General features: G+C 41.7%; 1 protein-coding gene and 1 long non-coding RNA gene across 5 annotated transcripts; one reads left to right on the top strand and one right to left on the bottom strand.

Moving 5' to 3' along the window:
• Positions 1-28,775: 28,775 nt before the first annotated feature.
• Positions 28,776-43,369, bottom strand: LOC115600749. The gene is made up of 2 exons (XR_003989135.1): positions 40,458-43,369; positions 28,776-40,335 (listed from the first exon to the last, which is right to left on the bottom strand). It is a non-coding gene; the product is annotated as an uncharacterized LOC115600749 (long non-coding RNA).
• On the top strand, positions 43,369-62,755 carry VLDLR (very low density lipoprotein receptor). Of its 4 annotated transcripts, XM_030470062.1 has the most exons (19): positions 43,369-47,892; positions 51,987-52,106; positions 53,056-53,178; positions 54,034-54,156; positions 55,516-55,887; positions 55,990-56,112; positions 56,198-56,320; positions 56,780-56,899; positions 56,977-57,102; positions 57,512-57,683; positions 58,013-58,237; positions 58,395-58,513; positions 58,876-59,015; positions 59,133-59,274; positions 59,566-59,712; positions 60,618-60,707; positions 61,093-61,170; positions 61,282-61,451; positions 62,108-62,755. In XM_030470062.1, exons 1-19 carry the CDS (start codon positions 47,754-47,756, stop codon positions 62,141-62,143), a joined length of 2,688 nt encoding a protein of 895 aa, XP_030325922.1. In that variant the 5' UTR covers positions 43,369-47,753; the 3' UTR covers positions 62,144-62,755. The 4 variants fall into 4 exon arrangements, with proteins under 4 accessions (XP_030325922.1, XP_030325924.1, XP_030325923.1 ...); XM_030470064.1 differs by lacking the exon at positions 54,034-54,156; XM_030470063.1 differs by lacking the exon at positions 60,618-60,707.
• The last annotated feature ends 3,708 nt before the right edge of the window (positions 62,756-66,463 follow it).

Raw genomic sequence — 66,463 nt, 5'->3', positions numbered from 1 at the left:
TTATAACTAGCAAGACAATTGTGGCCGAGTGGTCTGCCCAGCAGGGACACTGACTTACTTGTAACCCAGCGTCTGCCAAAAACTCTTTCAAATTACATGGAGGATGCGGGATGTAGCCATTGAGTCCTCTTCCTGTGCTCTGGATTCCTCTGAGTTTGGAAAACATGTGCCAAGTCTTTGGTCTGCTCTTCTGTACCCATTGTAAGCCAATAATCTGTCTCTCTATTCCACCTCTGCTGATTATTATGATTTGCTCACCATCCTTCAGGTTTGTCTGCCTTTTGCCATGATCTTTAAATGGCTTGAGTCTGTACTCTAGCCTACAAGTAGGGTCTTCCTTCTTTTTGGCTCTCCTTCCCATGCTGTGTGCTCTGAGAAGCTGCACACAGTGGTGCTGGGATCCCAATAACAAGCTAATCCAGGTGCCCTCTACCAACATATGCTGTTAGTAGAGCCTTTCTCCTGCTGCTGCTCCCAGAACCACACTGGACCATTCATTTAATCTTAACATTTCTATCACAATACTCATGCAGATCTGTCTTCGTAGTGCTATCAACCTTAAGGTAATAAGGTCTTCTGGGTGTCTAGGAGGGAAGAAAAAGACTTTTTAGTTGCTTTAGTTTTTTAAGCCAAAATTCTTAATCTTGACTGAAATCTGTGCTCTAAATCCCTGCTGTGTAAATAGTGATCAGTTTGTCTTCTATCTCTATTGGCTGCAAACGCTGTAAGATTGTCTTGGCATTGTGTGATGGGGCACTAGGCACAAGGTGGTAATGAGCTCTTGCAGGTACACCAGGACACCTTTGGGATAGGCATAAACAAACCACACAAACCCAGCAATTGCGTTTCAAGGGACTATTTCTACCATAAATATTTAGATATGTAGTTATCTGCAAACAATCATTACAATATCTGTGCAAACACAGCTTGCTACCCTAGTATTTTTTCTTAAGTACAGAGCAGGAATTACCAGCTTATGTGTTTTCCTTGCTTTCTTGTGCCATTTCTCACTGTATGTGCATGCTAGGATATTTAAAGCAGGGGGTAAGGGCGGATGGGGAGCGTCCCTCATGTTTAAACTGAATAGAGTGTCTAAAGGCAGTGTTTGAAACAAGAGAAGAGACCGGACTTCTTGTATTTGCCTCACTGCACGTTTCATTCCTGACCTAAATGAGCAGCCTTCAAAACATCAGTGTTTGTGTTCTCCACTCCCAAACCTTGAAGTCTACCCATAGGTTACTCTCCATTGTGGTCGTTTTATTCTCAAGCCATTTAGTCACAAGGAATAGGCTAAAAGTACTTGATTATTTCCTTCTGGCTACTGGAAAGCCATCATCAGGAATGATATTTTATCATTGTCAATAGAGGCTGGGAATTAATCACTGGATGTTGAGCTTATGCCAGGTTTAATCTGTTTAATTACTAGGTTCTAGTAAAGACAAGTTAAAGGCACCAGCAAACTGTTCACCAGAGATGGGTGACCATTTGCACCTTGCTGGTTTTCACCCATAATTCAAGTGTAGAGGAGAAGGAGGAAGCAGAGAAAGGAGCAGTGAACAAAAGCAGCAAACTACCGAAAATCTTGGATTTTTTGACAGGATGCCTAAGATATTAAAACTTCCAAATCTTCTTTGTATTTCTTAATTTTTTCTGCATTCAAGCATTTTTCTCCACTTGAAGTATTTCAGGATTATTGCCCATTCCGTCTGCAATGCTCAGTTCTAATTTTAAAGTCTATATATATGAAGTGCCATCATTTTAACAATATATAGAGATGGATAAGGATATGGCAGGTATGAACCATTCCAACATATTCGTGCAAGAGCCTGCAAAAGCCATTCTGAGCATTTGCATTCCTCACATCTGTCTCCAGGATAAGTATCTAATATGCCGAGTCAAAGTGCCCAGAGAAGCTCTCAATACACAAAATCAATATCATAAAATTATATCAATTAATGTTGTCAAAATTTCACCATAGAAAAATTCAGAAGTATCAGAATCATAGTGCTTAAGGTGCAGAGGATAACTAGGTTCTGAACAGGCAACCGAACACTTGCTGACACATCATGCTGTTGAATGTTTCTACCTTGATTTGAATTATATTTATAGCTCCATATTAGGTATTTACTACAATGCACCAACACAAGAACACTACTTTTATGCAGCCAAAAGTAAATGCTGCAAATCTTACTCTTGTTTTGTTCTACTTAGAATTGCTCACAAAAGCTCAGACATTGATTAGTTGATTAGCAAAGCTGACCTCACGTATAACCTCATGTACAGAGATATCCAAAATCCTGTTTATCTTACTGTAATCATAATGTTGATGTGTTGAAAATATTTGCATAAAAGTATGTGCAAACCCCACAGTTTCTGAAGAAAATACACTCATGCTGTCCTATATTTAGAGCAGTTTCCATACCATTATCACCACAGAAATTTGTTTCATTTTGTCTATATTTCATTAAATCCACAATATCTTAGGGAAAATTCAGCTATTCCAGTTAAGATTTTCTCATTTTAACTTGCAAGAACTATTCCTGTTTTGTAGAGCCATCACTGGTCTGTTTATTTAAGATGTATAGAAGCAATATGTAATACTACAATTGTTTTTAAGAAAAACAACTTTGTGTTTTCTCGGATATTCCGGGATTGATGACTTGTGAATACTAACCTGCCTCTACACTGCTTGGAACAATTCAAGAATCATTCAAAGACATTGGAAATTAGGTCCAAATATATTTTACATTTTCCAGCTGTATCAGTGCAGAATTATGGGTTACTAGTTTGGTATATTTGGGTGTTTCTCTGATGAAGTGATCCAGCACTGCAGCTAAAACAGAGCAGGTTCTTCCATGCATTAGCTACACATTGACAAGCCTATTGAAAAGGAAAAAACAATAAGTTGGTTTTGAGTGATATTTTTTGTCATTGTCTACAATGTCTTTGGATATCAGTTACCAGGGAGAACCAGATTCAACTTATTTTTCAGCAATCATCTACAGAATCTAAAAAGCCACTTGCACAGTGGGAGTTGCCAGTGATGCATTTTTCAGTACTTGTTCCATTTCACCAAATTAATCTCTACCTTTCTTTACAGGAATCAATGGGGTATTTACCTTAATTCATCTTTCTCGATAAATAAACACACAAGGCGTACAGTATGCTGTTGCTAACTCCAGTTCAACTTTCTAATTTGCCTCAGAAATGCATCCATCTCCTGTAATCCTGTAATGGTATCCACCATTCTTACAGATGAGAACACAGAGAAATTGAATCATAACCACCGGGATCAATGTTAGACTTCTCTGCAAAGCTGGTCACAGGTAACACGGCTTTAATACCAAAAGATCTCCCAGCATGGTTTCAAATCACAAAAATTACATCCTACGCTGTCCAGTGCTAGGCTATCCAACAACCACTACTTACTTACACATTTGATTTCAGTAGTTTCACTGTGTTTTGATGAGGCACTGTACTTTACACCTGCCCTCGAGTGTAAACAGGAAAGCAACATCACACAGTGTAACCACAATGGAGATGAATTGTTCCTATTCTTTCTTTAGCTCAATGTTTCACCCTGAGCCATTTTCATGGTCTTGCTTTTCTCTCTCTAATACTTTTGCTACTGTTAATGTGGCCTGCTTTTTTTAAAGGAGGATTATAGAAAGGGATAAGTCCTCACTATATTATAGCCAAGAGTTTGCTTATCAGATCCAGTTTTCTGTTTTGTGGGAAAACTCCTCTGGAATGCCTTAGGGCATCTTTGAGCAGAGACAGTAAAGGGCACTAAGATATAAAAATCTAATGCCATCATATTACCCAATATTTTTGAGACTGATTTGTATAATCCACTTTATGGTCATTTTAGAGTAAGTGTGAAAAAGAAACTGAGTCTCCTTATTATACTTCGCCTTTCTGAAGATGATCTAGTAGGCTTACCTTTTCTATTAATTTATAAGAATGTAAGTGACATTCATTGGCTTGGTACTTAACCTGCATTATTGTAAAAGTTGGTAGCTGTATGAATTCTTTGAGAAATGAAGCATTCTTGTTTTGCTACAGAAATGATCTCATTAGTAAGCAAAGGCCTGGCCAAAGGGGTAAACTCTGCACAAGAAATCACTGGCGACTAGCAAATCTAGCTTCCTTGCAACCCCAATCACTTAGATCAGAAGACAGAACACACCCTTCTTCCAAAACCTAGCTTTCATATTCATGCTTTACTCTAGCATAAGCTATGCCTCAAGGCTAAAATATATCTGTGTGCAAAGACTCAGCACAAGGTTCACAAGCCTCTTACATCTTCAAAGTGACTTGAGAAGAGCCCTTGGCTTCTGGAGTCGCTCTCTCTACAGAGAGGAGTATGGTAAGCACCGACCAGAGTAGCAAAAGGACAATCTGAAAGTTACTTTGATGATTTCCCTTCTTTCTTCCACCTTCCCATGAAATTCCCAGCATTTTCCTTTAAAATCTATCTTCCTCCAGCAAAGTGTTTTGGGGATCATTAAAAATTGTGTTGTCACAATAGGATGCATATCCTATTGAACAATTCTGTGTAAAAATCGCATTTCTTTATCACAGTAGTGGGATGCAGTGTGGACTGACAGAACATTTCTTGGCAGAACAGTACTTTCACTTAACTCCCCACTAATAGATTCTGGCTGGTGTTCTTAGACTTGAAGAACTCCTGCCATTTGACAGGGCAAAGACAAATATTACATATACATTCCTCTATCCTCCACCATGCCAAAACTCATTCACTTTTCCCAAAGCACCTCCTCCCAACACTAGAATTATCTTTTCTTTGTATTTTCTAGCTTATCCTAACTCACTCTCTTCCTTCCCATTCAATTTTCTATCCCCCCAAGCTAACCACTATATGCGTTCAACTGCCCACAATGTCCTTTCCTTTTCCCATCTCTCTTACTTATATCTGTTATTCCCCCTGCACTCTAGTCTCGCTGCTGATCTCTCCTCCCATCAGCACATCAACTTGTTTCACACCCTTCATCTTCCTGCTACCCCATCATGCCAGCATGTGGTCATCAAACCAAGGATTCTACCCACCACTTACACTTAACAGCCTCAGGTTTCCTTTGTCCCTCTGTAACATACTCTGACGATGTACATGCGGCACCACAAAAAAAAAAAAAAAAACAAACAAAAAAAACACAAACAAAATTCACACACAATCATAAATGGCCTCATTCCTGGGGGAGATAGATACACTATAAAAGATAGAACAAGGCATGGGGAACATTCAGACTGTTTCAAGAACCTTCCCACTGGGATCCAGCAGGTATCTCCAGTTACAGAGATTCAAGAGCAGATTTTAATCAATGTATATATGGGAAACTGTCGGTGTGCTAGGTGCCCTTAAAATGAGAAAACAAATAATCCCACTAAACCAGAAGTTTCACATTTCTTTTGGTTGGTATTCTATTATTTCAAAAGCCAAGAAATCATGCTGGAGACCACTGACATAGTCAAACACCAGCCCATAAATGCACCAGTGTAACCAATTGAACGTAAAGATTTATTTGAACTTCAAAAGAATTTGCTGACTCTCAGTCACTGGTTACAATTTCTCTTCTGTAGGAAGCACAGTTTACTCTTGCAGGTCTCCCCAGAATACAGATGTAGACATTTCTGAGATGCTGGTATCTGATTCACAAAACCGGCAAATGGCCCACTCACTCCTTTGATGTGTAGTTCAATGCCTTATCAGTTTCTGCAGAGACAGCCTCTAATGTCAGGTGTGAAAGTGTTAGTCTACTGAAATATCTGAAGTCATTAAACCCAACTAACTCTGAAATATTTAAAGCCATTAAACCCAACTAACTACAACCCTGCATGTTGCCTGCCTTCTAGGGTGGACTTCCATTGTCCATAACAGATCTTGTTTAGATTTTGATTGTGTCAGAAGCTATGCAGCCGTCTACACAGACACAGGTTTGAAGTAAGTACTGCCAAATGGATTGCAAAGTAAAAAAAAAAGAAATGCAAACCCAAGATAATTACCTAAGTAAGTACATTTGTCTCATGAGGACCTACAGAGACAGATGTAGCCAGAAGGATGTGAGACCTAGCACCTGGTGTAACATTTGCATTATAGGCTGGAAAAGAAATGAAAGGACATGCACAGCTGATATCAGTATGCATCACATCTATCAATTCAGTGAGAAGAAAGGAAATAGAAAACAACTAAAGAAAAAAACAGAAACTAAAGCAGAAAGAACAATGAGGTCTTGTTCAAATAAATCCACATTAAGAAACACATGTTGAATAGGAAGTAGCTCAAAATCTTTCATAGTAACTCCCTGAGGCTGACCATGGTGGCTTAAGCATGGGTTTGCTGCCAGAGAGAATGAAAAAAAGATGTTGTGCAACTTGGAGATGCATTGCCTCTTACCTTACCATTTCCACCGGGCTAAGAGCACAATTATTCGTGATACCAGTCCACAGCCACATCTTCCAGCTGCCAGGAGAGAGCACTAACAGGTTTGGTCTAGCATAGGTAAGAGAGAAGATACCCTCAACATTTCCCCCTATTGTAACTAACTGTGCCACTCAGTGTGTTATGAAAAAAGTTATGACACTGGGATCCTAGGACAAGGCCAGGTTGGATGGGGCTTTGAGCAACCTGGTCTAGTGGAAAAAGTCTAGATAATCTTTAAGGTCCCTTCCAACCCAAACCATCTATGATTCTACGATTCTGTGACAAATGCATTGGTCTCTCATTCGCTGTGCAGGCTGTTAGGCCATCCAGTAAAGCTGGGTTGAACAGAGATAGACAGGGCTTCAAATAACAATGCCCTATTTGCTGTCTCTGGTGCCTTGCTCCCGGTGCGAGACTGCAGGACCTCAGACCAGTGCTAAGGTCCTTCGGACCACAGCAAAGGAGTTTAGATCTGGTTTCCTCAATGACAAAGATTTTCAAAGGGAAATGAAATTTAGAGAGCAACAAAGCATATTCAAAGTCTAGCTGACCTTCACTATGGAGGTGAGATGAAAAACCTCCAACTTTTGACTCCTTTAAGTATGACCCAGGGGAAAAAAAAACCCCTAACAATAGAAAGACATCAGAAGAAACAATCCTGCATAACGCTGGCTAATTTAACTGAAAGTGGTATCCATTTTTAATCCACTAGGTAGCATGTTATTCTAAACCATTTATATCTAAGCAGGATTCCTCCATGGCAGGAGACATGCTCCTTTGGAACTAACTGAAAAAGTAGGATGTTTTTTATTTTTGGAAAAGTCCATTTACATTCCTGTAAGTCTTCCTCAAATACCTCCAGAGCCCTCAAGATCACTCCAAATGGAGGAACGAAAGGAACAGTCAAGGTTTACAATAATCCTTTTCCTGAAGAGTAGGAGAAAACATCAGATGTGGCTGTGGCTTTCAATGCATTATTAATACAAACCACTTGGCAGCATTTGTTTCTGTGAGATCAATTTGATCTGTGAACACAAAACAAAGAGAAGGAAGACATCTGGTCAGACTGGTCACAGGGCTACCTGCTGAGCCCAAGCAAAAGCTAATATTTTTACACAGGGATCTGTGAAATGTGGACATAAAGCATAAGGAGCAGTAAATACTTGAAGAAAATGTATTCAGTTACCAGTCTCAAAGAACAATTGTAATGCAAACTACAGAGGCAGTTCAGCAACAAGGCAGACTAATTAGAGATATTAAACCATGTAAACAAATCTCTTATTGAATAAAGCAGGCACCGAAGGAGATCCTGAGGCATGTACTGTGCCACTGGGTTTTCTGCAGGGGTTTTCAATCTGTGAATGCCTAAATACTTCCCAGGGAAACTGGACACCTTGCGCAGCAAGACTTATCCTCCTGCCAGGAGGCTCTTTACTTAGCTTACATGGACCATGTGGATGTAATTTCTAGACTTATAGGACTGGGACGCACACACAAAAAAATGGGGTGGGAAGCCTCTGGTTTGGTGGCTCAAGTCACCAAAATAGGAAATAATCACTCGCGCAAAAAGGTTGCAATTGCAGGCCTGAAATCTGCACACTGCCATATAGCTCCATTAATCTGCTAGGGGCTGGCCTAAACAGAATGGGAAACCTAGAATCATAGAATCATAGAATAGTAAGGGCTGGAAAGGACCTTAAGATCATCTAGTTCCAACCCCCCTGCCATGGGCAGGGACACCTCGCACTAAACCATGTCACCCAAGGCTCTGTCCAACCTGGCCTTGAACACCGCCAGGGATGGAGCATTCACAACCTCCCTGGGCAACCCATTCCAGTGCTTCACCACCCTCACTGTAAAGAACTTCTTCCTTATATCTAATCTAAACTTCCCCTGTTTAAGTTTGAACCCATTACCCCTCGTCCTACCACTACAGTCCCTAAGGAAGAGTCCCTCCCCAGCATCCTTATAGACCCCCTTCAGATACTGGAAGGCTGCTATGAGGTCTCCACGCAGCCTTCTCTTCTCCAGGCTGAACAGCCCCAACTTTCTCAGCCTGTCTTCATATGGGAGGTGCTCCAGCCCTCTTATCATCCTTGTGGCCCTCCTCTGGACTCGCTCCAACAGGTGTCCCTGAGGGACACCACTCGTTACAGGTTTCCTTTTTATGTTGAGGACACCAGAACTGTACGCAGTACTCCAAGTGAGGTCTCACAAAAGCAGAGCAGAGGGGTAGGATAACCTCCTTTGACCTGCTGGTCACACTTCTTTTGATGCAGCCCAGGATACGGTTGGCTTTCTGGGCTGCAAGCGCACACTGAAGCCGGCTCATGTTAAGCTTCTCGTCAACCAACACCCCCAAGTCCTTCTCTGCAGGGCTGCTCTGAATCTCTTCTCCGCCCAACCTGTAGCAGTGCCTGGGATTGCCCCGACCCAGGTGTAGGACCTTGCACTTGGCTTGGTTAAACTTCATAAGGTTGGCATCGGCCCACCTCACAAGCGTGTCAAGGTCCCTCTGGATGGCATCCCTTCCCTCCAGCGTATCAATCGAACCACACAGCTTGGTGTCGTCGGCAAACTTGCTGAGGGCGCACTCAATCCCACTGTCCATGTCGCCGACAAAGATGTTGAACAGGACCGGTCTCAACGCCGATCCCTGAGGGACACCACTCGTTACAGGTTTCCAACTGGACATTGAGCTATTTACCACAACTCTTTGCGTGTGGCCATCGAGCCAGTTTTTCATCCACTGAGTGGTCCATCTATCAAATTGACGTCTCTCCAATTTAGAGACAAGGATGTCATGCGGGACAGTGTCGAACGATTTGCACAAGTCCAGGTAGATGACGTCAACTGCTCTGCCCCTGTCCATCAGTTCCGTGGCTCCATCATAGAAGACCACCAAACCGGTCAGGCAGGATTTCCCCTTAGTGAAGCCATGTTGGCTGTCACCAACCACCTCGTTGTTTTTCATGTGCCTCAGCATGTTTTCCAGGAGAAAGTGTTCCAAGATTTTGCCAGGCACAGAGGTGAGGCTGACTGGTCTGTAGTTTCCCGGGTCTTCCACCTTCCCCTTCTTGAAAATGGGGGTTATATTACCCTTCTTCCAGTCATCAGGAACTTCACCTCACTACCAGGATTTTTCAAATATGATGGACAGTGGTTTAGCAACTTCATTCGCCAGCTCCTTCAGGACCCGTGGATGGATTTCATCAGGTCCCATGGACTTGTGCACGTTCAGGTTCTTAAGATGGTCTCGAACCTGATCCTCTCCTAGAGTGGGCCTAAAGTCTTCATTTTCACAGTCCCTGCATTTGCTTTCCAAGACTTGGGTTGTGTGGTCAGAGCATTTGCTGGTGAAGACTGAGGCAAAGAAGTCATTAAGAACCTCAGCCTTCTCCAAATCCATGGTAGCCAGTTCTCCTGATAGCTTCCGGAGAGGGCCTACATTGTCCCTAGTCTGTCTTTTATTTGTTACGTATCTATAGAATCCTTTCCTGTTATCTTTTACATCCCTTGCCAGATTTAATTCTGGCTGGGCCTTAGCTTTCCTAACCTGGTCCCTAGCTTCCCGGGCAATGCTCCTATATTCTTCCTAGGCTGCCTGTCCTCGCTTCCACCTTCTATAAGCTGCTTTTTTTCCCTCTAAGTTTCCTCAGCAGCTCCTTGTCCATCCATGGAGGTCTCCTGGCCCTCCTGCTGCACTTTCTTCTAGTCGGGATGCAACACTCCTGAGGACGTAGCAGGTGATCCTTGAATATCGACCCGCAGTCTTGGGCCCCCCTGCCCTCTAGGACTGTATCCCATGAAACCTTACTAAGGAGGTTCCTGAAGAGGCCAAAGTCTGCCTTCTTGAATTCCAGGGCAGTGAGCTTGCTGCATGCTCTTCTTACCGTCCTGAGGATCTCAAACTCAACCATCTCGTGCTCATTAGAGCCAAGGCTGCCCAGGAGCGTCATGTTTCCAACCAGTCCCTCCCTGATGGTGAGCACGAGGTCAAGCATGGCACCTCTCCTCGTCAGCTCCTCTATTGCTTGAAAGAGGAAGTCGTCTTCCACACAATCGAGGAACCTCCTGGATTGCTTGTGCCGGGCCGTACTGTCCCTCCAACAGATGTCAGGATGGCTGAAGTCCCCCATGAGGACCAGGGCCTGTGAGCGTGAGGCTGCTCCTATCTGTCTGTAGAGCGCTTCATCCACAGAGTCCTCTTGATCAGGCGGCCTGTAACAGATCCCCACCGTAATGTCCCCTGTTTCTGTTTTCCCTTTGATCCTGACCCACAAACACTCTGTTACCTCATCACCCATCCCCAGACAGAGTTCCATACTCTCTAGCCTACCACAGACATAGATAGCAACGCTCCCTCCCCGTCTGCCTGGCCTGTCTTTTCTAAACAGCCTGTAACCTTCCATTCCGACACTCCAGTCATAGGAGCCATCCCACCATGTTTCTGTGATACCAATGACATCATATTCCCGTAGCCTTGCACACATCTCTAATTCCTCTTGCTTGTTCCCCATACTACGGGCGTTTGTATAGAGGCACCTTAGCCGAGCTCCAAATGCAGCCGACTCAATAGCTGGGGCAGCTGGAACATCTCTACATTGCTCCAAGCACTTAGTACAGGTGCTGGCAACTGACCAGGAGTGTTGGGATGGATCAATGCTCCCCTCCCCCAACACATCTAATTTAAAGCTTTCTTGACCAGCCTGGCAAGCCTCCTACCAAAACAGCTCTTCTCCTTCTTTGTCAGACCAGCTCCACCAGCCTCCAGTAGATCTGGCCTCCCAAATGGAGCCCCATGTTCTAAATAGCCAAACCCCTGACTATGGCACCACCATTCTAACCATTTATTAACCTGCCAAACACGCCTAGCTTTTTTAAGGTCCTCCCCTTTGTCCTGGAGAATCGATGAAAAAACTATCTGAGCTCCAGAGCCCCTAACCACCTCTCCCAGGGCTCTGTAGTCCTTCTTAATGTTCTCCAGGCTACTGCTATCTATACCTCTAGCACCCACATGGACCACTAGAAGGGGGTAATAGTCAGCAGGACTTACTAGAGCAGGTAGCCTCTCAGCAACATTCCTGATCCGAGCCCCTGGCAGGCAACACACCTCCCTCGAGACTGGATCAGGCCAGCAGATGGGTGCCTCTGTGCCTTTCAAAGTAGAGACCCCTACTACTATGACCCGCCACTTTTTCCTGGAGGTACCAGTAGTGATCCTCTTTACTCAGCAGGATGCTCATTAGGTGTGGTGGGTGCTTTCTCGTTAGCCCCCTGCAGAACCGCGAAGCGGTTCTGGGTGGGGACATCAGATTTAGGAGGAATCCCCTTGTCGTTAATTGTCCTCTTCCTCCTTTTTTTGTTCGTTTTTCTCGTGACTAATTCCCAGCTTCCTGGGTTGCTGCCCTCCTTCTATTCCTAGACAAGCAGTGCTAGATGTTTGCAGCCCCTGTGCAGTTCGGGCCTGGAGCAAGCAGCCCAGCTTCCTCTCAGCTTCCCTGGCATCCTTTAGCTCTCCAACAGCCTCCTGCAGCTCAGCCACCTGCTGCAGGAGGACCTCCACCAGGGCGCACCGAGTGCAGCCCTGCCCATTGTGCACCCTCGCCTTAAGAGACCAGTCGAGGCACTCTCTACACTCCGAGGTCTGCGCCGCAGCCTCCCCTCTCATCGGCTCTGTCTGGGTGCCTACGCTGGCCACCGCCGGGGCAGAGCTCCCAGAGCGGTCCCTGGTCCCGAGGCGAGTGCTCACCTGCCCGCTCGCTGCCCGCTCGCCGGGCCTGCTCCAATTGCCGCGCCACGCCCTGACTGCCGCGCCACGCCCTGACCACCCGCACTCCCTGGGGCGGGTTTTTACCCGCTGAGGGCTGGTGCCGTCACTCCTGGCGCCGCCCCCTGTGAGTCAGCTGCTCGCGTCAGCTGAGCTGCCGGCTCCTGGGCAAGTCCTGTCGAGGACTTGAGGTTCCCTCGGTCGCTCTTGCCGCTCCGAGCTGAGGCTCCGGGACGCTGTGCTTCCCCCCGCTCCGGTGTTAAAGGCGTCCTCTCTGGAGATACTCACCTCGGCAATTCAAACCTGTGATATAACATGTAACAGCAGCTAGGCAGAACAGTAAAATGGACCAAATGAGAATGTCACACAAAGCTCTTGCATTCAAAACTTGGGTTGGTTTTTTTTCACATCAAAAATGTCCCTGTGCCAGCTCTGGACTGAGTTACTCCCAGACTCCTGCAGAATGATTTGGTGTGGGGACAGGGACTAAGGGTGAAAACAGATGCAAGCAAGTGCCTGACACTGGCACCCAAATTAAGCAGGTGATAGAGAAGTTTTTGTTTATCTTTTAAAAATGCATCACTACCAAAAGTAATAATCAAAAAACTCAAGCAGACTTCTCTGTGGCATTTAGTGTGGGTTTGCCACACAAGGACTGTTGAAATATATCAGTTCAGAGTATAAGTTAAGATCATTAACCCTTCATGCTGTATGAGGACTCCCATTCACTCTTGCACAGTTGATCTTGGATCACAATAAATTATCCTTTCCCTGAGTAGGAGAAAGCTACTTCAATCTAATAATGTTAAACCTGAATGGGAGCTTCCGCAGCAGTAAAACAAGGTTTAATTCAACACTTCACACCATCAGTTTATTTGCCTTAGCTTTCCTAAAAGAAATTACTTTAGGGGGTGAATTGGTCAATGCACTATCCTGCTTTACCAGATAAAATAGGCGATGCCTATACCTGTGGAGGGAAGAAAGACAGTGGCTAGGAAAAGTAGTGGATCGCAGAGCCTGGAAGCAGGTGTTCAACGTTTTTCCAGCCTCATGGAGAAGCCTCATGAGAAGATACGAATGCGCAGGGCTCCGCTATCTCAACCTGTCCATCCCCATGCAGGCTCAGGGAGAAGCACTGCTAGTTTATTGTGATAGGGGGTTCTGTTTAGCTCACTAGGTCAGGGCGAACTTCATGAGGGCAGCTAGACTATCTTCAAAGCCTGAGGAGATCTGGGCACTCTGCTTTTTAAAAAAAAAACTCACAGTGAAGTAGAGAGAGAAGAAATTACCCTAAAAACTTGGTACACTAGGACTCAGTCTGCATTTTTCTCTCCTTTACAGAAGCGGGGAAATCCAGATCAGTCTGATCTATACTGAGCATCTCTTTTGGTAGCTGCAACTAAACTTACATCACTCAGCTTATATCCTTGGTCATTTAACTGTTGTTCAAGAGTAGTAATTTATTTTTATGCAGCTGACATCCTCCTGCGCTGTCCCCTTTCCTCCACGACAGATTTCTGGGAGAAAGCTTCTCCCTGGTATACCATCCTACTCACACAGAACTTCTGTAAACACATTACATAATCACCAAGTGACCTACTCTTCCCTGATACCTGATAGACCCAAGTCTTTCTTTAATCAAGTCTGCAGTTCCTCTGTCATGTCTTCCTTGTTAAGCAGGCCAGACTTCTCTAGAAATGTCGAGAGCCACTGTGACTAATGGTTGGACTTGAGGATCTTAAAGGTCTTTTCCAACCTAGTTGATTCTATGATTCTAATTAAGTATTCTACCTTATCAGTCTTTTAAGAATGACTTTAGAATTCATTGAAACCATTTTGTTACCACTTTGAAACCATATTGTCAACCAAGAAAAAAAAAGATTAGCACACAGAAGAACTGAAATAAGAAAACTTATTCAGCACAGAAAGTTCACCCAGCCCAGGAAATTGCATTCTGTAGCACATCATCGGCCACATACTTTACAGGGTTTTGCTCCCAAAGAATCTTTGTTATTTGTGGTTTGCGATGTCCTACCTTGCCAAGCATGAATACACACTTACATAAACACTCTGAAGAGAGAACAACTCATCAAGAACAACTGGCAGAGTTTTTTTCTCTGTGAAAGGAAGTGTCGTTTTCTACACCTTTCCAAATATTTCCCAGTCCCGTATGGTTTTTTTTTCTACCTCCTGTTTTCCAGTTTAGGAACATGCCATGTGCTTTGATCAATAGTCCAAAACCCCGTTTATAATCTTGGTGTTATTAAGAGCAATCAGACTCTGAATGGGATAAAAATAACCAAAGCATTTGTATACTTCTTTATTTTCAAACTAAACTAGTGTAATTCACTGATACATTGGCTACATGCACAAGCTGCATTCATTCAACCATACTGAAGAAAGACAACCAATTCCTTAAGTTGTGATGGTGAAAATGTCCGTTTATGCCTGTATCTGTTTCAAGGATTGAGCAAATGTGAAGACTGTAATGAATTAGGGTTTTAACTATGCTTACTAATCTGATTAAAGATTTTCAACCACAGAGTATCTTACAAAAGAATCAGTTGAAGAAAACACTCACTTAACTGATTTCCACAGAAGCCCAACCAGATCATGTTTTAAGTTGGCACATGTCCTACTGAACATATTCAGAGCCATTCAAGTTGCCTAAAGTAAATGTCATAGCCTTTAACAGATGTTAGATTATTTGCATTAACTTTTCTATTTCTTAATTATCTATGCAATAGGTTCTTATGTACCAATTGACTGGGAGGAGCATTCCTGTGTTACATATTATGGAGAATTACAAATAACTCAACTTGTTTACAAAATAAAGCAAGTGGAACTAAAGTAAGAATGTCAAAAACCTAACTGTTTGTTTGTCATATGTACCCATGTGTCATTCCAATTGTTTTATGCTGACATTATTTTCCTTTGTATAAGCAGTAATTCTTAGGAGCATGCATTATCTCCTATACAGAGAGATCCCATAGAGTTTTTGTGGACCTTAACTGGAAAGATACTGCCTAAAGTATACATTTGCATCTGACTATAGCATCAAAGGGAAAACACTATGTCTAATTTCCTCCTTTTCTCTTCCCATCATTTTAAGGTGAGAACTGACCCTTGGGGTTTTTTTCATATTTGCAAAAAGCAAAAGCTTATTTTCAGAACCCTAAGAGATTTTCTTGCTGGAAAATCACACTGCACTTTTAGTATGTTTCTACTGCCTGCTATAGGAAGCATCTGTATGCAAAATAAAATGTTCCTTTTCCAAGCACACTAGTACTGCACAAATCAATACACGGTGTTAAAATCATCAGATTTGTTTCATATCTTTAGTTCACTGTTTGCAGCTAGAAGATGAACAAATGTTGCAGTCTCAGCATGAATAGACAGCGCTTCTTCAAAATACACTGGCAGGTTTGTTAAACATTTGAAAAAGAATTTGATGTATTTAATTGAAAAGGCATTCCCCTCACTACACCAATTTGCTGCATGAGGTTATGAGAATTTTTCTATACAAACCTTTAGCAACCCAGTGTTGTTGTAGAAATAGCTTAATTTCTATGATTAAGCCTGCTTGTACTGCCCTCTTCTTTATCCAGCTCTTGAGGCTGGCTAATAAGGCTGTTAATGCTCAGAAATAAGGTAAGCCACCTCTGCCTCTACACTCCCAAACCTGCTATAGGAAAAGGGCAGGTGGTACATGACATTGCTGCTGTTTTCATTCCCAGGGCTTCGATTAAGGACAGAAAATGATGCCTTTCAGAGCAGGGGGAATGGCTGTCCAGTGAATATATGCTGAAAAACAACATACTGTTGGAGACTGATAGCAGTGAACACAATACACATTTCAACAGCAGGGGCATAACAGAAGCATGTACATACACAGGACTCCCCACGGACCTCCACGGGCTGACCAAGGAGACCAGGGAACTGAAAGACAAATGATGTGTGGGAAACACTTCTGGAAGAGGACACTTTGGAGGAGTTGAGAGAAAGTCTGCACACCCTTGATGGCATAGAAAATCACCTTACAGCCTGTAATACTGGATTTACTAGTGTTTTTTCACAAGCTGTGTCAAAGTAGGAATAGAGTTGCCCAGCCACTGGAGCAGCCACAGCAAGAGTGAGTCAGGCATTAATAGCCTTAGTTCTCCTCCTTTCCTCAGGAGAATATCAATTTGCTGCTGGCTGTGACTATTTTCTCAGCTCTGTGCAGATGACCAACAGCTTGCCTGTGAACATAACCCAGATTTTGAGCAGTGTAACTGTCATGTAGGCAGATATTGTTCTCATGCACAAAAATGTTCACCACCAGTGATGTCCCTCAGGGCATCAGTGTGCCTCCAAGGCGGATCTCAAGAGTAGCCTCTATGGCTGAGTTAGTGCTGATTAGGGAGTAGAAACCCTTTGAAGAACTAGCCAAATGACAGGCCTTATCCTCCATACAGCATCTCTCAAAGTGCATCAAGTTAAGCCCTTGGGATATTTGTATAAGCCTGGAAGAAGACCTTTTACAACCTCCAGCTGAGAAGGAGTCATCCCTTCTTCCCAGATAAACAATGGTCACAATGACCCAGGCATGATCACTTCTAAGCTGGATTACTCGAATTCAGTGTCTTGAAGGCTGGGTGCAGCTTGTGCCAGACTTCTCGGTTTCTCAGGCTGGGACAAGTAAATGAAGCCCCTGGTCAGTCTTATCCACAAAACCCCAGTCATTTTCAGAAGGTAGCTTGCAGCTTTGCTCCTTGTGCTCTGCTTCCGACGTGCAGACCAAACAGCTTTTAAACAGCCAATATGACAAAGAAACCAGTTTTCATCCCACTGCCTGCGAGAGGTTTCCCCTAGGCAAAGCAGCTCATGCAGGCACATGGCAGCCCAAATCAAGAGATGCTCAAATGAGAGGACCCAGGTCAAGCACAGGGCACTACAAAAATATAGTTAAATACAGAGTCTCACAGGCTTTAGGAAATTTTTAGAAATTCGGAAAAAAAATTTCTCTGCTCTGGTGGTGCTGGGGATATTCATTTTGTACAAATAAATAGCACCTTATCCTCAGAGATTTCATAGCCTTTTCCAAAGTTTGTATGGGTTTGCCCCACACAGTGGCATACACTTGCCAGAATGGCAGAACTTGCAAAGGGAATTATTTTGTGCTAGTGACACAAGAAAGTTGTTGGGTTTTTTTCAAGAAAGAAAACCTTACTTTTTGGAAATCCAGGGCACATTTTCACAGCTAGAATGTAGCAGTCTGAAGCGGGGCCGCAAGTCTTCTCCCACATAACCCAGTGCCAGCCAAGAGGTGATGTGATCTGCAAGGCAAGGGCACTTAGTGTCTGACACTGCCCATAAGTAGACCTGAGCTGCTAGCCCCACGCAATAGAATTGCTAGTGTCTTTGGAACAAGATCCAGGATCTCCCTTAGCACTGCAGTTTATAATGGAGTCAGAAGTTTATCCATAAAAATAATGTCCTTTGGCTACTGTGCTTGGAGGACATCTTGTTTATCTTGTTTGATACTTGTTTGCAAGTATCACATTCTGCGTTATGAGGGCATGAGGCAGAGTAATGCACGAGCTGAGAACGTTTTCTTTAAAAGGTGTTGTGGATGGCTTCCAAGCAGATAATCAATCTCTTTACAAGTCCAGTAGACCAGTTTGCTTTCAAACCTCATCTTTTGCTTGAGGTGAAATTAGAAGTTGCAAAAGCATCTCTTACTGTGTAAAGCCCTCATTTTTGCAAAAGGTTTCACTCACATTTGAGGAGAGGAATCAGGGATGGTTGTTGTTATGAGATGTTTTAAGTCAGTAGAGGATGTTATGAAAAGGTAATTGTGTTGCTGTGCTGCAACAAGAAAGCAAAGTGTAAAAGGCACTGGGGATACTACTTCTTCCACCACATGCTTTGAAGTTTAGTACCAATAATTAATATAAATAATTTTAGTCCTCCATTTCAATTAAAGAGGAAGTGGACTTTCAGGTACCTCTCCTTCTTTACAATCATGAATACTTGACAAACAATAGCTAATTTTGACAAATTGTCTGCCTAACAAATGAATTTAGCTAAACTAGAAGCAAAGCAGATCCTGCTAAGTGTAGTTGAGATGTAGTCCCTCCACAAGGACATTCAAAGCTCAGATATATTGTTATCCCATTCTGAAAGGAAATTAAGAACATTTACAGCTAACACAGTTAGTAAGCAACTTAATGGTCTATAGCTTGAAGAGCTTATGTTCAAGTTGCTGGCACACAGGAGAGTAGGTGCCACAGTGCGTGCCTTGTTTTGTTTTTTTTTTATCTATGCTATCTTAAACTATCTGGCACAGATAAACCAGCACAATACTATAACAGCACCTTCATTCAGCTGCAGGGAGACACCCTTCAGTAAGTGGTAAGCACCACTTCTCTTGCTTTCCAGAAGTAAAAAGCTTATTAATAGCAAAGGCCATTCCTACTGTTTTGCTTATTTTGACACGCTCTCTGTCTATATTTCTTGCTAGTACTGAAATCAAAAAGGATCTTTGCTGTGGAGAATTAAACTCCTATACACAGGCTACAGTTTTTCTTATAAAGTATTTGTTACTACTGTTGTCACTACTGTTAAGCAAAGATGCCTCACCAGTCAGACACAATGGAAGTTCTTAGGCTGAAGAAGTCTTGAGTGGCTAGTGGTCTCAGGGGTATAAACTAGTGGCATGAGGATCCTGGCTGCTTAAATTGCTGGAAACAACACCTACCTTGTGGCATTAGAGGAAGGAAAATTAAATCTAAAGACTGAAGTACTCACTGAGTAGCATCTCCTACCAATATGGGCCTTGACGCCTGTATAACTCAGATCCAGCAGAACTTCTGCCTCCAAAATTCCGTGGATCCCTAATGTGGGAGCTAGAGAATTGTAAACAAAGTCCCTAAAAATGCAAGGAAGCAGCAAGGTTGATCAATTGTTCTTGACAGCATTCTCAGCTGCTTTTTGGGTATTCACTGAAGATACCTAGCAGGAAAAGCTGTATAGTGTAGGCACTGAGCCATGCTCTGGTTGATTAGAAGTGCCAGTACATGAGGAAAATGCAGACACTATGACTTGATCAGCACTAATTTGAACCATGTATTTTGGGAATACCCATACGTCCATTTGTTCCAGAGAGGTACTTAATTACTGAATTAATTTTTCCTATATCAGTTAGAATTATATTACAAGCTATCTCTGTAATGTAAACCTTACAAAATCAAAATTGAATAACTATGTTTTGCCTCGCACTAGCACTAATCATTGTCTGTGAGTGCTTTAACAAGTTAGCCATCACAAAATAGGTCGTATATCATAGCACAAAAGCCCCAGATAAAGATTTGAAGATACAGAGTGTCTTGTCAAAGAATTTGAATAATTTTTTTGCTTCTGATTCTCCTCTCAAGTACACTAATCATAGAGTCATGGAATTGTTTAGGTTGTAAAAGACCTCTGATCATTAACCTAGTGCTGCCAAGTCCACCACTAAACCAGGTCCCTAAGTGCCACGTCATCACACCTTTACATACCTCCAGGGATGGTGACTCAACCACTTCTCTGGGCAGCCTGTTCCAATCCTAAACAATCATTTTAGTGAAGGCATTTTTCTTAATATCCAATCTAAACCTCCCCTGATGCAACTTGAGGCCATTTCCTCTTTTCCTGTCACTTGTTACTTGAGAAAAAAGACCAACACGCACCTTGCTACAACCTCCTTTCGGGTAGTTGTAAAGAGAGATAAGGTCTCTCCTGAGCCTCCTTTTCTCCAGGCTAAACAACCCCAGTTCCTCAGCCACTGCTTTGTACCTCAGCTGTTGATATACCTAAGGAGAAAAGCTCCAAATGCAGCTGTGATTTCCTTGGCATACCTAGGAGGACAGCAGAGAAGAATTCCCTTTTCTGTTTTACTCCTTCTCCATCCAGACTGCTGGTGGAGTTCTCCTTAGCTCCTGGCAAAGGTGAGAGAAGCCCTAATGCTTTTTCAGTTTCAGCAGCATCATCTACCAGGTCTGTATCATCCAGTTACACTCATGTTCAAGGGTCTCCTGTCCTAAAAATGTTATTTCTTTTGAAATAGCTGGACCACAAAAGAAAGCACAAAAAAGAAACTAGGTCTGAGAAATTGACCCAAAAGTCTCCGTCTGATAAGCAGTGGGATAAAAGACACCTACGAAACAAAGCTCTGCACAGGTCTCATGGCCTCTGGCTTGTGGCCTGTTTAAGCTCTATCTCAACATTGTCCTTTTCCACCACACAGTTTAAACAATTTTTCCAGAAGTTAATAATTTATAGCTTCCTATGCTAAAGGTTTGCAGTGCATCATCTGAGAAGATTAAAATTTTATAGCCAAATGAGGAGGATAAAGGTATTTTTATAATCAGTTCCTCATTAATTCCCTACAGCCATAGCTAATACTAGAACTGAGGGATCTATGGTGGGTTTAATTAATTAATTTAGGATAGCACAATAGAGGGACTCTGTGATATATACTTCAGAAATTCAGTGGAGGTTGTAATAACGCCTAAGGTATTTGTATTACACTGATTTTAGACTCTGTTGTTAGCACTCTGCTGTTCTTTGAAGGCTACTTGAATAGAAGGTCCTCACAGCTCATCAGCATCTATTAAGTATGAAAGCAATGGTTGCTTTTCTCCTCTCACCTTAGGTCAAGGAAGTCCAAAATCTGGCCTGAGTTAAGCTCGCAGTGAACAGTCTGGAATTGCATGATGACACTGTTATTTTATAGCTTACCACACTCCGAAACACACAGGCAGTATCTTATATCACCTAACACATAAATCACATTTTCCTACAGTTCTAAAAGTGATGTGTTTCATTAGCATAAGTGCCTTACAGGCTTACATGTGACTACTGCTTGTCAAAGAATCTCCAGTGCCAGTCCAGCTACCTCTCCTATAAAATGCTACAGAAGTAGCATTTGATTTTTGTTCTGCTACTATTGGCATCCTTAATAAGTGCTCCTCAAATTAAAAAAAAAAAAAAAAGACATACAAATTTGAGAAAAGACTGCAGCACACTGCACTTCACATCTGTCTCAAAATCCTCAAGAAAATAGCCATAAATAACACATGTACATGGTGTTTAGTTTACAAGTGTTTTTGATGATGATGGCAGTAGTAATGACAACAATGGTTGCTGCGAGATAGGGAAGGTTTGAACCAAGAGGAGTCTTTCTGAAAGTTTTGCTCTGGAAAGAAAGGTTGTGAAGTCAACTTATCTCCTTTCTTAGCTGAGACTGGCAATATTAGCCAAGTATTAGCAATTTATTGTAATGACGAATATCTTGCAACTATGGGTTAAATAACATTTTTAAAATCTTGGCTTCTGCTTCCCGTTGTAACATTAGAGGCAAATAAAGTACAGCACAATCACTTCCCAAATTTTATAATGTCATGAAGAGGTTTCTGGAATTGTATGCGACAGTATACTCACAGCAATGGATGGATGAAGAGTGTGTTCACCAGTGTACTTTGTTTTGGACAAGAGCTCTTCCACAAAAAACCTGCAGAAAACTCCTTCAAGAAGTATGCATATAGTTGGCTAATTAGACCAGTTTGGTGATCCCAAAACATGCTGTTCTCTAAAGGTTATCTATAAGGGAAACTAGCTGAGATCAGAATATGATTCTGAAGATCCTAAGGAGAAAGAAGAATGGAGGCAAACTGTAATTTGAAGGCAACATGTAATTTGGACTGCTTCATTGCAAACAAAATCATTTTATAACAGCTAATACTGAATTTGGTAATTTTGGACAAAAGTCACCTTTTTAATTTAAGGCATATTCTCACACAAAAGATTGGGGCTGTAGTTGTAAAGTTTGTCAAAATCCCTTGTAGGGAAGGGAATTCAGACCCTACAATCATTCAAACTACAGCCCCATTAGGTGTGTTCCTAGCCAGCAAAAGATTCCTTCAGGTAGGAAGCACAGCCTTTTTATCGGCAAAGCAGTTAGAAGTCTATTCCCTCATCCCTGCCTCCAGGATCTCCAGATCTCCAGATAACTCACCATAAAAGGAAGATCCTGCGACATTCCTTGATTCAGTCCTTGTGCCCGAGAACCCATTTTTTCCTGCTCTGAAAGCAGGACAAGAGTAGCTTTTCCTGAAGCTACTCCTTAGCTCCTGGGCTGGCTATAGCCTACCTCACTGAGCTGAGATTCTGACTCCAACACAGACTTCAGATGTGCCAGGGGAGAGGAGTGCTTCTGGCCATGGAACATTTGGGAACCAGAATGCACCCTTGCAGAAGGGGGCAATAGATCATCTTGAAACAGTAGCTTGAGCCAAAGAATGCAAAATCACTAACCTAGGATGAAGAGCTCTTGCAGCAGTATGTTTAAAAACTGCCATGTGTATACATTTAGCATTTTGCATGTAGTGAACCATTTGGTGTGCATTAGTGGGAGAGGTATCTGATATTTCAGTCCATACATATTTGACCCAGAACACACCCTGCTTAGCATGCCCTGGACATACATTTCTGCTAAAAAAAAAAAAAAAAAAAAAAAAGGAATTAAAAAAAAAAGAATATTGCAGGCGTTTCACAATTCATTCAAAACGGGACAGAGGGCACGTCTCTGAGCTTATGTAAAAACAGAACAAAACAAGCTTATTTTGAGAGACATCACATTTTCTAGCTCTTAATCTTCTCTATGTAAGAAAGAAGAGCATAATAAAAATAAAATTTACCCCAATATTAAACAAATATACCAAGGTACCTAGAAACAATATCCAGAAGTTTATTGCTACAATTAATTACAGTGAAAAATATAAACTCTCTTCTTTCTTCTCACTACCACCATGCAGCCTAGCCATCCATCTGCAGAGACTAATATGTCAAGGATTTTGAAGTTTGGTATTGCAGAATACCAGAAACTCTACCAGTGATAAAAGGAAATAGCGGAGTTCCTTTATCCCTGAAAGGGATGTTGTGCAATCCTATTTTATGCAGTAGAATCAGCTAGAAATGGAAGCAGATAGAGTAGGAATTTAAGGAGCTTAGTATTAAGAAAAAGAAAGAAGAAATAGCCATTAAACAGAGAATGGACATGGAAAAGAAGAGACACTGGAGAAGTGCTAGGAGGAAACACATATCACTGGCAATTCAGTCCAGTGAGAAGGTGTTGGAAATGGAAAAGGAGTAGAAAGCAACAGCACGCTCTGATAACCTAGGCAATTCATGTATGTTTTTGACTGATTTACTTTTGCCTGGTCTTGTTTTTCTGTGCAGAACAGAGGATAAAGAATGTTGTAAATATAGGCTTACTATACTGATAAAGACTTATTTTTCTCACCCTCCCAACTAATCGTGGGCTTCACAATCAGTATAAGCCAAAGCAATGTGGAGTGCTCACTAATGTTGCAGAGTGAACATTTATCCCACAAAAAAAGAGAAAAGCTTCATTTTCACAATGCAGCCACATAACTGCTAATGCCAGCACAAAAGAGGTGGAAGGAATGTATGGTCTGGGAGTTAAGACTATTGTGAACTTGCATACTGCTTACGGAGAGGGCCATTGTACTGTCACTCCAGGAATACTATGTAAACAGAGAAATGCATGACTGGCTGTTGAGAAGCTGCAATTTATGGTTTGCCAAATGCTGCTTTGTTCTAATGTAACCTTCCTCCTTGCTTCTCCAACAATACATGAAAGTGGTATAAATCATAAGAAAAGGAGATGGGGTTCATTTATGTATAAATCATTACTGGTTACATAAATCTTACTGGTAGGACAGGACTTGGAGGAAATTTGCGTTACAGCATTTGGGCATTTTGTGAGTGAGGTGCTCTGCTCTGTTCTTCTCACCTGAATGAGTAAGAAGGTATAAGCATTTGAACAACACACGTCAGAAGTACAAAATCTACCTATAAAAGTATTTTATTTAGTGAATAATCTACCAAAAAGCTGATTTTGGTGCTCCTGCTGGGTCAATGTTAGAGGTTATTAAATGGATCATATTGTCAGTACAGAGGCATGCAAAATCTAAGTTTATGGCTGTTTGAATGCTGTGGCAAAGATGATGAATTGGTTAGATGCAAAAATGGACTATTTCAGATGCTGTTTAAACTATTTTTACTAGGAGGTTGCAAAAGTATTAGAAAGCTTTGACAAACAAGGCTTAGGATAGAGAAGTTATGAGCCTCACTTCAGCATTTTGGTTAACTGTCAATTATTTACGTGAAATCTTAAGCAAAAGCTGCAGTGGAAGTTGTCTTATAACTTAGTTAAAATACATAGATGTGTATATATTCTTACATATGTATAAATATATATGAAAATACACATGTACCAACTGCTTATACTGTATAATATAAGTGATATATAAGACAGTGCGTTTCCCCAAGTTTTGTCACATCTAGGTAACAAAACGTCCTTGGATCACCATAGCTGAAGCAACACCACAACTAAATAACTTTGGAGATATGTCTCAGCATTCCTAATGGAAGATAAGCTGCTTCTTGGGCAGCCCTGTTGTCTGAAAGTCACGTAGGAAGGTGACTTTGCTATACATATGTACTGCTTAACCTTAGACATAGTCATGAAGAGATCCATTTGTGGATAAGCTCTTAAATTGGAGGTCTTTGCTTAGTGTGCAGGCTTTGGAGGTCTGGCTTGAGGTGCAGGCTATGTGCCACCCTGAAAATATGGAAAACTCATCTTACTGAATCTTAGCATATCAAGGCAGTGTGATGATACTTACACCTGGATTTGGAGATGGTTACAGGCTGTGGCAGAAAGCATCTGTTAGGCCATGCTGTTAGGCAGAGCTTTCTGTCCTTTTGCTTTTACAGCCTTGGGGGAAACAACTGCTAGCAACTGTTCTCAGTACCGTGTGGACTTCCAGAGCAAATAAAAACTGGAGAAACAGAAAACTTTTGAAACTGCATCTTAGAATTCAGTTTTCTATTTTATATATATATTTTAAAAAATCATGTAACTCCAAAATATTTTAACCAGATCTAGAAGCTGATAATTTTTTTTCTCAGTCTTTGTCAGGAAATGTCTCATTGATTAAAAACATGAAACAGTACCTCATGATCAGACTTCATAAACAGTAGCTTTGGTAGTTTTAATTTAGTTACTTCTTTTGGAATTTTTTTTAAGTAATTTAAAGCTGTTTCATAGTTTGCATCCCAGCTACTAAGTCATTGTTAAAGAGAGCTCACAAGAATAAGTCTTACTAGATAGAAACAAATCAGCTGTTTCCTTCTTTTCTTGTCTATTAAGGCTTTTTAAAAATTATTTTTGGCAACAGAAATAATGCTATCACTGAAAGGAAAATTAGTTTTGTAATAAAAACAACTCTTCACTCATTCTACCTATAAAATCTTTTATTCTTACAATGAATTCTTCTAGAGGAGCTAATTAGAAAGCTCTTTAATTGATGAGCATCTGACCATAAGGGCATTTTCATTTTTTCACAGCATCCCAGATGACACAGTTACAGAAAGGCATAACTGAAAAGAGAGAGAGAGTAATTGGAACAATTAATTGAAACAACATCCAGTTAAATTCAATTATAAGAATCCTGACTGCTCCCTCGTCCCTTGTTGTGTGGCCTGCTGCTCTAGGGTGATGTTCCTACAGACTTCTCAGTAAAAGCTGCGTGAGAATCCCATTCGCTGCTGATTATTCCTGTATTTACTATTTATATTATCATAATACACATCAGCTTTAGTCCTGCACACTCCTGTTCCCAGTAAGATGCTCTAAAAGCAGATCAGGAAGATTCGTGACTATAGGCACATGCATGGCTTTGCATGCTTGAATTACCCATTCAGACAGGAAAAAGTTAAGCCTCTCACTTGAATGCTTTGGGTTTTAAATGTCTCTAACACAAATTTCCTCAAGAAATATCAAAGAACACTACTAAGCAAGAAGTCTGTTTCCAGATAAATACCCAGCTCAAATACTCACCAGACTCTGGGAAAAAGCTGCAAAATGTGCTTTTTGCAGGCAAAGTTCTAATGCTTCAATTTGGAAACTAACAAACATTGAGCTACAAAACCTTACCACCTGTTCATCATAAAGCAGAAGGTTGGTTGCTGTCATTTTTGCAAGAAGCAACTGCACATCACTGTTCGTGGCACTCTGCAAATGTTGGTTGTGTGTGTACTCACACCCTGCAGGTGATCTCAAAGTGAGCGCACTCCCTTGCTGCACCAGCTTCTGCTAGCCATAGTGATGAATAAAGTTATGATCCCATCAGATGCATGGCAAGGCATTTCTGAGGCTACAATTTCATGCTGCATCTTTTGGTCAATTCAGTAGCTTGTGTACACAGCGTACTGATGCCATATTCACCTGCAGAAATGATCTAAGTTCTAGCTTGAAATAGCATATGACTTTTGCATCTACATGCAACTACGTGATGGTGCTAGATTAACAGAAATTATATGACTGCCATAAGAACATATTTTAGATCCTACAGTACAACAGAAAAGTCTCTCACTTGATGACAAATGGGATCCTGGGAAGCTTCTATGTGGCTTTTGGTGGGAACCTGAACCAGGAGGGCAAACACTCTTCCCTCCTCTGAAACATATGGGTTATTGGAGATTGTCATCACTTTGCATATAGCAGAGGAGTCATGCCAGCCCTAGACTCTGTGAGAGCAGGCAGAGGATTCTTCACTGCCACAGTGCACAGTGTGACAACAAAAAGTCTGCAGGTAAAGGGACTAGGCTGCATTGCAGCAAACTGCAAAATCCCAGAGATGTGAAATATGAGATACAGCAGATGGAAGCATTTCAGACTTTAATTATGCTAAGCCATCAAATAACAGGCTACACACTGCCAAGCAGGTAGCACATTGCATCTTCAAATGCAAAGGAGAGTTTCCATTGCATTGCTTTCACTATTACTTTTCCACATGTTTTCCTAGCCAACTACATTTCTGTGGTTAGAGAAATCAACTGGAATGTCCAGTACAACTGGCCTATAGATGAACCTTGCTAAAATACCCACAGCTTCTAAGCCATTAAAAATCACTAAGAAATTGACTGCAGCAAACGAAACACAAGAGAACTGCAAACTTAAAAACTAAATGAGAAAATATTTTATATTCTTATGTTTACGAGTGCGTACAAGGGCTGGGGAGAGTGTCGATGTTCTGTTAGCCTCTTGGCTCCTCTGTTGAATGCAGCCTAATCCAGGAGCTGGGTGGAAGATTTCACATATTGATGAAAAGTCTTCTAGTGGCATTAGATATAACTGAAACAGGCCCCCCATATTTGTCAGGAGGTGTTTCTGTTCATATCTAGATATGAACAACAGGACTCAAGATAGGCTTGTTTACAGTTAACTTACTTTTCTCCTACCAATGTGTTTAAGTCAGTTATGTCTCTGTAATTCAGAAGAGAGAAAAGAAAATTGAAAACTTCAAATTGTTCACACAAGCAACAAGATAAGGATAATAAAATCTCATATATTAGTATAAATGGATCAATCACTCATGGAAGGAATTTGCTCTGTGATGTACCTCTGTTGCACAATTGGTTAGATGCAGACAACAAGCTATCTTTCAAAATTAAAATATTGATTATAATTGCTAATGATGACTGGGATCAATAATCTGATCTGGAAAGCCAAGCCATATGGCCTTATACTTCCAAGGCAACATAACCTTTTAACACCACTCACATCTTTTTGTTTAAAATATTATATCCTAGGTACTACTTCAGATGTAATGATTTTTCTGTGAGGCCTTTTGGCAACCTAAATTTACTTTAGTAATACAGAGCCCTCTTGTACCAAGCTGCCACAGCAGTCATATCTGTATGTGATCACCAGAACTGTGTAGATCTAAAAAATTCTATAGAAACTAGGCTATTTTCAAATTTCATAATAGGCTTTCATGCCCAATAATCTTATCCAAAATTCAATATTCATAGTGGAGAATATGTCATTGTTTCAGCTCTTAATCCATTTTATTTTGTTTGTAGTCTGTATGTACAAGAAGCAGAACCTGTGCTTCTGGTTGCAACACAAAATATTTATTGATGAATTATTGATCCAGGTGTAATGACAATAAGTCAGCCAAGTGGGCAGCAGAACTGCACTCTGTGCAGAACTGGTCATTGAGTTTTGCTTTATAAAAGTTGCCTCTGACAGAGTGTAGCACATGGAAAATGTGGAAGGCTGGCTCGCTGTCTAATAGACATCGCCTGGATTTGATGCGTGTCAGCCTAACAGCTGGCTCTTCGTTTATTCTATATCTTAGCTGCCATGGTCAGCCACCAGTCCTGTTCCTCCTCCATTGATGCAGGCATAGGCATGAGTCCCCCATCTCTCCATGGCCCTCCTACACTGCACTGCCAACATAAAGGACCTTAATAATGTAAAAGCTGTAAACATAACTTGACAGGATTTAAATGCATCTTTTGCCACCTTTACTATGCTGCAGTGATATAAGGTAACCTTCTTGTCAGTGAGGGTTGGTTACGATGCAACTTCTATGCTTGTGGGTAAGACATAAATAACAAAGGCTGAAAAAAGTTGCCCACAGAGACAAGCCAATATCCAGAACACAAGGCTAATCATGTCTTTTTATTGAAACATATTACAAATATGAATACTATTAGATCAAGAATCACTGCAGGAACTCAAATCTATGTGGAAAAAGAACAGTACAAAACCTGATGGAGAATCTGGGGCATTGAGCTGGCACTGCCATGCATTAAATTTCATTACTTTTTCAGTTTCTATGCAGACCTATGACCCACTTCTGTTCCCACTGAAATCCATGGCAGATTTAATAGATGCTCTATTTTTTTTCATTTTAATCGGCACTCTATTTATAGAAAAATGTGTAACTTAAAACTATGCGAATTCTAGTCTTGCTTCGCCTTCTGCTCCTCAAGGGATACTTACTGAAGAACTAAATGCTATTCCACAGTAGTGTAATACTACTGTTACTGTTAAAAATAACCATAAATTGTGCCTAAAATGCTTGTCATATTTAGCTGATTATACTACATTGGAGAACAGACTTTTTTTCCTAGCTACTAAGATACCATAATCACAGTTCGTCATTAAGGCTGCGCCTTGTTTTAACAGATCATCCCTCCAAACAAAACCAAATTATTTTATAGTTCCTCATATTAGACTTCTACCAATCAGTATTTGTCCAAGTTCAAGGCTATCGGAATAGACACTGATGAGGCATGAAAACTGGAACATGTGGAGCTGCTTCCCATTAGTCAGTCTTCCATCCTCTTCTGTAATGTCATATCTTGAAAGTTCATTCTTTGATACATTCAACTTTTTAATTTTTTTAAGGTGATCTGAGAAAAAAACTCTCCTGCCAACATATCTGGGTCATTTCCATACAAAAGATTTAACTCTGTGATACCATGTTACTGGAGGTTTGGTTTGTATGATGGACGTAATACAGCTTTCAGTATTTCAGCACAGGAAAAACAACATGGGGGGAAAAAACCCCATCTGTTTCACAAAATTAAATACATATATACATATATGTTACATAGATATGTAAAATAACACATACACACACATACATACATATATATATAAAGTAACACACAGATATTATCAAGATAAATTGTGGTGGTACTTAAGCTTAGATTTCAGTTGCTCCTACTTGTGGCAAATCAATGCCTGGATCCAGTGTGGACCAGATTGGGACTCAGAAGCAGTGCCCACAATACCTGAGCTATGATGTGCCTCAGGAGGGGCTTAATAATTTGATGTTGAGCCATACCGGCATATTCAAAGGGTGGTAAGTGTGTGGATTATTGTAGAGGCAGCACAGTGAAAATCAGTGCTGCACTGAGAGGAGTGGTCTCGCCCCCTTCTCCCTACCTGCATCTACCTGCCCTCTCATGATAGTGTTGTCACTCGTGGCCATACAGCAGGCTGGATCCAGGCAGCTGCTCAACTAGCAATGGTGGTACAACTAGGTTTTAGTCAGGTTGATCCACCAGCCCAGTTCTCTACGTAGCTGTGCGAAACTCATACTTGGAAAGGGAAGCCATGGGGATGAGTGGCCAAGCCCAGTGGCAGGCACGGTGCCATCCCTTTGGAACAGCCTGGACTGCGACTGGTTAAGTACCCACAGAGCTGCAAGTGGGTAAAACTGTCCTGCAGGTCAGGTGTGCTCTCAAGCCCTACGCTAGACAAAGCTGGCATAGCAGTACCTTAACCATGTGTTAACACGCTTTTAAGTAAAAGCCTTCAACGCTCCTTTGCAAGGCCTTTAAAACTATTTCAATAACTCAGTCCAAAAGTAGTTTACAGGCTTGCTCAATTAAAGCTATTTTGTTTAAAAGAACTCCAGAGCATGTTATTGCCTTTTCTTAACCTCAGTGTTACAAGGGATGCTTATCCAGTCCTGGGAGTCTGCTAAGCTCTTATGGGATGCACATAAATGAGCTACACCAAGCAGATATGAACTCCTTTTGCCTGCACACCAATATAATGGGCCTCCAGCCAGCTCCAAACTGAAAACCCTTGTGACCTTGTTAGGGTGACACTGTGCCCAAGCTAATAAGCCGTGCTCAGAGGCAGAGCGATGTGGGCTGGGCTTCACAAACATGCTTTTGACCTGGAGCTAGCTTGTGTCCAGGCAGCTGAACACAGAGGCACAAGGAATTTGTGCATGAGTGCAATCAACCATGTAGTCATATTCACAGTACCATCAGACTGAAGGCTACAACTTCTCTCCAGAAGATCTGAATGTCTGCAAAGCTTCTATTCTAGATTTCAAAGTATATGCACTGTATTTCACTTAATCTTCCATTCTGAGACAATGGAAACCTTTTGCATTATGCAAGCTATCCAGTCATCTTCTGGCATTGTTTATCTCTAATAAATCCTAGGAACGATTTGGCTGTCCCTTGTTGTCAGGAACCACCTATTTCCATTTGGTTTGAGGAATACTCCTCTAATTACTTGGGTTTTGAAAGGCATACAAGACACCAGTATGTGTCTTCCAGTTTTGTTACTGGCCGTCTTACAAAGCTAAATTTGGCCATTTTTCATGTTCAAGACGCCTATGTACTACAGAAATCCTCTTTGGTTAAGCTTGTCTTTTGTCCTGGGTTCAGCTGTAACAGTTATTTTTCTCCTTCCCACGACACTTTTTAAGACGTCAATAAACCTATAAATATTTTGACCACATAGCATAGTTAATGAGTGGTTTAGTTCACATCACTTCATTCATAGTTCAGCACAAATAAGGGCTAATATATTTTTTAACCTGGCCATTATTGGGTTTACCCAGTTTTTACTGTGTACCTCAGCCAGGCTGTTTACCACACCACCAATGACACAAAAGCAAGTATTTTTATTACTTGTTTTGTGTATACAATTGGAAATTAACTCCACTCTTTCACTCTCTCCCTCTCTCCTTCTCTCTCCTCTCTAAGTCTATTGACAAAGCTGGATGCCCTACTGCTCCGTATCTCTGAAAATATGTAAGGTTATGCAAACAGAAAGCAAAAGAAGTGTAGAAAAAAACAAATTGAAAAGCAAGATCATACTCTATACACAAAAATAATAGACTATACAAAGTGCAGAGCAGAAAATGAGATCTGTTATTAGATGTTAGAGAGTACTTGCAGTAGTAAAGAGAAATATAAAAATCAGCACAGGAGGGGAAGGAAGAATTAGGCCCACTATTTTGTGAGTCAGGTAGAAATCAAACCGCAGCATTTCAAGTGAGGTATAGGCACACCAGGTATGCTAGGCGAGTATTCTGACAACTTAGGTGTGTCTGGCAAATACCTGCACCTAGATAAATGTTGAATTTTCCTTTAAGAAGTGAGCATGTACAACTAACACATGTAATATCTCAAAAAGAAATTAAAAGACTTGTCTAAGTAATGAAATAATTCTGTGCCTTACTAACATCTACCTAATGTTAAAAGAAGCCAGCTTTAATACATGGTGCTAGGACCTATTTAGTGTCATACATAGTTACAAGCAGTTGCTTCTTTCTTTTTGAAATTACCTACATTATTTATCATTTCATATCTTGCAGACTTCTCAATATTCATACTAGTTTATTTAAAATTGAATTAGGAAGCATTATTCATAAGCTGGACACTGTGAAAGCAAAACTCTAGTAAAAGGTACCAGTATTGATGTGTCTTTAAAGAGCCAGAAAAAATCTACTGGTACAAAAAAAAAAAAACAAAACAAAAAAACCCAAAAACATTTAAGGATATCAAGTGGTAGAATGAAATTAGAAACTTTCAAATTATTCAGTTAAGCAACTGAAGTTAATGGCTGAATGCAGTTTGCCTGCAGTAAGGGAAACAGCTCAGTTATGCAAAATCCAATAACAAAAAATAATCAATATTTTTCCCCTCTGGGAATGGAAACAAGTACCACCTGTCGCACTGTATGTGTAACTGAGATCAGCCTCAAGGACCAGTATTCAGATTTTCATTAGAATGAGCAAGGTGTGTTTCTTAAATTGCCTATGTCACTCAGGAACTTAAGTGCCTGTAGTGAGAGTTAAACAAGCAACCTAAACTTGATCCTTTAAACTACCCCTGGGTACCTTTACCCTAACTCACTTAAATATGCCTGTGGGAGATGTCTTCAACAGGAACAGAGTGAAATCTGAGAACTCTGAAGAGCCCACTCTATAAACGGAGGGATTCCCACAACCTCCAAAGAGGGCAAGAGCTGGGCCTAAGTGTACACATAAGCCAGCTTTATTGTTTTTGCAAGATTTGCAGTTTTGCTGCATTTGATGGTAGGAAATTCATACGAATGTAACTTTGGTTATACCAATGCGGCATGTTGTATTAGCAAAAAATAGCTTGTGGCCATGTTTTAATATGCATTACAGCTAATCTGGTTCGTATGTGAACATGCTCCAGCTCTTTATTGGGTTCTAGCTGTATCACTCAAAAAGAAAGGGTCTTAATTGCTGATGCCTGAACTCCTTGCTCTGTGGCAGGTTTAATCTCTTATGCCTTGAGATCCCTCCACCTATAAAGCTGAGGTAACAGAATATCCCATCTCCCATCCCTGCTGTGGTGGGAAATACATTACAGACTGTGAGCTGCTTAACTTGTGATATAGCAGTTACACCATTATTCTTAATCTAGGCCATTAGGAGTCAATTAAGGCTCTTTTGTGTCTTCAGTGTTTCAAGAAACAAGAGTGGGGAACTATTTGTTAATTAACAAGCTGTTTTCAACATCATATGATTTTAAAACTTTAAAACATTTAAATAACAACTAAAAAAATCAAAATAAAACAAAGCTTGGCTAAGCAGTACAGGTGAAAAACATTAATTCAACTGAAAAGCTGTACCATTTAGAAATGGCAATCTAAATAACACTGAAACAAAAATTCCTTTAAAAAAATATTGCAGATCACTGTTTCTGCACTATAAAAACACACTCAGCGATCCTACTGTGCTGGATGTTAGTATGTAGGTATTTTTTAAAACTCAGATTACAATGTTAGGTCATAGTGGAGCTACCGTTCTCCTACCATGTACCTATGCGATTCTGCTGCTGATAACAATTCAAATCAGGGAATTTAGGTGGAAGGAGAATGTACACCTTTATATCAAGTCATCTAATGAATACGAGCATAAAGAAATGATACACTTTAAACAGCACGCGCTCAGACAAATACTTTGTTCATACATTAACACTGAAGACAACAATCTCAAGCATCTTTCTGGTGAGGTAAACTCTATAAAAACTTACCTAGTCTGGCCTTTCAAACTGGAAGTGTGAGGCTTACCACTGGAAAAGAGAACAGGGAAGACCTTCATGCAGAAATGAATCTGGCCATGCATGCAGTATTACCACATTGCCCCTGCACACACAGTTCGGGATGCTAGTTTCAGTGACAGAAATCTTGTCTTCCAACATGAACTTGCTGGAGCTACTACCTGGAAAAGGTGGGACTAAGAAGGGAGATGTTCATATACTGTGCCAGCTGTGACCCAGTGTAGTGGGCAATTATACTATAAGACTCTATCTGCTACCACATGGATCAACCACTGTGAAATAATAATCTAGAGTTTGCAGAGGTCCCTAGTACTGGGGTAGCTGTCATTTGACTTTTATTACTCTGTAATCTGCAAGCGCAGAAGTATGATTTCATGGAAAACTCTGCCTTGGAAACAGACACAGGGCACAGGCAGAAACCTAGGAGGAGTTTGGCTCACTCCCCAGCAGCAGGGTCAGACGCTGGAATGGGGCAAGCGTGGAGACAGCCTCACTGCCAGAGCACACAAGGAAAGAGAGCAAGCTGCTGGCTGCCATCCCACTCTCTGCCTTCTGCCCTCTGGCTAGCAGAGGGTAGATTTCATCACCCGCCTGCACCTTGACTTTTAAGTGCAAGGAGTCCAGCCAGCAGTGTGTACACTGATCATTTTATTCACAGGACCCGGATTCTTTGACTTCTAGTGTGATATTTTGCCTAGTGACATTTGGATCAATTCAAAAGCTGAATTTGTGCATAATTGTAGGACTGCTTCTGCCTCACAGAACAGCTGTAACTGAAGTTTTCACCTCTGCTAAGTGCCCTTGAAAATTTCTTCATACATCAGATAAACAAGCTCTAAGCATCTGGCTTGTTTAACCATGAGTAAATCTATGTAAGTTAAATTTGCAGATACACTCACAGCCTCTTGTTCTTGTCCAAATCATAACACAAATGTAGCATCCTTAGCATACTGTTAACTTTCTCCCAGTAAAGCTTAATGCATCTTAAATATCAGGACAAAAACTGTAGATAACAAACTGAAGAGTCAACTATGTCTTGCTGTTGCAGAAAAAGGCCTGGAGTCTTCATTGTTGGATGGCTTGAAAAACACATTACACAAATATCTGTCAAGAGCTACATAGGAACATCTGAGCCTTTCCTAGTGAGTCTGGAGGTGCCTTTCTTGCCCAGTTTTTCCGTAGGTCCCCCTTAAACTACTTAACCTCCAGCTGCACATAGCCACATGCCAGCCTACAAAGGCAGATGCTAATGTCAGTCTCCACTCACGCCCAAGTCTGATACGAGTCTCACTGGAACCTGTAAAAAAAAAAAATAGGTGAAGACTTTATGATTTTATTTACTACTATCATCAGTATTAATGAATAATAATATTTAACAATGATGAAAACAGCTAGAAAACTGTAACAGTAAGAGTTAACTGTCACAATGGAAAGACAATTCTCTGCCCATTGACATCATTATACTTTAGGTTCCTAAGGAGCAGCTACACTGCACCTTTACAAATATTTCTTTTCTGAAGCTCTCTTTTTACTTGGAATGATCCACCTCTAAATTATACAACACACAGAGAATATTATATACTTCCCCTACACAGGCAGATACATACTTACCCACATATGTTAGCAACACAGATAGAATGTTTCAATGAATGGATATTACAAATGCTTTTCGATAAAGTAATGGACTGAAATATTAGTAAACTCAAAAATAAAAGTGAAACTAATTAGCAAAGTGACCACATAAGTACTTCCACAGCTGCTAACACAAAGCTAAATAATATAATATCCTTGGCCAAAATTGAAGCCTAGGAAGAAAGTCTATTGCTTCATTTATATCCATACTAAAAGCAGAACCACAGCAGCTAGCTTTACCCAGGCAGCTGCCAGGCGTGCCTTTGGCAAGATACTGCTCTGAGAATTGTTACTGCTCAGTTACACAGGGGTGGAAAGCAAAAACTAGGCATGTTTACTGAACCAGAGGCCTGAAGTTAGGCACATAAAACTCTTTAACTTTCAGTCTGAGCAGCAAGATGCTTCTGCTTAAGGTCCAAATATAGATTCTGTATCCTGATGTTAAGCATAGATGTATAAAACATTGACTTTACTGAAGAATTTCGATTAAAATTGAACTAATGGGAAAAAGCACATCAGAAACCACATAGAAGATACTCATACCGCTATTTCCTTAGAAATATTAAAACTCAGATCCAGGCAAAGCTCAGGTATGAGCTCAGTTACAAAGTGCCATTGCAGCTGAATATATTCCAGAAGAAATTCACCACTCTTCTCTTGACTGCCCGGGGTCAAGGGTTGGTCCCTGAAACACAAAGATGCTCCAGTTTGAGCATCTGGGAAGTGTCTGAGAAGATTTGGGTGCTTACAGTTTTTCAGCCCCAGGGCTTTCTCCCCTCAAATGCACAGCTTCTGAGGATCACTCATCCAAAACCACCACCTGAGACAATAACTGCCTTCAGAAGTGGAAACAAATAAAGCAGCACTAGGGACTCCTGGCACAGTGAGGCAGCAAGAAGTGGGTAAACAAACAACCAGGACAGCTTAACATGGCAATTGCCTTCCTGCTGAACCAGTCCTGTGGCCATCCCTTAGGCTCCTCTGCATAAATTCTTTCACAGAACTGTCACAAAGCTTGAATTATTGATACCTCCGGAGCACAGCACGTAAGTACGTATCAGAGAACCCTCTCCCTGCAAAATAAATAAGAAACAGAGCAGATCCCACTGCCACTAACAGCCTGCTGACAAAGGACTGAATGCTGCTCTGACCTTAACCCTACAGATGGGCCTTCCAGCTCCAGCTGTAGAGCAGCATGCAGCACTAAAGCCAGTCACGTTCCCATTTTGTAGTTTTTCCCTGGGGCTGCTTATTTGGAGCCTTACCCCACCTCTGAGCTAACTCTCAGGTTAAAAGCGAGAAGTCTCCTTGCTTGTTACTGATTCAGAGCAGTGCAACAACCATGACAAACAAGGGTAATATCAAGTACCAGTCTTTGGTGACACTCATGGACAGCATGTAGACAAGCGCATGCCATGTGAGACTCTGGGAACTCACACGTGTTGAAACATGCATTTTCTGGTTTTGTTCCTGTCACAGAAATGACTGTCTAGCAAAAACACCAAAAATAAAATAGGGGTGGTTGTTCTTCGTTATTTACATTAAGAGAACTTAGAAACCTTGTAACATGAGAGAACAAAGAATACAGGCATTTTCCCATGGGGATTTTTTTGTGTGCATGTTTCTGCCATATCCAAGCCAAATACAAGTAGGCCATGATCCTCTTTTTTTTTTTTTTTTATTCTGAATAACCCAAATAAAACCTACATAAACCACATAGCTGCATACACCTGCTGCAATTAGTCAGAAAAAGATGGTGTCACCAACATAGCAACAAACTGAGTGACACACACAGGAAGAAGAAACAGAATAGGGTCATACTGAACCTTTTTCACATGCTGGCTTCAACCACTGCCTATAGCTGAAGTATCAGAACAAAACACATCTTTTACTTCATCTCTTTCTTAACTGAAGGGGGTTCTTTGGCAACTTGCCACCAGCACCCATTATGTTTACATATAACATAAACAGCGCACTTGAAAACAACAATAGAGATAATAATGAGAACCTAGTCGCGAAGGGCTGAGTAAACAGCAGTCAGAGAGAGATGGGACATGCTCGGAAAACCGGAGCAGAAAACACACTTAATCTCAACAGAAAATGCAATGAGATTGACCCTTATCTCACTGAAGCCACTGGGACTCATAATCCTAGCTGCAAAGATGAATTTCAGTATGATACCCCATTGGAACAATGTGACTGTCAGACATAGAAGGATATGGGATTTTAGGAAGATGATGTAGAGAAACAAACTGATTCTGTAAACTCTTGAAATGAGTAGCAGCTGGAGAAGCTCATCTACGTCACTTAATCTGTCCAGCTTCACTTTGCACGAATGCCCACAGCCTTGATTGCCCATCTGTGGTGATGCTGCTGTGCCCTCTCGTTCACCATCCAATTATTCTCATTGTAAGAAACACCTCCTTAATGACTTGAGATTTTCCTGTTTCAGCTTCAGGCCCCTGCATCATGTCTTTCCTTCTTCTGAGAATGTGGACAATTCCCTTCTTTCATTTATACTATTATCTCTGCAATTATTTATAGTCTGTAACTGTAAATCTCCCGAGTCCTCCATTTAATACAGTTCTTTCAGTGTCTTTTTCTGCAGTATGTCTTACTTTTCTATCATCATTCACTAATGGCTTTGTATTTTCTCTACTTTTAAAATAATTTTTGCATTACGGGGACTTAACAGCATTCATCATCAAAACGTATTGGTACTAGATGATCTTCAGGTCCTTTCCAACCTAAACCATTATATGATTCTCTGATTCTATTTTCACAGAATTTGCCACCATATTACTTGAGTACTTGCCAGTCATTAATAAGTATATGCCCTGGATCTGACAGAGAGAAACAGGCAAAGAGGCACAGAAAAACTAAGATGCACATGAACATTTGAAAACAAACCCAATCCATAAGTTGAACCTAAATCTCCTGAGCTGCTGTTCAATATCTTTACAGCAATAATCTTAAGAAAAAACAGACAAGGTAGCTGCAGTTGAAAAGCCTAAGGAATCACTCATTGTATGCAAATAAGATTAATCTTCCTGTATCAAGAAATGCTATGCTGTATGGGCACTGAAATGACTAATGCTAACTACAGAGATCATGATAAAATGGATCTCCAAGGAATAACACAGACATGATAGACTAGCAATCATGACAAAAACACAGCTTTGAAAGGGTACTTGCCTGTATTTTAAAGCATTCAGGTAAAATGAAATGGTTATGACATTGTAGTAGTTTTGCATATTAATGATGTGATAGACTTAAAGAAAAAAAGATATCAAAATCAGTCTGGAAAAGGAGGGCTCTAATAGTATAGAAATGGAATTGGTCACCCAACCCCAGGTTCTCTATGGGCCACCAAATAAGGTGACAGACAGGCACAGCTCTACACTGTTACAAGGGAGAAAGACATGTCAGGACAGTGTAGTATGAAAGACTTGTACTTCCCATACACAGAGAAATACTGCTTATAGCTGTTGGTCCTGGCTGCTTCCACATGAGTGATGGGCGTATCTTCACCAAGTAGCCAATGAACCCATACTGCTGCAGTTGAGTTTTAAATTTGTGGTCCGTTAAATCAGGTGAGATCTGATCTGAATGATCATGGGCTAACTCACTTTAAATCAAATGAAATGATACACAGATCTAAGTTCTCTACTGCAAAAGATCATTAAAAAAAAAAAAATCAGAGAATTACAGAGCTTAAGAGTTTGGAATTCCTTAAAATGTTCATCAAATATATTAATAAAGAGAAAAGAAAGTGCATTGCATATGTATTGTATATAACACTACGATTAAAGATCCCCTAAGTATAACTCTGTAACTAAATTAACACTTGATTTACTTTTCAACAGAAACAATGACTATACAGTCAAGGGTAGGGTGGATTAAAGGAAAAAAGGATTACAGAACAAGAATTACCAAAATGAAATAGAAGCAAAACCCCAAAGATCTTGCAATGAAGTAGACAGTCTCTATCCTAGGACACATGCTAAAGGAAAACAGATCAACATTGTTTTGTATTTGAGGAAGAAAAGGAGAGAAATTTCTCAAACTGCCCAGCCAGTCAGACCTATAGTCCGACTTCAATAATATACAAAGTTTTAGGACAAATATGGAAGAGAAGACACCATAAACCTCAATGTGCTTGGAAAATGGGAGAAAACACAATGTGGATTTACTAGAATTAGACCCTGCCCAGCTAACTTGAGTCTTTCTTTCCATAAGTCATGTGAATTTTTCAACAAACTATTCAGATTAAGTCCACACAGGACTCAGTGAAGTATCTGACTGAATCCAGCACAGGAAACTATTAGTTAAGCAGCAAATGCTGGTAATTTGTACAAGAGTTGCTGGATAAGTAACAGATACCTTAAAAGGAACACGAGTGTAATGCTGAAAAGAAAGTATTCAGATAAAAGAGGTTGCTAAAAGTTCATCTCTGATCAGCCATGGGACCAATCTTAGATAATCTCATCACCAACAATCTAGTCACAGAAATTAGGAAGGGGTTAACAAAACTAAGGACATGAATTTGGACAGGACACTTAGTAGACAACTGACATTGAACTAAATAATAGAAATTGCCTAAATGTCTGTGAATGGCTATGCAGAAATGTCCATCTCTCCCCTTTGATTATACAGGCAATCTTGCACCTCAAGTTAAACACTTAGGGTAGGTGGTACTTACTTACAACAGAGACTATCGCACCATTTGATGTAGCTAGAAAAAGAGCACACAGCATGTCAGTCAAGGTATTTCTAGCAAGGAAAGTATCAATATCAATTTTATATTAGCATACAAGGCTGGGATGAAACCTCTTTGCATCCTGAAGTACCACTTACCTTTCTGTTCAGTCAAGCCCAGGAAAAGTGGATTCAAACTAGGAGAGGAGCTGATGATCCCAAGCACAATGGTTAGAGGGATGGTCTATCATCACTGAAGTGCCCAAAAGAGTTTGGCTAGCTTAGCTTGGAAAAAAGGGGTCTGAGAGATGAAAGGGAATAATGTCAGGCACAGCTGCTGAAAGTGAAGGTCAGTCTCAGAAGAAACAGAAACAAAATGAACAGGAATACATCCTGTGTGGAATTCAGAAGATAACTAGGTATCCCAGGAATAAGACATCAGGGTACTCTTGATAAGGTTTACAGTATATGTCATTGGAAAAAGAGAACAAAAAAAGTAACCAAGAAACCCTCCACATACAACCCTCTAAAGGGTTGCAACATGATGTATAATCAATTTATGGTTTACTTACGACTTAACTTTCTACAACATGAGACTAGACTAGACTTAGCCTTCCCTTCCAGTCTTCTGTTCATTATTATAAAAAGATACTTTTCCTTTTGAAAGAAAATAATTTACCTTACAAGAGTAAAACATATCTATATCTATCCTACCCACGTATGTCCTAAGACAGCCCAAGCCTAAGAAAGCTGATTTTCAATCAGCAGAATGAAAGTTAGAGTCTGTGTATTGCTACAGACAGACATATTTATGTTATATGCTTGAAACAGATACAGAAACTGTATTTCATGGCATCATTTCATTTCACAGAAGCAATTTCCTTATAAGCAAAATCTAACAATGTTTCAGCATGCAAAACAATATTGTATGGCTTATAAATGCAGACATCAGTACTGATCAATTTCAATGTAATTTAAAATTTAAAGGAAGTGCTGTTATACTGCATTTCCTCAGTCTATAAATGTCTACCACTTCTTGCCAAACACCACCTGCACTAGAAAAGAGTTTGACCATTTGCCTGTCAAATATTCCACCTCCTCCCAAACGACAGTATCAAAAAAAAAGACTGTGAAACTCAAACATATGGGGAAGAGGAAGGGCTAGTTAATCATAGTAGCAAGAGTTTACAACACCCTTATGGATGATAAATGAAATCTGCATTTTAAATATGACTAGGCAATGCAGAGTGTGACAACAGATCATTTCTGCAGCAACTATTGGACACAGAAAATATAACCTGTTGTTACTCCAAATAATTGATGATCCTAGGGCAGCGCTCTCATGATGTCCTTAGTTCATTCTTTTTTTGACCACCAACCACCACAGCCTCTCTGTGGCAAGAACAGGGAGAACTCCCCCAGCATGGTTCCCTGCTGCTTACCCTTCTACAGAGGCACATTTTTCTGCCATGTTTTTTACCTTTTTTGCAAATCAAAAACATGTTCAGAAACATCTGTATTTGGGCTAATACACTGTATTCTGTTTCCCTATTATCCTCCAAATCTGAACATTCCCAAAATGTTCCAGGTCATCATTCCGTTCATCATCTGAATGGAAAATAATATTTCTTTTCACACATCTGCAGTGACACCCTCATCATTTCAGGATCTGATTAAAAGCTTCTCTGCTAGCATGCAAGAACATTATGGCCCACTCTGAGCTTTCCGGTAATTTTTGTTTCCCATCCTATTACCTGTGCCCTCCAGGCACAACACCATAATCACTGCTTAATTAATCATATTCCTTATTTTTAACACACACATGACCATTTTTCATTCTTTGCAAAGAAGAAAAGAAATATCCTCCTCCTCCACCTGATATACAGAGGTTTTGGAACACAAATGTCAGATTTCCCAATATGCATGTGTACTTCCACAAAAGTGAACACACGCACACAGTTAGTCATGAGTACACTCTAAAAAAAAAAGGCAAACAAACTTCAAATTCATATTTTTCCACTGGAAAACTTTACAAACATGTACTTCTGGAGGAATCTGTCTAAATGTTTTTATTAACAGATGCCAGTCTCACAGGAAAAATTCATCAGAATATACTCCAGCCTAGGTATACTGAAAATAAATCTTGCAGTATCAGCAAGATCAATTTGTATTTGGTTTATTACTAAGCATATAGAATTGATGTCACATAAGGGTATGATATTCTAAAGAGTATCTCATTTTTAAAGATAAATATAAAAAAGTGGAAGTAGTCACACAGCTGCAAAATGGGCAAGGCTGTATTTTGAAGTCACATTCTGTCCCGCATCTGCAGGAAGAAATGGAACCTCTTTTTCCACCACAACTCAAGTTTTAGCATGTATTATTGAAAAAAAAAAAAAAAGCATAGTGCAAGTTTGGGTTCCAATGCATAATTTACAACTCTATCATTTGCAAATTTATACAGTACAGGACCACTAATGAAACCTGGATTTGGGTTTTGAAAACAAATTAAATACTTCTAGGTTCTGATCCTAACATGATTTTAACTTTTGTGATGTCTTCAAATACTGCAACACTAACTAAAATGCATTCGTGCTCGTATCACACATGCAAGATCCTCAGAAACATGGTGACTATACAAAGTCACTATACACACTTACTATAGTAAGTGACTATACAAAGAAAAATTACTAATTTGTACCACAGAGGAAATCCTGTCTTCACAGAAACCAGCAGCAAATTCCAATTGGTGCTGGCAGGTCAAGAATTATATTCAATGTTTTTTCCATTGTGAAGAATACATCCAAAGGAGACAAATACTTTCTGCCCTCCTTCAAAGATGAACTATCCATGTTTCTTGTACCACAAACGATAAAAAAAATATAGCAAAAATTGTTATTAAAATCACCAGTGAGGCATCAGTTCTTTCTGCCTCATTCCTACAAGTCAGATGATGATGGTTGGGAGGGTAAGAGGGACATTTTTGTGAGTCTTCATTTACTGTTTGTTGGGTATCCTGAGAACACCACAGGAAAGGTACTTTATTAGAGCGAAGTTGTCTGTGTCTCCTTTTTTTTTTTCCCTAAAGCTGCAGACAAAACACAGAACACATATGTGAGTAGCACTTTCAGCAACAATATATACCTTCACATAGTTTGCAGAGAAGCCTTACAAAAAAGGCGGCAAATTTGTCCCTCAGACATAGCCATGAAAACGTATGGATCAGAAGGATTCATGCACATACTGACTTTATATTATCCCTAAGGATGCATTCTGTCTCTCTCTCATGCTCTGTACAACTCCTCTTAAGTCAGAAATACAAATCCTGTCTCTGCACTTCCAAAATACAGCCATGAATACACCTCGTTTGATTACAGCCAATTCAATGACTTTATGAGCAGTTAATGTCTTTGTTGGGAGCGTATATTGAAGAAAATATTTCTGCAAGTGATCCTAAGTCAGGATGTTATACCATGATATGTAGCTGCTGCTTTTTCTACACATGAGGCTTTCCTTTTCTTTATTAGGTTAAGTTGTATACTGTAGATGTATCCTGACTTCATGTCCTCCACCAGAGAAGCTGGAGGCAAAAGTCCCATTGATTTAAGACCTGAGGGTGAAATTGTAATCCCAGTGCTTCAGAAACTCATTTAGAAGTGGAGGCTAGAGGGTCTTTAAGGTGAAAAGAGAAACAAACACAAACCACACTGACCTCATATTATGTGTACTTCAGAAAGCCCTTTATATTCTTTATTTTCTCTTGTATGTTGACCTTACACTCTATAACCAACAGGGTAAATTAATAATCTCAAAGGATGCAAACCTATAAGTCCAAATGCATTCTCATGCGAATTGATGTTGGAAAGTCTCAGGGGGACAAATATCCACCACAATTCCCCAAAGGAAAGGTAGTAACGATGCCATTTCTTGTTACTTTGGTCATTTTTTAAGGCAAAGGCAATGCTTAACTGGTTCACTTAGCTTCTTGGCAATCTTTTCCATCTTTTCTCAAGGGAACATCAATGGACATTCAAGAATATTCACCAGCTATGAGTCAGAAAATAGGACAGAGACTTGGAGACTTTTCCAAGAACAATTAGCACTAACAAAACTATTATGCGTAATATTTAATACTATATACCACTTGAAATTTTACACTTTTTTGTGCACAGATTGTTCTATAGAATATCCTCAAAAAGATGGCATGTCCTGTTATCACAAATGAGAAATCTGCCACAAACCTTCAAGTCTAGTGAAAGTCCACTGAATCCAAGTGCCCAGTACAACAGAAGAAGCCACTGTTACAAATGCTTTTCTCTGGTGTCTCAGCCAGCCTGGTTAGAAACTACTCCTGCATAATGCCTAAGTGGTTTTGGAAACATTAGCTGTGTACTCTGCACATCATATATACTTACAGTGCATATTTAATAACATTACTACAAATACATATTAATGCAAATAATAATAGAAGATGGACAGAGACTGGTTGAGAGCACTAGAGGAGCGAAACATCCTTTGAGATCGCTCTTCAGCATAGGAACTTGTTTAACTGAGAAGGCAATGCCAGCTTCCCCTTCATATTCCCCCTCTGTGCTCCCTGAGGTTGGTCACTTGTTCATCCACCTTTTGTCTGTGGTTTCCTGACTTCCTGACAGCTGACGAAGTTCAACTCAGAACAGACATGTCAAAAACCCAAGGAGACCCAAGGAGGGTCACACATGGAAACAAATCAAATGTTAATGCATTTCCCAGACTGATGACAAAAGGACTTACGAAGGCCAGCTCACACTCTCTACAAAATTTGGTATCGTTCCTAAACCTTAGACTTTCCCAGGTATTTTGCTCCTACTTTATCGCTAGCATAGCAGGACTGCTATTCTCTTAAGCATGTATGTTGACAACAGAAACCCACAATTTTATTCCAGTTCTCCTGTATAGATCTATTCTGGTTTGTATCCTTGTGTGTATGAACAAAGTGACACTACAACTTACTACACAAAACACAAATCCCTGCAGACACCTTCCCATTCCCACATGAAGCAAGCCTTTGCAAGGCTATGGCTGCTGCACAGACACAAAACATTAGTGCAGACAGTTTCCGGCTCCCATAGATCTCAGATCTCCTTGTAGGGGCTGGCAGGTTACTTGCCCCTTTTCTTAAACAGAGCTCCTTTTCTGTCCGAGTTCCTTCACTGCAGATTCCAGCAGTATGTGGATGATCAGACTCATGCACTTACTTACTCATGCGTTTTAACTTAGCTGAAATGACAAAAAGTATTTTACAGCAAGTTCTGCTTTGGTGTGCAAAGCACAGGGTGTGCAAAGAACTAAGTACATCCAAGATAGAAAGTTGCTTCCCCATTGCAAAGCCAGGTGCAAGTGCTCATGGAGCAGCAATAACATGGGGGACAAAGACTACTTTTCCTCCCTCCAGTAAATCTATATCTTCCATAGACAAACAAGGAAGACCATCAACTACCAGCATACGCTCAGTTATGACCAGCCTTATATTTCTGCTTGACTGGAGTCTTCTTGTATATTGTTGCACTCAGTGTATGTCTTCTAAAATATTTCTGTAATGATAACAGGACATTTGTGAAAATGCTGTTCATTTCACAGCAAACCATGCAACAGTGAGCACCCAAATGAAGGCAGTGTGTCGTGCTGAAGATCTCCAAGGAGAATGATGTTTTCAGTGTACAACTTACATTAAGCCATCTTCCTGAGGACATATGTCAAGCCCTTTGTACACAATAGATTTTTCTCGCTTGAAGCAGCATATGTTTGCAAGAACAATGCTGTAGCATCTAATGCCACATACTAGACAGAGTCTTTCTCCTGCTGCCCCTGAGGCCATGAGGTAGAGGGACCACAGGAAGGCAAACACAAGGAACTGCTCTCTTCATATTAACAGACATATCAGAAATACCATTCTCAGATGTATATCAGTTACCTGAAATAAAATCTTGACTATTTTAACAATTCTGATACATCATTTGCCTATTTGGATGACCCGGACACTCATTCATTACATGAACTGCAAGAGATAATCCACTCCAAAGTTATTCATGCAGTGGTATGACTTGTCTTTAGTGGAGTCATGACACAACTGGATGTGATTCAAAAAGGGCTTCAATCTGCAAATAATGCATAAAGAAACATGTTATGGCATTTAGGAAACACAAAGTCTCAAAGATACTTGCTTCATTGGAGGAATTACTGAATATGACTTAAAATACTTGGCAAGTAATTCAAGACTTCATTTCCAAGTCAAGAAACAGCAATGAGCTTTTGCAACATTTTTGGATGGAGCAGCTTGCTGGGTTTTATGTCTCCTCTATGATACTAACAGCACAACACATACAATTACTGCAAAATAGCAAGCCTATGAAAATAAATGAAAAAAAAAAAAAGGCAGATCACTAAACCTCAATTGTAAATGCTAAGCGTGCTGCGAACAAAACCAAATTTGCATTTGACCAACCCTTCTTTTCTTTCTTTATTTCACCAAGACACAATTGGATGTTCAAAACGCTACAAATGTGGAACAAAACTACCAATTCTGCTCCTTAGAATAAAAGGTTAAGCTTGTAATTACACGGCTTCAGCGTATCATTTTGTACAATTACTAATTAACCACCATCCCTGATCAGAGAATACAGAAGTAGTGAATTTCTTCCATAAGAGCTGCGCCTGCTTCTTTTTAAGTTAAGTTCTGCTACGGAGGGAGGAAAAACACCACAGGCACGCCGGCATCTGCGCGTGGGGCGGCGGGCGGGGGGACACCCAACGGAAAAAACGCTTCTGTGCACAAAACCATCCCGCTACGCGGATGTCGGCACGCCTTGCTGTGCCGCCCAGCACGGGGGTCCGCAACGCCCCCTCTCCGCGGCGGGGCGCGGACGGACGCGTTTTAGGGAAGCAGGCGAAACAAAGCAGCTGCCCCCCCATCCCGCGCCCCTTACGCCGCCGCCAAAGTTCCCTCCCGCCGGGGCTGCCGCACACCGCTGAGCCCGGTGCCAGGGCTGTCAGCGGAGTCACACCGCCCTCCGCCCCGCGGAAGGAAGGCCGGGAGAAAGGGTCACGGCACGGCACGGCACGGCACGGCACGGCACGGCACGGCACCGCTCCGCACCGCCCCGCCGCAGCGCCACTCACCGCGCCGCGCCGCGCCGAGCCGAGCCGAGCCGAGCCGGTGTGCGGGAGCGCCGCGGAGGCCGCAGGTGCCGCGGAGGAGGAAGCGGGGGCGGGCGGCGCTGGCGAGCCAACCGGGGCCCGGCGCGGCGCCGTGAGTCACCAGCAGCCGCGTAGGGCGGCCGGGCGGCTGGTATAAGAGCGCGGCGGGGACACCCTCCCCCTGTGCGTGTCGCCAGCTCCCTCTTCCTCTCCTCGCCTCTCCGTCCGCGGCACTTGCCTGCCCGCCCTCCCCGCCCTTTCTCCGTCCCCGGCGCGGCGATGCGGTTAGACCGGCAGTGCGGAGACCCGAGCGCGGCTGCAGGCAGCCCCGGGCACGGCGCGGGGCGGCGGGCGGTCTCGTGCTGCTGGCCGCTGTACCTGCTGCTTGCCCTCAGCTGCCTGCGCGCCACCGCCGACGGTGAGTGCGGGGCCGGGGAGGGGGGGGCGCTGAGGCTGCTGCCGCCGCCACCCCCAGGACCAATTTCTTTTACTCTTCTCCCACTGCCCTTCCCTTTATTTATGTATTATCCTTTTTATCCCATCTCTTGGGCCGCTCGCCCGCTGCGCGGGAGGGAGGAAGGGGGGAAGCGGGGCTGGGCGGAGGGGCCTCCCGGAGTCTTTGCCGTCGGGGTCTGCCCCACGCCCCTCTTTTCGGGTGCGGCGCCGCCTTCCCCGGCGGCCCTTGGCGCGCACGGGGCCCGTGGGGGTGGGCCCGAGCCTCGGCGAGCACCTCTCCTGGGAGCCACCCGGGTGCCGCGGGAGGGTTTGATTTCCTGCGCGATCCCTGGTGCTGACCGGAGGGTCTGCGTGCCTGCGGCTCACCGCGGGGCGGGGAGGGCTGGGGCTTTGTCGCGGGGGGAGGAAGAGGCGCCCTTGAAAAGCCTGCGGCGTTAAAGGTGCTGTCAAACTACTGTGCAACTTCGGTTTTGTGGCATCCAGCAGCATTGGCATGGCTCTGGTTCAGGGCCAACGGTAACCACCACAAAGGAGCTCCACCTGGTGGCAAGGTTGGGTCTTGCCAGCGCCGGGTCCCTTGCGGGCCGGGCTTTCTCGCTGGGCGCTAGTAGCGCTGTTCGTGGCGATCTCCAGGGTTGCGTCCCAGCGCAGGAGCAGCTACCCCAATGGCACATTAAGCCAACTGGATGGCTAATTAAAAAGCCTTTTCTCTTGAGTGGAGGCAATAGTTGACTGACTCCTTTTCTCCTTCAGGAACTGAGGTCCAGGCTATTCTTGAGGTGAGAGGTGGGCAATTAGTGTGTCCGTTGTTCTATGACTTCTAATCTCCTGACTAATGCCCTAAAGTAGGCCTCAGTGTCAGATCTTGCCTGTGTTGGCAACGTATGCTTAAAGGTGGTTGGACCTTGTAGTCCTAACTGTGCACAGGAGTTCAGACACAGGGCCTGTCAGGTAGAGCCCAGCCGGGGCACTGTTGTATCCAATTCCTCAGACGAGGAGGAGGGGAAATGTCTGCCTAGTCACTCCTCAATTCACAGTCATGTACACTGCTTCTATATCCGCTCTACAACAGACATGATTAAACAGCTGCAGTATGAAGGACCAAGCTGGCAATCACTGAAACTGCTAGTGCACTGTGGCAAGAAATCACAGCAAGAGATAAACAGTGGAGGGCAGTTCTAGGCCACCAAGATAGAATCAGAGATTCTTCCCCCAATTTGAGTTAGCAGCCCCACCAGCTCTCTCCTGTTCATGGGGAGCAGGGTCTGGGGGAGTCTAAGCTAGTTTCTCTCTCAAGGTTTCCCAATCGCTGTTGCAAGCTTTTCTGGGACTTGGTGTCAGATGGCAGCACACAAGTGTCACATGTTTGCGGCTGCCCAGACAAGTGATCTGGCAACTTGCTTAAGGGGCTGAGACAGTGACAGGAGAGGTATGGACAAAGCTAGTTTGACTTGGCTAGTCATTGCAACTGTACTCTTTCACCTTATGCACATTGCTGCTTATGAGCCTACTTCTAGTAAGTGCCTACCTGGGGAACAGTAAAAAATGTGTGTTAGCAATCACAGGCTGTGAAGTTACTGGTTCTCTAAATCTTTTGCCTAAGCCTTATCCCAAGGAGGAGAAAGGTGTGATGGTGCTTCTCATGTATGAGTAGCAAGTGAAGAGAAGCTTTGAATTAGTGTCTAATTGATGCTGATCTAAAAATCATTAAGTGTCTGGTGACTGAAGCCACAGCTGAGGTATGACTGTGTTGCTACAAATAGCGGCGGATTAGGCTTGTAGTGTCATGACTAAGTGGTTACCTGGTCTTGGAGGACTATGCTTGGTCTAAGACATGGCACCACAGTCACTGGCTGCAACTAATCTTTTTCTTAACTGGAGCTCACTCAAAGTGGGTCTTAGAGTTTGACAGGCATCTTCAGAAATAGCAACAGATGCTGACTTCTACCTTTGTGCACCTGTGTGGGTGTTACCTGCTGTCAGTTCTTTTAGTTTGTGGACTAACAAAAGTGATTGCTCTGACATGTTGCTTGGTACCAGCTGCAAAAGCAATGTAACCTTCTTGGAATGGGTTGTTCTAAGGGTTGTAATTGTGAAGGTAAAGCTGTTACTCCAAGCTCAATTACTGTTTCATTTAGCCTTATGTGTAGCTTAGCTTCCCTGTACCATTTGGTCAAAGTGATGTTATGTTTGTAAGTCACGATGTACTAAGCAGTCCTAGCAAGCCTTTTCTGGTTATTCTAGCTTGAAATAGAGTAACTAAGGACTGTGGAGTTATTTTGGGATCTCCTGGGTGGCAGGCTTAGTCTAGTATCTCTAGTATGCTATTTTGGGAAAGGTTGACTGTTCTCGCTCTGAAAGCCTCGATTGAGAATGTCTCAAAACTAGTAGGAGTCAGTTGTTGTATATTTTCGATAGTAGTACAATAATAACTGGAATAATGTGTGACCAGGGCTTGCAAGCGCAAGGCCTCTTCTGTTAGAGGTTACTGGACAACAAAGTGATGTTAGGTTATGTCAGGTTTAGAGCAAGATGATAGCTGTGGCTGCTGCACCCTCTCTAAGCTGTCTGGGGTGTGCCTTCTGGCATAAGGCAACCTTCTTGTTTGACAGCTCTTGACTAAATAATAGTAGCTTTACAAAACATGCTATTAGAAAGTGCATGCTGGTGTAACTCCCATCCTGAAAAGGAGAGGAAGGATGGAAATGCAGAGTACAAGAGCTGATGTTCAGGTTTTTGGCACTCTTTGAACACTGTTCCCATGAAACAAGTTGTTATGGCTTTACTCTGACAAGTGAGTTAGTGTTTACTCAACCAGTAAGACTGCTAAAACATTAGCAGAGGTCAGTAAGCTGCTGTTTCAAATCCTTTATTTCTAGCATGAGTTTACATGAGATACTCAGCAGGTAAAATTGTCCATATTGTCCTGGTTTGTAGTCTGTCCAGGGTTTGCAATTGCCCGGTGCCTGATGGCTGACCAGTGTAATGTGAAATGGCTGAATACTTCCTTCCGCTTGGAAACTGTCTTGCATTTTGCCTGTCATACACGGAAGATATAAAATAACAAGTAATGTTCTGAAAAATTGGTGCCCTTTGTAAGCCCTGGAATGTCAAGACAAAGCACCACCACTAAATGATGCAATAAACCAAAGAGGAGTAGGGAGTCTTGCATCATGCTGTAGACATGTTCAGCCAATACTAATGCATGAGGTTACAGACTTGCCTGCATGCATTACATGGAACAGCTCTGGCTTAGCTGCTGAAGAAGCAGGCTGTTGTTACTAGTGACAGCTGTAATACAGTTTCAAGATGAAGTAGGCTCCTTTGAGGGATGGGGTCATACAGCTTTAGAGCTGAAGGTAGTCTGGAAAATGCACTCTAAGCATTATGCAGAAAGCAGTACGTTATTCAAGTGTGCTACCATAGACTGTTACAAGTTATGAATCAACAGATTTGATTACAGAAGGAAGCTGTAAATTATCTGTCCCCTTTTTGTGTATGCTAAGGAATGTCTCTGGGTGCCCTTGTTTGAGGAGTAACTTGAATCATGAAAACTTGTTCAACTACAGAGCAGATATCTAAGCTATCTTTACAGGCATTTTGGGGATTCTGTTGTAAGATATTAGCAGCAGAGCACTGAAAAGCTAATCTAGCTTGACGTTAGTGAAGTTTAAACACAGTTTGATTAAAACTTGAAGAGTTCTGAGAATGCAGTGCTAAGCACTGGACAGCAGAAGTCATTGTGTGCACACATCCCTCTTCCTTGCAAACTTAACCCTGCCTTGAAAAGGAAAACTCAATAAGAAGAATGCTGCGACTGCTTTACTGTTGTTTGGCAGGTGGACACTGCTTAAGCTCTGCACTTGCACTGTGAAGGAAAGCTTCTGGCCTTACTTTCATGATTGAATAAGGTCACTACAAATATCTGGAACTCTAATCTGGTTTCATGTTAATGTTCTGTTGTTTAAGCTGGATGGCTTCTTGATCAGCAGTGAGGGAAAGCAAGAAAGTATTTCTAAACAGTATTGGGGCTTACCTTTCTTTTTTTCATTGAAGGTGCAAGAGCAAAATGTGAGGAATCCCAATTTCCGTGTAGTAATGGACGCTGTATTCCTTTACTCTGGAAATGTGATGGTGATGAAGACTGTTTAGATGGCAGTGATGAAAGTGCCTGTGGTAAGTAATCAAAATAATACCTCTGTAGTAGTACTTGCTAGTTAGTGGAGGCTTAACAGTGGATATCTGGAGAGATGCTAATCTGTCCAGCATTTCTTGCAGTCAGAATAGAGAGTAGAGGGCAGATTCCCTAGAACAACTGAGGGACTATCTTGATGCCTTGTATCCATATGAGGCAGTTGAATTTTCCCAAGTGTTATTAAAGTGTCCTGAAATTGATGACTAAGAGAAAAGGTCATGACCAAAACTTTATTTGCAAAGGTGATGACTGTCAAGAACAGAATGCAAGCCTGTTCTCAGTTGTTCCTTGAAGACATATTAAAAAATATTTGCTATTAGCACATAGCTGTTGGCTATTCTATGGTTAAATGCCCTGGTTTATTTGTGAAAGTGATTCCACTGAGTCTCCCGTAAACACTAAATCTAGCTTTGGCAGCCAACTCTTGCTTTAAGCAGACACAGAGGCCAAGATGAATGACTAGAAATACTTAGAGATGAGGCAAAACAGACTCCATATCCAACACTGGTGTGTTTGAACTGCCAGTCTCCTCAAGCAGACCTAAACTGTTACCGTACGGTTGCATAGTACTAGGCTTCTGTAATGACAAATCAAATGCCTTGATAATAAACTGAGGGTTTGAATATCAATATCAATTGACCTTATGTTAGCTCAAGTGTGTTCAAGGCAGCAGCTAGCAGCATAGTCTCCCCCTCAACAGCAGTAGTCCTTCAGTGCCTTTTTATGGGAAGAGAAATATTTCTCTGTGCATGGCATAACTTTCTAGGAAGTGTTAAATAATGCTGTCATTAGGCAGGTGGAGGGCTGCACCAGACATCCAAGAACTAAGGGTGTTGCATCACTTTCCTAGGGCAAGACAGCTTATCTCTAGCTGCAACAAACAAGCTAAGCTCTGGTCTATAAACAAGTGGCTGTCCTTCTCCCTTGCAGTGAAGAAGACGTGTACTGAATCTGATTTTGTGTGCATCAGTGGACAGTGCGTACCTAACAGATGGCAGTGTGATGGGGATCCGGACTGTGAGGATGGGTCTGACGAGAGTGCTGAACTGTGCCGTAAGTGAACTTGGCTTGTCGGCGCAGGCAAGCCTGCAGGAAATAGCATTTTGACTTCATCTGCTTGCAGCCTAGCTCCCTTCCTAAAGGAAGAATGAACTTGTACTGGAGAGCACCTTTCTAAGTGCTAGCTTGCCTTTGGCTCTTTTGAGGTCTTGACAAGGCTTTTTACTAATTAAAAAGATACAGAACTGAGTGGGGACTCTGCGCTTGTACCTGGTAACAGATAGCAGGTGCAAGGTTTTACTGACAATCAGAAGCAGCAAGCACAACGTGACAGGCCTGACCATTACTGTGGCTTGTTCACCAAGCGATCGCTGTCCTCCAACACAACTACTTTGTAAGTTAACCAGGGCTACTGTAGGAACCGAGTGACTGACCACATCTTGGAGAGGGGGAAGCAGAATTGCAGAGGCTTGACTGTGCGGTCTTGGAGTTAGCAATCCCAGTCTTAAGTGTGGTAACTATTCAAGGAATATAGATCTGTTAAGCTTCATTTCTGTATATCAGTAGGATCCACACTGAAGAGTACTTCAGCCCCAAGTCTTACTGCATTTTGGTGTTAGTCCTGCTACTATGTATTATAGCTCAACTTTCTACAGTGTAACTGGTGTGCAGTCACAAAGCTATCACTACAAAGATACCCTTAAAATACTAATCTGTTAGGAACTGGAAGAATCTGTTTTACTGAACACTACAAACTGATGTAACCTCTCCCATGATGGCGCCATCAACTTAGATGGATGTTGGCATCTAATGAACTGCAACTTTGTCCAGGGCTGAAGCCTTTCAGGACAACTGCTAAAACCCAAGATCAGTAGCTCTTAAAATTGAACTTAAAACTTTTTTTAATAGATATGAGAACATGCCGGGTAAATGAAATCAGCTGTGGTCCTCAGTCAACCCAGTGTATCCCAGTGTCCTGGAAATGTGATGGTGAAAAAGACTGTGACAGTGGTGAAGATGAAGAGAATTGTGGTAAGGGAAGAAACAGTGGCTGCATAACTCTATTTGAAATTGACTTGTCTAGAAAGGAGCTAGCTGGGCAGTATGCCTGGGAAGATAAATTTCTCATGGTATCAATATCTCCTTAAGCCTACATTCACTTTGTATTCCAGCTTGTATAGCAAAATGGACTTCTTCTAACACTCCTCTATCCTGTTAAGTTAAGAACTACAGCAGTATAAGCTATTCAACATCTGTCTTTGGTCTCTGGCTAATTTTTTCCCATAGGAATAGGCTAAGTCACATGTCAGGCAAACTATCGGAACTTGTTCACTGCAGAATTTCTCAACAAGTAACTCTAGTTGCTGCTTACATTAACAAATGGTCTCCTAAAGATGTAGTAGAGACTTGTAGCTAAGGGCACAGCGGATCTGCTTTACAGCCCTATCCTGGAGTATTCTGTGTACTTGTCTAAAAGTGCAGACTAGGGAAGCTAGGTTTCAGGTTTTGGGGGGATAGCTTCAGGCTGGTATGCAAATGAAGCTGCCACTGCCAGCATTAGAGTGCAGCATTCCCCACTTGTTTTCGTGAACTTGCCTACATATGTGTTGTCTGAGGTGTCCCAAGACAAATCTGCTGCAACCAAAGACACAGGGCTAGCTTCCATCAGAGCCACCTTACCTGGATGGCTAACAAAACAGATATTCAGACTTTTGCTATGTGACTGTGGAGTTGCTGCCTTACTTAGCAAGCAAATACATTAATGTGCCAAATAAATCTATATACAGCATTTCTAATGAAGCTGATAAAACTGTCAGTCTAGGCATACTGAACTGCTAGCTGCACTGCCATTAAACCAGCATAATTTGTACTGGTGTAAGTTGTGTGGGTGTGCTTAAAACCACTGGATGAACTGGTGCAAGATCTTGGTTTGTTATCCCCACTGGTCCAGGCAAAAGGGCCAGTGCTGCCCAGGGGACCAGCACAAAACACTTCAATTTCAAACTACAGTGCATGCTGACCATCTGGCTACTTTAATCTTTGCCTAGAGTTAGCAATTCTCTTACCTTCTGTCTCTGGTTCACAGGGTTTGAGCCTATTTTCTGAAAGGCTCACAATCTGAAGCAGAAAAGCTGAGCTGCTTCAGAAGGAAGTTATCACTCAGTAGCTCAAAACTGATGCCTCTCACTCATAACATCCAAAGGCAAGGAGGACAGTTTGTGTGGGGCCCAAGCGTCCTGTAGGTAGTTGGTTAGGCTCTTCTAGAGCCTTACACAGAATGCTGAACTGCCAGCTAACAGCTGATACAGAACCTGCAAAGCAAAACACCTTCATACAAATGTCTGTCTTCTTGTGATAATCTGCTAATCTCTCTTATTTCTATTATTCCAGGCAATGTGACCTGTAGTCCAGCAGAGTTCACATGCAGCAGTGGGCTATGTATTTCCAAGAGCTTTGTCTGCAATGGTCAAGATGACTGCAGTGATGGCACTGACGAGCTGGAGTGTGCACCTCCTACCTGTGGAGTTCATGAGTTCCAGTGCAAAAGCTCCACTTGCATCCCCATCAGCTGGGTGTGTGATGATGATGCTGACTGCTCTGACCACTCAGATGAATCTCTAGAGCAATGTGGCCGCCAGCCTGCACCTCCTGTGAAGTGCTCTGACAGTGAGGTGCAATGTGGCTCAGGTGAATGTATCCACAAGAAGTGGCGCTGTGATGGAGATCCTGACTGCAAGGATGGAAGTGATGAAATCAACTGCCGTAAGTTAACTTGGCCTTTCTGTAGGGGGTGTTGCTTGGCTCCTGTTTTATTTTCTTCAGCAAACCTCAGGAGTTTAAGTCTGTAATGACTATGTCCTCCAGCTTCTCGGACTTGCAGACCAGACCAGTTCAGATGTGAAGATGGTAACTGCATCCATGGGAGTAGGCAGTGCAATGGTGTGAGAGACTGTCTGGATGGCACTGATGAAGCAAGTTGTAGCAATGGTAAGTGTGGAACTAAGCAGGAATAAAGTCTTTGCAGAATATCTATTGAAGCTGGTAGTTGCCTTCACAGTCTTCATTATCTTAGTTATTCAGTGCTCTGGACCTGGCAAATTCAAGTGCAGAAGTGGAGAATGCATAGATGTCAATAAAGTCTGTAACCAGCAGAGAGACTGCAAGGACTGGAGTGATGAGCCCCTCAAGGAGTGTAGTAAGTGAATAAACTCATTACACAATGCTTATCTCTAGACATGCTTGGACACAGCTTCTGAGCTGTCAGATACCAGTTTAGAATGCCCATCTGCACTTCCTTGGTGTCAGACACACAACCAAGAGCAACCTAGTCAATAAGCTAGTAACAAACTGCCGAACTGCCTATTGGAATTACTTCTGTATGGCCAGAAGGTACTTGAAGGCATTAGAAACTTCGAAACTTCCAGGAGCCTCAATCTTTGTCTGCTGCTGCCAACTTGTAACAGAAGTACCATGCTGATAGCTGAGCAAATATGAATTTTGGGAGGGTCTTACATGTGACTTCAAGTGTCCAAGCGTTTTATCATGTGGCAGGCATTGTTAGAAAAGGGATGGGTATCTGGTAGAGTACTCCATGACTAAGACTTTAAGCCTAAATGTGTGTTCTGTCTCATAAGTGCCAATTCTTCTCTTCTAGACATAAATGAATGTCTTGTGAACAATGGCGGATGCTCTCATATCTGCAGAGATCTTGTTATTGGCTATGAATGTGACTGTCCAGCTGGGTTTGAGCTTATAGACAAGAGAACCTGTGGAGGCAAGTATCAAGTAGATTAACATGGACCCTCCTGTTAGTAATGGAGATGAGAATAAATTAAATTGTTGTCTTTACAGATATCGATGAATGCCAGAACCCTGGTATCTGTAGTCAAATCTGTATCAACCTGAAAGGGGGTTACAAATGTGAATGTAGTCGTGGCTATCAGATGGATCTTGCTACCGGGGTGTGCAAGGCAGTGGGTGAGTATTAGCATAAGACCTATATCCCCACTTTAAAATGAGGTAGCAAGTTATGTACTGCTTGTGCCATTGTGGTTTTGACACTGGTTGTTGTGCTGTTATCCATATAACTTTTAGAGATCTGAACACTCCTAACATTTTAATGATGCCATGATACAGTACTTAAAGCAGCTTGACATAAACTGCTTGAGTCTGCTCCCTGGGCAGATGACCTCTACCTGTCAAGGAGGGAGAAGAGGTTAGGGTTGTTGAGGGGAGAAAAAGATGAGATATGGTACAGCCAAGATTTCTGTCATCACCCACTAGCAAGTGTGAAATGGTAAATCCTAAATACGACTTTTAAAATTTTTGTAAAAGAACAATATGTGACTGTATCTCTAGAAATGCAGATAATACACTGTTTTCACAGGGAAGGAACCATGTCTAATTTTCACCAACCGCCGAGATATCAGGAAGATTGGCCTTGAGAGGAAAGAATACATTCAGCTAGTAGAGCAGCTAAGAAACACCATAGCTCTAGATGCTGATATTGCTGCGCAAAAGCTTTACTGGGCTGACTTTGGCCAAAAAGCAATCTTCAGGTAAATGGACTCAGCTTCTGAACCCTAATGTGCTCCCCTAAACCATCCCACATTTTACCCAAGATACTTCTCTAGGCTTTCGTAATGAGAACTGTTTCCTGATGTCTTAAAGACAAAGTACAGTAGATGCAAGTTCCCACAACTGGCAATGTATATGCTCATTGCACTTCAGTAATTGCTGCTACAATTTTGCAGAAGATGCTGTGGAAAGTCACAAATGCGTCTTCAGCATTGTCTGCCTGACATCTCTGTGCAGTATTTGCTGAGGCATACCAGGTGGTAGTATCTGTGGAGGAAGGGGTTGAAAACAAGTAATTTTTATCTTCCAGTGCTTCTATTGATACCCGTGATAAAGTTGGAACACATGTCAGAATCCTGGACAACATACACAGCCCTGCAGGAATTGCTGTTGACTGGGTTTATAAGAACATCTATTGGTCTGACTCAGCTTCAAAGACCATCTCAGTGGCCAGCCTAGATGGCACAAAAAGAAAGGTTTTATTTCTTTCTGAGCTGAGAGAGCCAGCTTCTATTGCTGTAGATCCTCTCTCTGGGTGAGTATTTGTCCTGGTTCTCTTAAAAAAGCAGACCTACCAGCTACTCCATGTCCTGATAACTGACTTAGGTAGCCTTTTTTAGTTATTGGTCATAATTAAGAGTGATACTACACAGTACTATAGTGCATCATACAACATAAATTCTGCTTCACAGCTTTATGTACTGGTCAGACTGGGGTGAGCCAGCAAAAATTGAAAAAGCAGGAATGAATGGATTTGACAGACAGCAGCTTGTGACAACAGAAATCCAATGGCCTAATGGAATTGCTCTAGGTATGTTGAACTTGTCTGTGTGCCAGAGGTATTTTGGAGCTTTAGCAATTTGTTTGCTACAAAAGCCAAGGTCATCCTTCAGAGAACTATTTTCAGCTTCTGAGAATGAGAAGTTCCTGCATGCCTGGAGAAACTGCAACAGGCACAGATAGCACTTCTCAGATACTGAAATGGTTTCTTTTCTTACACTGCTCTATAACATAGTTAAGGCAGAGACCACTTAGACAGCACTGCAGCAGTATGGTAAGAAACTAGGGGAACACTGCAACTATTCTTGAATCTGTGGGTGTTTCAACTTTTGCAGGAGATTTTGAAGGTGTTCTTCATCTAGATAGTAAATATGTTTGTTTTTTTTCTCCTAGACCTTGTAAAAAGCCGTTTATACTGGCTTGATTCTAAACTACATACACTGTCAAGCGTGGACTTGAATGGCCAGGACCGTAGAATTGTGCTGAAGTCTCATATGTTCCTTCCTCATCCTCTTGCTCTAACAATATTTGAGGTAAGAATGATTTTCCATAGTAACTGTCAACTATCCTCTTCTTGCTAGTACATGACTATCAATTATGGTGCTGATAGCAACATGGAGGTAATAGGATGCATTGACTTTGTCTTCTAGGATCGTGTGTACTGGATAGATGGAGAGAATGAGGCAGTCTATGGTGCTAACAAATTTACTGGAACTGAACTGGTTACCCTAGTGAACAACCTCAATGATGCACAGGACATCATTGTGTATCATGAACTTGTTCAGCCTTCAGGTAACCCTAATAGAGTTTACAGTGAAGTATACCCTGCCCTGCTTGGGTGGTGGCAAAAGGTATTCCTTCCCAGTATAGTTGTCTACTTCACTTAGAGTGCATGGAGCTTCTTAACATAAGCAACCCCACTGGGGTCAAGAGAAGGTCTAATTGCAATTTCTCTTTCTTAGGTAGAGCAGGTACAAATCTGTAACCTGCAGAGACAAGTAACTCTTGAGCTATTGAGCAAATAATTGTCCTATACATCTTGCTATACATCTGCATCACTCTTGTCAACTTCTGTACCAACAGGCAGGAACTGGTGTGAAGAGAACATGGCAAATGGAGGCTGTAGCTACCTGTGCCTCCCAGCTCCTCAGATAAATGAACACTCTCCAAAGTACGCTTGTGCATGTCCTGTTGGATACTTCTTGCAGGAAGATGGTCTGAGATGTGCAGGTATGGTAGCATGACTGAAATATTTCCCAGGATAGATGGGGAAGAAATAGGGGCACTGAACCTGTTGGAGGCAAATATGGCAGCATAGGCTGTGGCAGCTTTGCTTGAGTTAATCTGATATAATTAATCTTGCAGGGATGGTCTTCTAGCATGCATTAAGCTGGCCCTTAAGTCTGCAGGTGCTGTTCAAAGTTCATGCTTGGCTTCTGTACCATCATCATTTGCAAAAGACCTTATACGTCCATGTCTTTCGGCAGACAGCAGGCACATGCACAAAGCATACTGAGCCCTTTTCTTATAAAACAAGGGGTATAAAGTAAGATCGCTCTACAGCGTATAAATAGTGTTCAAAAGCTGATAGGTGAATCTTGCTAGCCAAGGACCTTCTTTCATGGTCCAAATATGCTGCTGCTGCTACCCTCAGCACTGACTATATGGCAGGCTTGTTTGTCCAGCAGAGTGGATCTAGAAACTCCAAAGTGCTACTTACTGTATTGCATGTTGATTCTGACTGCCACAGTTAGAGCACTGAATGCAAGGATGCTGTTCTCGGTTGGCTGCTCTAAAGGGTTGCTATAGAAATCAAAGATTACTTAACCAATAAACTTGTAGAATTAAAATACCACTCAGAAAACCTGAAGTGAGAGATAGGGTGGCTTACTGTTGTCATGACTCTAAATACCTAAATTCATGCCTGATTAACTGTCTAGCCTTGTTCTTGGAATTATTTTTGATCAAAAACCTTCAGCTGAGCGTGTGCTAGTGAAATAGTTAGTGTCAGTGTTTCCAATAAAGCTAACAAGCTGCATGATCACTCTGCATCTGCTAAACATTCACTACCATGGCTCTCATAGCTAAGCCATTGCAGAACTTCAGGATTAACTGGGTTCTTGATCTGTAATTAGTTTCAGGTACTGGAACAACTGTGGCTTACACTGAGGCTAAAGATACCAGCACAACAGAAAAATCTCCAACTGTTGGACTAGTTCCTGGAGGTACTGGTCCCAATAACTCAGACTGCTAAACATCTAGAGAAATTAAATGAAAACTGACCCACTAGCCTACTTGAAGCTTTCTCCTTTGCATGCAAGTAGAGAACACAGGCCATGTGTGTGTAGTACAAATACAGCAGCTGGAGCTGTAACAGAACTAGTTCACTTATGACAGTGTGGAACCTATAGGTTTAATGTAATTCCAGGAGTGCTCAGAGAAGGCAAGAAATAAAGCTTCCTACTAATATAGGATGATGAAGCCTGTTAGGCTGTTTTTGCAGTGTTACTGAGAAGCTAATATAGCAGCTTCTGGGTTTGGGGATTGCTTGCATCTGACAGTCTGCCAGCCTGTCAGTAAGTAATCTTACTACTTCAAATTCTCATGCAGGATTCAACATCAGTAGTACAACATCTGAAGTAGCTGCAGCTGGAGGAACATCAGCAGTTTGGACTGTTCTTCCTGTTGGTGAGTACAGCATTCTCTACCTTTTGGGACTCATTGTGGTGGTACAAGCCACTCTGTCAGGAGCTTGACTTGATCATACTCCATATTTGCCATCTGTTTCTCTCCCTAAAGTATTGCTGGTAATGGCTGCAGCGGCTGCTTACTTCATGTGGCGTCACTGGCAGCACAAGAACATGAAAAGTATGAATTTTGATAATCCTGTCTACCTGAAAACTACAGAAGAGGACCTTACAATTGATATTGGAAGACACAGCGCTTCAGTAGGACACACCTACCCTGCAGTAAGTAAACATATTGACATGTCTGAGGCTCCATGTTAATCCTCAAAGTAGACATAAAGACTGCCAAATTGTACCTGGCTTGAGTTTAGGAGAAGTCTCTGCTCTTGAAGGCTGCTGGCTGCAGTGTAGAACTTGTACAGGTCCAACAAGAAAGCTGGAGAGGCTCTTTTTGAAAGAGCATGTAGTGATAGGACAAGAGGTAATGGCCTTAAACTGAAATACGGTTTCAGTATTAGACTGATATAAGGAAAATACAGATATAAGGAAAAAATTCTTTACTGTGAGGGTGCTGAGGCACTGGCACAGGATGCCCAGAGAAGCTGTCGCTGCCCTATCTCTGGCAGTGTTCAAGACCAGGTTGGACGGGGCTTTGAGCAGCCTGCTCTAGTGGAAGGTGCCATTGCCCATGGCAGGGGAGTTTATTGGATGATCTTTAACATTCCTTCCAACCCAAACCATTCTATGATATGAACTTATCTTTTTAATCAAATTTAAAGTTGTAGTAGGCAACTACTGTCCTATGCCTGGGATGGAGTAATGAGTGCTGAATGTGGTCACTAGCCTGCAGACCTAGCCTGTTTCAAACTGCAGTGTAGTGGTGATATGCATTGTTTTGTACCTGTTATTAGTAGCTAACTTATACTTATTTTATACAGATATCTGTTGTAAGCACAGATGATGACATGGCATGAGCACTGGATCAGCAATTGCTTCCGGTTTACTTGTGTTTTACACTCTTTGGGGATAGTAACCAGGTTTGTGGCTGAAAGACTTCCTCCATTCTTGGAAGAGAGAAGATACTTTATGTATGGAACACTTATGTAAATAGCTATTTTATACAGCTTAACAACAAACTATGTAAATACCTGTCCACAACAATTCAGCTTTTGGTGGTTACTGTTTTATCAGTAACCCTTGGATTGGTCAGTCAGTAACACCACTGACCAAATATAAAGCACTTTCCATAGAAAGCCATATTCCAGCCACAACTTGTAACAGCTGTACATATGTGTATAGGCCACTTGTAAATACGATTCTTGGAAAATCACTGTCAAGCACTTTGAAGTATTTCAAATGTAAATTATTGTACACTGTGTTTTTCAATGATTTGGGCAATGGCAATAGGAAAAAACGGGTTACTATGATTACAAATTTTTGGCAAACATAAGTAATTTTGTATGTATGTTTAAGAGGTAACAGACAAGATTGTTTCAGAGATATACAAGTATGAATGCTCTTTAAGAAACCACTGTAAATCTTACATGTGGAGAAGAGGAGAAAAATAAAAAACCGAAGCAGTTAAAGTATTGGTCTCCATTATTACATTAGCACTGAAGTTAAATAGAGTATCTCCTCAGTTGGGAGCTTTAGTGGGCTACACTACTAATGCCAGCCAGCACATGAAGTATCTTGTAAGTTACTTCAGCAGTACTCCAGACTGCTAAGACTGGAGTGACTACTTACCTGCCAGGTGACTGTGTGAGACTGATTCTCTGCAGGGTACTGGATCAGTGGGTCTCCTTTCATAGGAGTCCAGCTGTACTTCCCAAGTCAGGACTGAGTGTGGCTAAAAAATACTCAAGCACTATTGCAAGCTCTTAGGAAGTAGCGTTGCCAGATGCTACATGGAGACAGGTCAAAGCATTGTCTGCCATGTAAGTGTAAGGTCCTTGGAAAGGATGTTGTGCACAAGCTCATGGTGATATCAAGCCGTTAGTAGTTATTCCTCATTACAATGCCAGTGTAAGTTGGATCTTAGTAGCTGCTACACCTGTACAAAGGAAGAGCAGAGCTGTGACTTGGCAGCCTGCTCCTGGATTTTCTGTGCTGAAGAGCCCCTGTTGCTACATGTGTAATGACAGAAGTCTCCTGCAATAAGCATCAATGAGCTAATGTCCCCTTCCCTTGGGGAACTCAATTCATTATAATGGCTCTAAGAATACTGATCAATTCTCAGGTGCTGGAGTCTTTCTCTTGTATGACTCTAAGTGAAAAATAAACTGTACAACCAAGGAAGGTTATATCAATCTTGATGGTAGCTGCTTAGTACTGTACTACTAGAATGTTAATTTTAGAAGCATCAAGTATGTTTCTTACCCACTACACATGCATAGTTTATTCATTAGGATTGAATTAACTTGCAGGTTCTGATATCTTCAGGCATTTTGCTGTGTGATCAAGTTTGGAGTAAAGAAAGAGAAAGCTTTTGATTTTTATGGCGTAGACTTCGTAGTCTCCAACTGAGTACAGGGTAGTTTCCCTAACCCTTAGTAGTTTCTTTAATGACACATTATTTTTCTGGGTTAAAGTTGTGGTTTCTTCCCCTGACACTGGGATCTTGGCCTGGAATTGTCACCCTGTAACTGCTGTAGAAGGAGGTGCTACTTCACTGTTGCTGATCCTTCCCCCTTCAAGGTGGAGAAGAAAGGATGCAGGTTCAAAGCTACGAAGTTTAGAAGAAGTGAATATCTCCTGCCTGTGCTTTAGTGGTGATTTGTTAAATCACTCTCAATCAATCATGTCTCTAAAATAGTAACAATAAAAATCATGTCAGAACTTGAGTCAGTTCCTAGGCTTGGTTCTAATGCAAGTTCTCATTGCAGTTACAGTTGAGATCTGTTTTCTTAATGGTCTTCTGTGTACTGTGTACTCCTTTCTTGACAGATGAGGACAGCTGCCAACTTCTGAAGGCTTAAATAAATTGTTTCTAGCAATTGTTTCTACTCCCTGGGGAGTTGAAGCTTCTAGCCAGCTATTCCTGACACCTCTTGTCTGTCTGTAGACATTTTCAGTACCTGGAATGCATGTGGACTAAAATGTCTTGTGAAGATTAGAATGTAGGAAGAACTCTAAAATTTCTGGCCAAGAGTACTATATTTTGCAGAGTACTTTCTGGGATAAAGTGCTTTTCATATCAGCCTAATATGTAAGGATTATTAGTTATGGGATAGAATTCAACCTTTTCAGTTAGACATCTAACTTGGGATGCTGCAGAGTATTTGTGTTGAAATGTGAGAAAACATAATTGACATTCAGCTTGTTGGTTTTAAATTTGCATGTCAGCTACATACAGGCAAAATGCTCTGCCTTTTCGGTCTTTGCACAGAAGATAAATGGCTTTTTTTTTTTTTTTTTTTTTTTTTTTTTTTTTTTGCTAAAGTTCATTGCTGTCACCAGTATCATACCAAAGAGCCTGTGGAGTAGACCAATACTGACACTTCTTCCCGAGATTATCATTCAGTTTAATTAGCAAGTTAAATCTATTTTGTGATCCTCAGTTAGTTCTTGGGGAAACTGGGATCTTCTAGGATCTTGTTTTCTGACTTTAGTCCAATGTGCTGAATAGTATATTGGCACACAAAAGTAGTTTCTGTAGTCTATAGCAGACTTAACACTTCACCAGATAAAGCTTCTATGCCTTCAAACAGCAAGGAGGAGGAGGAATAGGAGATATCAGGCAGTAGGAAATGATACAAGATGTACTGTACCTAGTTGAAGATATTGTTTGGTTCTTAATCTCACTAGGTTTATTCTGCCCTCCCCTCCATTTTTGTATTATGAAAGCATTGTTTACTTCCACAGCAGGCTTGGAGAGTAGTCTGGGATTCCTTCTGTAGAAAGAGTTCCAACTTGCATAGACAAATGCCTTACTATCTTTGAACAAATTTTTTCCCTTGCCATCTGCAACTATTTGACTCTGTTTTATTGATCTGTCATGTGTCTCTCTTGGCATCTAATGAGGGTGGTATAGCTCTACTGAGCACTACTGCAGCAGCAGCCTGTGGCTGTACTGCGGCCACTAAGCGAATTCTCAGAGATCATCCTCATCTCATCTCCTCTGCTGCAGTCTCATGGGCTCCCAGAGCAATGGGGCATTAATATCTTGTTTGGTCACGTTTCATTGTTCAGCTGGCTTTGTATTCCTCTTGAAGAACTTGCTACGAATAGATACATAAATGTGGCTTTAGTTTGTTGTTGAAGAAGTATTCAAGGTAATGGCATAACTTTCGTTTCCTTTTGTTTTGTTTTAGAACCAGAAAAGCCTTCTGGTTCTAAATACTGCCTATTTCTGTTCAGTGTCTGCTAGCCAGTGTGAGTGCACAGCTAGTTTTGAAACTGGCTTTTTCTTTCCCTTACAAATATTAAAATTCAAAGGGAGCTGTCCCTTTGCTCCCACATTCTTTTCTGCCTCCTATTTGATCTGCCTTTGAGCAATAATTTAAAATATCTACAGTGCCAGCAAAAACAGAGGAAAATGAACATAAGGGAATTGAAGTTTCTCATGTGATTCAGTTCTTCTCCTTCTGTATCTCATTCTGCTACAAATAACTGCAGTGTGCCTTTTCCCAATCCAACTTGTATTTGCTTTCATTTTTAATGGACATACCTTTTCTTTTTTCTCACTATCAGATCTTTGCTGAAACAGTGAAGATCTGTTTATCTATTTTTATGTGAGTAAGTGCTGAATCTTGCTAGATTAGGAAAAGGGACAAAGACAAGGACTCAAGCTGAAAGAAGTGAGATGGGAGACCTCAAATAAAGGAAAAAAGCTTGCAGATGCACTCTTCACTCCATAATCTTGGATGCAAGTGAAAGCCTACCACTACTTTCTGTAGGTATGCCACAGTGCGCCTGTGAATGCTCCCATTCCTCCTTTGAGCTGTCTCACAACAGGGGTTAGTGTTGTCACTTACTGGAAGAAGGTGCTTGAAGAGGTCTGCTCTGTTGAAGTACAGAAGTCAACTTAATACATTTGTGGCTTGGTGTTTTCTACTTATTTTCCTCCTGAAAAAGCTTCACAATTTGCCCATACTAAATGAAAAAGATCTTAAGAGCAGGGAAGGGACAGAGGGGCTGTGAAATCACAGTTGTTGAATATGTAGGCTGTTGAACATCCAAAATAAAGACTGTGGAAAGCATGATGGTCTTAATTTGGCCTGGCACAGCCCTGGTCAGGACACTTACATGCCTCTGTCAAGTCATGGAAAATGTTTTATATCAAACATGGAAAA

The sequence above is a fragment of the Strigops habroptila genome, chromosome Z (assembly GCF_004027225.2).
Source record: "Strigops habroptila isolate Jane chromosome Z, bStrHab1.2.pri, whole genome shotgun sequence".
Taxonomy (NCBI): domain Eukaryota; kingdom Metazoa; phylum Chordata; class Aves; order Psittaciformes; family Psittacidae; genus Strigops; species Strigops habroptila.
The sequence above is the reverse complement of the archived record's forward strand: the minus strand, read 5'-3'. Positions and strand labels throughout refer to the sequence as shown.

Excerpts from the sequence above, each read along its gene's own strand:
- VLDLR (XM_030470062.1), top strand. The coding sequence starts at position 47,754 with ATGCGGTTAGACCGGCAGTGCGGAGACCCGAGCGCGGCTGCAGGCAGC. Across the intron at positions 55,888-55,989 it reads AAGTGATGAAATCAACTGCC|CTTCTCGGACTTGCAGACCA; the intron begins GTAAGTTAACTT and ends TATGTCCTCCAG. Across the intron at positions 58,514-58,875 it reads GCCTAATGGAATTGCTCTAG|ACCTTGTAAAAAGCCGTTTA; the intron begins GTATGTTGAACT and ends TTTTTCTCCTAG.